This window comes from Homalodisca vitripennis, unplaced genomic scaffold (assembly GCF_021130785.1).
Source record: "Homalodisca vitripennis isolate AUS2020 unplaced genomic scaffold, UT_GWSS_2.1 ScUCBcl_26;HRSCAF=621, whole genome shotgun sequence".
NCBI classification, from domain to species: domain Eukaryota; kingdom Metazoa; phylum Arthropoda; class Insecta; order Hemiptera; family Cicadellidae; genus Homalodisca; species Homalodisca vitripennis.
The window spans coordinates 117,732-189,820 of record NW_025776160.1 but is presented as its reverse complement, the minus strand read 5'-3'; the positions used below and the strand labels follow the sequence as shown (position 1 = coordinate 189,820).

At 33.2% G+C, this 72,089-nt stretch overlaps 1 protein-coding gene across 1 annotated transcript; it reads right to left on the bottom strand.

Annotated features, from left to right (window-relative positions):
- Positions 1-41,014: 41,014 nt before the first annotated feature.
- Positions 41,015-49,359, bottom strand: LOC124370169 (heat shock-related 70 kDa protein 2-like). The gene is made up of 3 exons (XM_046828463.1): positions 49,167-49,359; positions 42,397-43,384; positions 41,015-41,160 (listed from the first exon to the last, which is right to left on the bottom strand). The coding sequence occupies exons 1-3, from the start codon at positions 49,248-49,250 to the stop codon at positions 41,015-41,017; spliced, it is 1,218 nt and encodes a 405-aa protein (XP_046684419.1). The 5' UTR covers positions 49,251-49,359.
- Positions 49,360-72,089: the final 22,730 nt, after the last annotated feature.

Genomic DNA, 72,089 nt, shown 5'->3' with positions numbered 1-72,089 from the left:
GTTCCATTCATCAAGTTTGTTCCGCAATTAATTTAAATCTACATGAATAACTTAAATAACGGTAAGGCTAACTTATATTGTTCTCACTGTTGTATTACCAACACTCGGTATTGCGTATAAAACCAATTTTATCTATTCTCTTTACATTTACGTGACGTCATTTCTGTCAAGTTACTGATTGAAACGGTTTTGTTCGCCCAAATATTTTTTTTAGTAAATATACTTTTCTATTAAACGTATAAAATAGAACAATAATAAAATATTTTTACATTCCTTGCTTGTTATTAATCAATTCTATTCAAATTTAAATACAATCTTTTAAATTCAAAAGCCTATTCACTAAATCTTTGATTATGTTTCAGTCAACCTCTAAAATCTGTTCCTGTTGCATCGTTTTAGCTTTACGTTATCTCTAGCGGCAAACGAAGGAAAAAGGTCTTAGAAATACATTACAGAAAAATATGAAATACTTGTGACATTGAGTAAACTCTAACAATAATAAAAATTAGTCAACATTTTAAAATGAATACATATGAATTATATAATTATCATAAGAATACCTCTGAACTAAAGATTTACTATAGTAGCACTACAGTATCTTTAGCACAACTAAACTACCTTTATCGAACAAAATGTATATACCAACATTAGCATATAGATGGAAATTCAAAGGGAAATAAAAAACTGGCATCATTAATAGATTTTGCTAGTAAAAGTAATAACCAATCAGCTGATACTAGTATAAACTTAGAATAACTGCTTGTGCAACACGTGAGGCTCAGTAATAAACTTTTTTGAGCTAAAAATAAATTCTCATATGATTAATTCTCATATAAACATTTTAAGAGCGTTCAAGTATTTTAAGATGTATTATATCGCAAACAACCAGAAGATGTTTTAGAATATTTAAGAGATGAAACTTCTCGTTTTATTAAAACTTTTGTTCCAAAAGAAAAATTCAACTTTTATCATTGTAATTTCACTTTGGTGTTGACTTAACCAAACTCGTGTAAGATCTGTGATTTATTTTAGAAATAGAATGAGGTGGCTCTAAGGCAATACTACATTTTAATACTGATTGAGGTAAATATATTCTTTTCATGAGAACAGTTGCTGAGTGCAATTTAAATAATAACATTAGTCTGTTCTGGATTATTGGACACAAGAATACTATTCTTATAATGACGATAAGAACATTTGAATGTTTGTTTCAGTGAAGTTTTATTGAATATTCTAATCGATACAGTGAAATCTTAACTACAAGACAAAATTGACCCAGTCAAAGTTGAGTGATGAAAAATGTAAAAATAATAACAATCAAAGGTAAAGTATGGCTCAATCATCGTATATCAGGGTGATATCGAACATAGAGTGCTAATATTGTCTAGAGTGAACTTCATTGATACAATAAACCATCAATCTCGAAAAGCTGTCAAAATTGATGGAGTGAGCAACATAATCCAAATAAAGTGTTAATTCATTGGTTTGTTTTGGCCTGTTTTCTTATGATAACACTACATCAAATAACAGTGGATAACGTAGCAGTTTGTAGAAGAATTGGTTACATAGCTAGTTTTGCTAGCACACGAGTTTGCATATGTACATTTTATACAAAAATGTGGTTTTGAAAGTCTGCCCTTGGCAACATGAAAAGGTTTTACGTTACATCTCTAATGGTATATACTTTGTACTAATGATATTTCCAATATTAATGTTTAAATATCCACTAAAAATCATTTACCTTTTGTAAAGAAATGGTATAGTAATTGCACTTATTTTTCTGTTTATCAAAGTAAAAGTCCAGTGTACTTTTCTTGTACAGGTATGACTAAAAGTGAAGTGTTTCAAAGGAATAATAATGTTTCATCAGCGATCCATTGAATCCGTAGAGGGAGGCTCAATAGCGTAACCTTAACATTAAATTTCACTTAATTCTATTTGTGTAGTAAATGCGCTACGCATTTTATACTATACTAGCTGATCAATTCTAATTGAACATTTATCACAGTGCTTAATGGATACGCATAAATATCGATAATTTCCAAATGGGACACTTTAATTAGTGTCTAAATTAATTTTCTGTATATTATTTATTAGTCGCACAATCCTAACATATACAGGAAGTCAGTATATCCGAGCGGTCCAGAATATAATCCCGGAAGTGTTGAAACTTTTCCTCTTGAACGCGGGTTTTTGCGGTCCTTTCCAATTACAAGAAAGTCATTGTCTCGTAAAGAAACCGGACGGAAGGCTAAGCCACATTGTTAAGGCTCCACGAGTCTGAAGTTTGTAGACAGTAGAAGCTGAACTAATTATCTCTGTCATTGAGAATCCCTATAGAATAATACCAAAGTATATTAATCACTTGTACTTAATGGCATTAAAGGTACGTACAACCATACGATTAAGCTTTTATTCTGAACATTTCGTCAACTGCGTAGAGGAGAAAGCCTATCATTATGTTTGTCCTCAATATGTTTTACGCATAATCCTGGTGTTAGCATTTTTCCATTGCAGTTGCATGATAAAAAATATGTAAAAATTTGTGCATTATTTTTTTTAATTTTACAATTATTGATCGGTTTAAAGAAAGTTATTCTTGCTATAGTATGCAAACACACTAAATGAATTATTGATTTATTAAGAGTTTATTATTTAGTATCTAAAATAATTATCCCGAAAAATCATTATGATTCCTTTTCAATTACAGTCAGAGCATTGTATTTTTCCGCAAGTTCAAACTCTTAAGATATTGACGGGAGTAAAAACAATAATCTACTAAATATCGGTAAATAAACCACAAATAGCGTTTTAAAGTTTATTTTGTACATGACTGGTTTTTAACAATTTACATGGTAACGGTTATAAATAATTGCATTTGAAAATCTAAAACTAATACATTTAGCTTTTCTTCTTGCATAGACTTTGCTGTAATTTCTTGTTGAACAACCATCAGGCGAGTCACTTAAGCGATCTCCCGTTATGGTGTTTTGCAGATGTTTTCAATCTTCGTAACATAGATAATGGTCTTTGGACGCTTATGCTACTGTTGTGATAGGCCAATAAAATAATATTTCTACAAGTTTCGAAACATCCGGTGTATTTTCCTGAATTTAAAATATCAGCTAACTCTTGGAAAGTTATAGAATTTCTGGATGTTTATAGCAAATATGTTGTCAATTTTATTACAATCTAATAGTAATTGGGCAATATTATTATTTTTGCAATAGTTGCTCAGAGAAAACAGATTGCAGTTTTGCAATTACTGTGTCAAGACCAGCAAAGTAAATGTCAATCTTCAACATTTGTCAGGTGATTGATGCAATGAAGACTCTGAGCAGTCACTAGTATTAAACTTTTTCAGAATCTTCCATCTGCGAGAGAGAGTGAGTGACAAACTTTCATGCCATATTTGTTGCATCCCGTTTAAAAAATTCAATGACTGATTTAACTTTTGCAAAACCCTAAATATATCCAGATATTCACTTTACAGCTCTTTGGAGAGGACATCGGTCAGGCTCAAAACATTGTGCAATAGTTTTAAACTGAAAACAAATTCAAAGGTGCTATTATTTGGGAAACAATAGTATGTAAACAGTTATGTTATATGAGAAGTATCACATTTTAGTTTAGCTGTATATGTATTACAATAAACTATTGTCAAAAACTGAAAAGTGTAATTTTAAAAACATTGTTTTATTTATAAATTAATTTGTACGAAATATAGAGGCTAGCCTTAATCATATTAACAGTTACACTTATAAATAATATTTTTAACTTTTTAAATATAAAGTATTTTATTACCCCAATGAAACTATTCATACGTGTTGCTCGGTTATTACTTTGTAGCAATAGTTTATGTTTAAGAAAAATACTTATAACTAATTGTAAAAATTTAAATAAAAATCATAAATTCATTTCATTAATAACTGTGATTAATTATTTTCAAGAAGCATCAACTTGCATTTGAACCGTATAAAGTTTTGAAACTATTTGATTGCTTCTGAAGATCAAACCATTAGTTTTCATATATTTAAACGGTATTTTATTCCTCGACGATACTAAACATATGCTTAAATTCCATGCATTAGTTATTTACTGTACCTAAAAAACATTAAATTGAAAAATTCTATTCTTAATTATTTCTTGATGACGAATGCAATTATTTCTTAAAAGACGACGCTCGACCAATTTTTACATCTTTCACTACTACATGTTACATGAAAATTTAAGAACTGAATAAAAGAAACCCTTGCATACATTTGATGAAATCTTTTGTTCCAAATGAACAATGCTTTGAATTTGTTTTTCCAGACGCTGGCACGGCTTAGTAGTAGACACAAAATAGGCAAACACGTCAATATGAAAATCTATCCTTTTTCACTTGCTATGGAAAAGTTCGTTAGCCATACAATATCGCAAGAATAACGGTGTACATTTAAAATACAAATCCAACGATAACCAATTTTGTAAAATGCGTTGGAAAAATGTAATAGTTAGGTTATTTTGGTGGTTGGGTGGTTATTCTTTCTTAAACGTAAAAATGGTACTTTTATATCCAAGTGCTGATATTTATAATTACTATTTCACCATAATGAAAAGAGTGTTTGAACTCAAATTTAGAGAAAATTTGACTTCTCACATACACCCAACAAATAACATAGTCATAATCTTTAAAATTTTTAATGAATTCAAACAAATAGGTTATCTTTGGATTTGTAATTATATTTACAACAAACTAGCATTCTTGAAAAACTGTTTTAGACTATCAGTTATCGAGATATTTTATTTAAAACATTTTCAATGTCATAATGTTGAAATTAAAGTTGATACTAAATATAATTTTCGTCAATTGATTGATTACCTTTACATAAGTTTCGAATTATTTGCCTTAAGATTTTGAGAGTTTTTAAACAAAACCCAAACGAAGCGGACATGTTGATATGAACGTTTAGTTTATTTTGTATGAACTAACACTTCTTTGATCTGTTCTTCATATAATTAAATATAATGAAACAATCGAAATGTATTGCAATTTTATTTGCTCATTGATAAACCGTGCAAGTTCATTGCTAATAACAGATAGGCGTATTTTCTTGACAAACTCTAGATTAATACCTTTGTCTTCTCTTCTAATGCTTTCTAAAACTGATATAAATTTTAAATATCCGTTAAATAAGCGAAACCTTATGCACGGAGTGTAAATTAAGTTATGATATAATTAAAATTTTCATAGTACTAACTTAAATATGGACACAAAAGAAGTTCAGTGTTAATACTGTTTGACCTGCTAAAGTTATTAAGACAAAACTATTACAGGATACCTATAAAGTTCAATTTATTTATTGAATATTAAAATTTTAATGTCTAGAAACACTCGATGATACAATGCGGATATTAAAATGATAGCGCCTTTTTATTCATTTCAAGCGCAAAAACCACCCATTTCGTGGGGATATCTGCAGGTATTTATCACCGTTCACAAAACAATTCAAAGAAATAAGATAAGTGGAAACATATAAATTTAAATAAAAAGTTAATCAATACAATACAATATCTTAACAAACTCGTTCCGACTTATTCTATGTCTTGCAAAGATTGCTGGTAAGCAGTAATTGAAATACCTGTAAAACAATTCTGCTGTGAAACACTCTGAAAACTGACAATTGTACGCATGAGAATGCGCAAGAAGTTCCCTCAAAAGTTTTATTAATTTCAGTTTTTCTTTTATCATACAACCTTTCTTCTTAGTATTTAAGCAATTTTAGTCCCAGTTACCTTATATAAATATCCTTTTAAGAAATTGATCTTTTAACCTAATCGTCATAAATTTTTATAATATCAGTGTTCTGTTACCTAAAATCTCTATTTTATACTTAACAGGCAAACTCCAAAAGAAATATTGCAATTTAATGAAAAATAAAAGTCGGCGAAGTTTTGAAAGGTACAAAAATAAGAAATAGTACAAATGTTATACAGCTAATTCTAAAAACTCCACAAATATAAAACTAAGTTCAACTTTTTCTACTAAATAATGGAAAACAAATATTTTGACTAAGGAGTTAAACGAAAATAAAAAAATTACAAACAGTATAAATACAATATACTTAATTTTAGTGCATCTATACGCCTAAAATCCCCAAAAATTTGGGAAATTCCATAAATATGGGTTTTTTGAAGTTATAGGGTGTAAACATCTTCAATGAGAACTCCTAGAGGTGTGGGGTTTGATTAAGATCCCACAGAGTGTCTATACCAGATAGCATAATCTCCTAAAGGCCGCTTATAGACCATGGTACCCTCTAGAAACCAGCAAGCTCGCAGAGAAAGGGTTCCAACAGTCAAGGTAATTTCACTTAGAAAAAGACCTAAAATTCTGGTGAGTCTGGAACTAATGCAGGACTTGGACTGGTGATTCTATGAGCCTAAGACATCTGAAGAACAAATAGAGTAGTATTGGATCCGAGAATGCTCCCATTTCTGAAGGGCATAAGCTTCCAGAGATAATAAGATCATATAGGTCATAAGATCATCACACCAATATAGGTCCCAAAAAAATAGAACCCTCCACAGGCCCTTTGTGGTAGACATATGTTTAGTGTGGTTACCACCCAAATAAGATGAATTGAATTGCACTGATTAAAACTGAAAAAATGCGATATATATTTTAAACTAATATTGAAAAAAACAAATGAAGATACTTTTTGTTTATTTATAGTAACACCTGCATGATAGTTTCCTAATATAAATTATAAAATTAATTGCAAAATAAGATTTTGGAACATAAAATTTAAAATATATACAACTCTAAGATCCATGCCTGTCAGTACGTGTTTCACATTTTATATATGTATACATCAGTGTATATAATTTTACTATGAACTAAATTAACTAAAGTCCACTACACCAGTTACACTTAGAAAAATCCCTTCATACAATAACTTGGGTTCATCGTATATTTTCAGCGAACCAGACTAGAAAGTGTTTATAACACAGTCTTGATAATACAATTTTGCATAATGTGTTGAATTATATTTTAAATATAAATGCCAAAGTTTAGTCGCGAATTATTTCTAGTATAAATGTACAATTCACTGTGCTGAAAAACTACGAGGTAGAATAGTGTGACCTGAAGCAGTTAATAAATCGGAGATCATTTATTTGTATGCATACACTTATATCAGAGTGAACAATTAATTAATCTCGATATAATAATCTTGATTTACATTGAAACTATATGAAATAATTTTATTTAACGTTTATTGGTGTATAGATTATTTTGAACCTCATCATTTCGTCTATAAAATTCGTTTAATGAAACTTCAAGAGACTTTGAACCGTTATAACATAACTAATTGAGACATAATGGACTTTTACAAGCTAGATTGTACCAGGTAGCAGTACGCCCCACGAAATGTTGCGTAACAGGTTTTATGCAAAATGTATTATATATAAATCGTTTAGTTCTCGATATGTCCTACGGAAAGACAGGCAGACAATCATGTAAAAATAAATTAACACAAATATTCATTTCAGCCAAATTCCATAGCTGTGCATGCATCATCACAGGACACTATTGTCTATGCAGATAGTTTTACGCAAATGGCAAATTCTTTAAAAGTGATCGTTTCCTTAATCAACTTTTCAATTTGTACTAGATACTAAATAAAGACAAATTAATTTACCTAACTACCATACTATTGTCACTATTCCCCTTCAAAGCCATATCAGATTTGGTTCCTAATTCTCTGCAACATTGTGATCGTTAATTATATGTATACCCGGCCACTAACATCTTTAGCACCAAGCGTAAGCTCATACAACATAAAGGACAAACAAGTTTTACACCTCTAAGTGTACAGTCATTTCCTTGGTCAGCATTATGTTGACGTTATTCAAATTCTTATCATACGAAAATTAGTAACAGGAGCAGTAACAATGCTTACCAATTTTAAATTTATATCGTATACAAAAGAGAAACATCTATTACCATTGTTTTCAAATAGTAAATACCTAGATGTAACCAGTGATTATAGTTATCTTGTATGAAGTATGTTTGTGAAAGGAACAATAACTTTCATTTCATTCCAAATTCAACGATTGATAAAGAGCAATGCTTACACGATTAGTGTGCTGTCCGTGTTACTCATACTCAGCACAACTGCTAGACACAACAATGCACAGTGACACCTATTATCTTGTTAATGATTGACAGCGTCCACCAAAACACAAGCCAAATCAGTGACTGTCAGATTTTGTTGTCAGCGCATTATATTCTGTCTTTGCAGCGTCTTGTGTGCGTAAACCCTAGAATATATTGCGTTGTCATACTGCCCGCGCAATGCCTGTTCCGTTGCTCCATTACTGTCATTTGTCAACAATGACAATTCTACCTAACTGCATGTGTTGTGACATTTATACACGTACTGTCGTGTATTTCTTACCTCTACAAGACCAACATCAATACTAAACATCTGTAGTTGTACAGTATATATTATAATTTTGTTTCAAATGCAATTTTTTTTTTATTAAATAAACCAAGATATGCTACTTAATTTTTCAGTAAACAAGATATTCAGAAAGCTATGTATATTATTCGATATCAATTTTTTCTTTAACTTTTATCGATCAAGTTTTAAACAACAAATATATTATTTAAATAGCAATATTCTTAAATTTTGAATCAAATTTAGAATATTCTTGCAGTAATCAAACACTAGCTCTGAAGACATTTCTGGGAAGACAATGTAACCCATTATAATTTGCATAATGGTAATAACATGTAAAATACATTTTCATAATATATCAATGTGACGCACATAATGAATAAAGGATTAGTATGCCTTTATGAATAAATACAAGGCCTTTTAAACTGTTCTCAGCAAAGTAATAATTTACTATTACTATTCTTCATGATCTTTAATCAAAGGAATATTTTAATAAGGTTACAGTATCTGATGGTCTCCCTTCTATTCAATAAATATTTCATGTCAAAATTTTCGGTATTTGGTATACCTATTCTTTGTTTGCTAAATTAAAAAAAAAACATAATAAATAAAAATGCTTGCGTTATTTGTAACTCCTGTTCGTTCAGTTACTAAACATTCTGATCCGTTGAATTATAATAATAAATTGAAATCATCTGTCACTTTATTGTTGTTCAAAATATTAGGATTTCAACTTTTAAAGTCTCAACCAAAAGTAAACTATTTATATTCTTAAATTTGTTATTACAAGTAAAACCATATTTAATTCATTTAAATATACTTCTTTTTTGGCTGGATACGCTTGTAAAGTGAAAATCCATCGTGTTCCGTACCACTGCACAAATAAATTAGGAAGCAAATTAAAAGTTATACCTCTTTTACGTGTGTGTTTAATTGCTTTAGGCTATTAGTACTCAAGTCATTGAATCATTTTCATACTAAATTTTAATCAGTAATGAAAACATTATAAAATTTTAAATATTACATTTTAAAGTGTATTAGTTCAAAATGTTAATAATCAAAAGGAATAATTTATATAAGAAAATAACAGTTAACCAGAACGCCATGATTTACGTACTAGAGAAAAAAAATATTTGAATCAATTTATTTAGAAGTATTTAACATTATAAACTGATAATAATATAAAGTTTAACTAGATTAAAGTGAATTATATGAAAGAAAGAGTGGAATATTCATAAAAGAAAAACTAGGACTGTTCAGCAGCTACAACCGATATTTTTGTTATATTAAGGAAAGAACAATTATTTTAATGTAACTCTTGTTCCTTTAATATTCCTGGAAAGCAAACTGTTGAGCCGCAACATTTCCACCCCAGCGCTGCAGTACAGCTTTATCTGTCGCATGATTAAAGTTAAATATTTCCAAGATAATGTCACTAATTTATCCGTCTCGACCATTGTAACAACGTGACATTGGGTCAGGTTTAGTCGGCATTAGTACTATAATTACATACTCTTGTACAACCATATGTTTAATAAATCTAACCTTTTATTTCAATTTGTTTACATTTATAGTCTTGAAAACTAGAGTAAGTTTCATGGTAACAACACTTCTTATTTATACCTTTTCTGCAGACGCTGTTGAGCTCAGAGTAAGAAAGTATGCAGATATTAAAATTAAAAGCCTTATTATAAATAAACTTTTAACAGTAAATTAAGTAAAAGTATGCAGTGTTAGGTCAGTATTGTAATACAAACATAAGACACAGTGTTTCAATGTAACTATTGTTATCGATTAAAAGACTGTTATAAAACCCATCTTAGTTGTCTTTTGACATAGTTAGGCTTCTCAGACAAATGTATTTTCACATATACTTTCCTACAAAGGTCCTAATCAAACCTATAAATATAGCCATTGCTGTTTACTTTGTTCAGTCTTAGCATTTTCAATTTATTTATATTTTTATTCAATTGAATATATATTCTTAATCGGGAAAAAATCAATTGAACAAAAAAGCTAAGAACGAACGGTGTAATAGCAATGACTATAAATATACACCTGTTGACGGATTCCCTTGAAACCCAACATTGGCGTCGGAAATATAATTCAATGGAACCGGTAACCGCTATCTATAAGATATATTAAAGTATCACTAATAATTCGAGGTCATTAAAAAACCATATAAGTAAAAAGAAACATCTTGATGTTACGCTAAAATGAATAATTGTGCGAGATAGATTTTTAGTACCCTACAGTTTTATATAATAGTTCTTTTTTAAGCAAAATTGGGCAAAATCTAACAATGTTTCTTATTGTAAAATGCAGTTGAACAAGGTAAAGCAAAATATAAGTGGACTTGAAAGTTGAATAGTTATAAAACTGGTTGGAACACTGGATAATGACAAGAAGCAAGGTTCTGTCAAGGAAGGATAACAGTTTACCACTGTGTAGTTGATTACCTATCTGTAACTGTTTTAATTTGATCGAGTTATTTAAATGCATGACCTTTGTGATTAGCTTGCCTTTCAGGGAGACTTTAATTGCATAGTTGGTTTCAGTAATCCATGTGCTAAAACATATCAACAAAATTCGGTAGACTTTAATCATTGAAATGTTACCAAATTGAAACCGGAATTAAATAAATGATATTTTTATCATGTATATTATGTGAATGATATATTTCAAATCATTGGCAATTATGTTTTGGGTAATAGTGCACATAATAAAACTGAAATTATATTACTTATAAAATGTTGTGGAATGTTAATCTTTAAATGTTTACTGTAGGTTGGACATGCGATTTCTTCCGTAATGGCCATTCTTTAATAACAACTTTTATACACTGAACAGATCGAACGCATTCTATCTGTGTATTGATTTCCATACTTTAAACATAGTCATCTTTATCATAGCTTGAGGGTAAGACTGCTGCTTCGTTTTTGGATCAAGACATAAAAAGATTTAGTGTAATAAATTAAAATGCCACTTGCATAGGTATAATCTCCTATAAAGGGATCCCCGCTTGGAAGGAACCTCTTGGAATTATGTTCTCGCAATTCTTTTATTACAAGTATTTTATAATATTTTAATCCAAACTCAGCTGTTTTTAATCAATGTTTGGAGGAATCTGTCAGCATAAGATCATTACATTAAGTAGAAACCAACTCTCACTTAGCCTCTCTTTATTCTGCTCGTTCTCACAGCCCACTGGTCTGTGTGTGGGTAGGGTTAGGGGCAGAGTCGGTACTTATAAAAAGTGCTATGGTCACAGATAGGTTTTGAACCTACACTATCTCAAACTCAGATCCAAAATGCGATGTCTTAGACCTTGAGGCCATCAGTACTTCCGGTTGGTTCTTTATATGATTTAAATATAAAAAATATATTGACGTGTGTAGTTGTACGTACCTTAGCTTTGTCCAACTGATGATATTACTGCAGGTAGTTTATCCGTCCAATAAAAGTCCAATATACTTTAATCGACACATAATTCAATTGAATCTCTAAATTTTTTCACAAAATAAAGTAAACCCCTACACCTGGATGATGTTATAAAGTATTTGAATGTTATTTAACAAAATCCCAGAGTTGAAGATTGTTTATACTTTGGAAACATAATTTGGTGAAGAATCCAAATTCCACGTTCATATTAATTAAATATCACTAACTCCCCGATATTATAACAAATTTAATATTCCCACATTAGATATCTTAAGAAATATAGTTTTCCTTCAATTATTAGCATCACTTTAACATATAAATGTATTAAACTAGAAGCAAGATTAGTTTATCAAAAGGATGTTCAGAATTACCTAGAGACAACTTGTATATTAAATAACTTCAACACAGTTTGATATCTCTAGAGACAGGTTCGATATAGCTAAGTTACGTATGTACAAGAGATGAATCTCACAGAGATATATTATATTACCTAGAGACAACTTGTATATTAAATAACTTCAACACAGTTTGATATCTCTAGAGAAAGGTTCGGTATAGCTAAGTTACGTATGTACAAGAGATGAATCTCACAGAGATATATTATATTACCTAGAGACAAATTGTATATTAAATAACTTCAACACAGTTTGATATCTCTAGAGACAGGTTCGGTATAGCTAACTTACGTATGTACAAGAGATGAGTCTCACAGAGATATATTATATTACCTAGAGACAACTTGTATATTAAATAACTTCAACACAGTTTGATATCTCTAGAGACAGGTTCGGTATAGCTAAGTTACGTATGTACAAGAGATGAGTCTCACAGAGATATATTATAATACCTAGAGACAACTTGTATATTAAATAATTTCAACACAGTTTGATATCTCTAGAGACAGGTTCGGTATAGCTAACTTACGTATGTACAAGAGTTGAATCTCACAGAGATATATTATATTACCTAGAAACAACTTGTATATTAAATAACTTCAACACAGTTTGATATCTCTAGAGACAGGTTCGGTATAGCTAAGTTACGTATGTACAAGAGATGAATCTCACAGAGATATATTATATTACCTAGAGACAACTTGTATATTAAATAACTTCAACACAGTTTGATATCTCTAGAGACAGGTTCGGTATAGCTAAGTTACGTATGTACAAGAGATGAATCTCACAGAGATATATTATATTACCTAGAGACAACTTGTATATTAAATAACTTCAACACAGTTTGATATCTCTAGAGACAGGTTCGGTATAGCTAAGTTACGTATGTACAAGAGATGAGTTTCACAGAGATATATTATATTACCTAGAGACAATTTGTATATTAAATAACTTCAACACAGTTTGATATCTCTAGAGACAGGTTCGGTATAGCTAAGTTACGTATGTACAAGAGATGAGTCTCACAGAGATATATTATATTACCTAGAGACAACTTGTATATTAAATAACTTCAACACAGTTTGATATCTCTAGAGACAGGTTCGGTATAGCTAAGTTACGTATGTACAAGATATGAGTCTCACAGAGATATATTATATTATCTAGAGACAACTTGTATATTAAATAACTTCAACACAGTTTGATATCTCTAGAGACAGGTTCGGTATAGCTAAGTTACGTATTTAAAAGAGATGAATCTCACAAAGATATATTATATTACCTAGAGACAAGTTGTATATTAAATAACTTCAACACAGTTTGATATCTCTAGAGACAGGTTCGGTATAGCTAAGTTACGTATGTACAAGAGATGAGTCTCACAGAGATATATTATAACATAGTTGCATTGTTTCCTGTGGGATTCGATAAATTATTCATTTGTGCATCATTTCTGAAATACTGTCTTCAAAATGTGCTATTTAGCATTATGTCTTAATATTCCTAAAATTTTTGCTAACCCTGATAAGCTTTTATTAATTGGTTAGCTATTATTATTTATACATATTCAGCAGTCTATAAGGCTTTAAATGTTAATATACGTAAGAAATTTCAACAGAACCGTAAAAACTGATCTTACAAGTATGAATAAAACTTGTAAATATATTTATTTAATTGGTTTAATAAATTGTATTTATTTTTGACATAATTGATAGTCATATTAATGGTTCTTCATGCCCTATTTCCAACATGATTCTAATTCATTCGAAAATATTAATCTACTCCGTTACTTTACCAATTTGGTGTTTGTCGGAAGGAGTCAAGGAATAAATATTTCACAAGTGTTTTCCGCTACAAAATACTAGGAAATGCTTTTGGATGTCTACTAACAAGGATTTAATCCACAATTTTTAGATATCATCTGACCCAATTATTTCAGGCTTGCGACCGCAGTGGATAAGCCATCAGACTAAAGGTTGGGACACACATAACCGCACCGCTCCCCACGCGTCAGTCGGCCGTATGCTGGCCGTCATACGGTGAAAGAATTGCAGCGCAGTTTTCAACCTGCAAGTCCACACATGTCCGCACCGACACCAGACCGTCGTGGCCGCACCGTGCCCGCACCGTCACCGATATGTTTAGTTTGAATTTTGACGGGCACGGTGCGGTCTACGAGCGGCATCATATGTTGTTTATTGTTGCGTTCTTCTTTTTAAAACTATTTAAGTAGTCTACACGTTATATTTTAGTGAATTATTTAGTATAGCCTACTAACTGTACATCCTGTGTTCGCGTACAAAATCTTATTTATTAATAAAAGTATTACATTTTCTTACCTTAGAGTAAACTAGTCATATTATCTTATTGTGCGTATTTTCTTATTACAACAAATTTGAAAACCATGTTGTACATTAAGTGGTTTTAAACAACTAAATTCGAATTATGAAAAATGTATAAACATTTTTCTTAATTAAAAAGCATATTTTTGCTTTACACATGTCACAAATATTATATTATAAATAATTATTTTATAATGCTCTAACTTTAAATATTATTATAACTTAGCAGACAAGACTAACCATACACTAATTTATTATCTTAAACATATACTCAATATCATTTTGACCAATCAACCATACTCTAATTTTTTTAGAAAATATATTTATGTTTCTAATATTTTTGACTAATTCTGGCAATAAATTATTTGTCCTCGGAGCTATAAAAGAAAAACATTTTGTAAAATCAGTTTTTTTTTGTAAGTTCTCCAGTATATATTTTACAAATATTTACTATGTTTTACAAATTATTATAAAAGGGCTTGCAACATGGCAAACTCTCTGGCATCACACTATAGCTCTTGGGTTTAATACAAAAAACACTAAATATACTGTTTACAGTGTATTTGGCCGAAATTCATTGCAATGAAATACAATGAACAAGAATTCTAGGGATAAAAAATATAACCAAGATAATGATATTTACAAATTTTGCATACGAGCTGATTGTACAAAGCTTTACTGTAGCATTACAATGTTTCATTCACCACAGCGATTAATAAAAATAGCAACAATGATATTAACAACTTTCTCAAGCAATACTTAATCTTCCGAATATTTTTTAAGTATCTGTCACTTCGAATTCAAAAGAAACATGTTCTAGTACAAACAGTGAGATTGTTGCGTTCGTACTGCATACGGACCTGTGTGGCCTCACGGTAACCGAGCCGAGCCCGCACCGACGATCGGCCGACTGACGTGTCGGGCACGGTGCGGTTATGTGTGTCCCAACCTTAATTAGTAACAAGCAACTAAGGGCTTCCTGTTTTTCCATTTGGGAACCCGAAAATCCTAAAAGGCATTGAAACTTATATGATGCAAGTAGGCTAACTCTTATCAGCATTCTTATTACAACAATGTACTGAGTTTTTAAATTCTTGTAGAATACAATATTATTTAATTATTTTTAAATACACAGAGGTTATAAGTTTTAGTATGGTCTTCTTTTTAATAATACATTAAGAATATTATTTAATGTATTATACCAGTATTTTTAAAACGATAAAATGTGTATTGTATTTTTTTTAAACGTGACATTAATATCACATATTATGCATGTTATATTTTAATAATTATTAGTTTCACTATGCTTGACCAATATCCAATTAGTATTTTGCACTGTTTAATAATAATTATTTATTATTAAAGTTCATTTAATTCGTATTCATAATTGCATGTTCCTCACTTATGATATCCTCGTATGTTATATCATTCCAGCAAAATTACTTGAAATTGCTGTGTACAAAGAGGATTGAAGTTCAATGTCTTAAACAGTTTTTAGCAAGTAAGTATCAAGTACTGTTAACGCTACAGGGAGTCGTATCATATTTTTGTTATTCTTATTGATTTCGGACAAAAAGTACTTAAGTACGTAGCAGTAGAACTAAGTTTACTCCACTGGCGCATCACAATTATGATGAATGGGATCCAGGGTCTAGACCATAAAACTATAAACATCACCGATCTGGATGATGGGTTCGAATTGTCATCAGTTTCTTTGAACAATCCTGTTGGATGATTGCGTTCAAAGGATTTATAATATAACCGCCACAAAATGACTACTACTTTCATCGTTTCTTGCAGAAGGTACTTGCTGTTTATACCTGTTTGGGTTTCTTTAGGTGGCTGTTGACCTCAGATTCTAAAGGTCAAATCTACAACAGGTTCAGATGGAATAACACCTGTTGTTTCGAGACTCAATGCGGAAGGGGATGGAGTATGATTATATCGACAACAGCGAATTTTTTCCTTGAAAATACTGACATCATTAGAAAACTCGAGTATTTATAAGAATAATCTGAAATACTTAAAAAGCTGTTTACATTATTTTTCGTGATTGATTATTTTAATTCCATACTACATGATACTTCTGATATGTAATAATTAAAAATTCAGTAATACTAATGAATGTTATTGTTACTTCGCAACAATATTGTGATTGTTGAGTTTAGCTCCAGTTCCATCCATAAATACGTTACGTGTAGAAACTTGGTTGTTCCACCGTGATTAGAGATTGTGTCTATCACATCGTAGTGCACTCAATTGTGTACATTATTATACAACGAGAACACCTACTCACCAAGATTACACTATATGTAATTCTAATGTCGTAGCAATATCTGGAATCCTTTTTGAGCTTCTTCGCCGCGAACCTGTTTTAGATGAACATCACTCAAGATTCCAGGAGTCAAGTCTGTGACTGCTGCGGCATATTTCAGGCGCTACGTTGAAAGGAAGGTGACTGGCCTTCCATTTGAAACCACACTGAATACAGCAAAACCCGATGTATCACTATAGGCAACCTTATTGATGTCTAGAACATCACTAAAATCAAAAGTTTAAGATTGTGGGAGCGCAAAGGTAATTAGATAGGTCTCATCTACTGCGGGAGAATGCTGTTGGAGTTGGTGGGGTTCGTTCCCTAAGAGACAAATGTTCTTGCTAGCCTAGATATAAGGGTTTGCCACCCCCTGGCTGCTTTCAGTGGAGAGGCTGGTTCAGAGCTAGCTTTCCCTTCTTCTGAAAGGACATGACTTGAAATTAGTCCCCTAAATTCTTCAACGTTGATCTTGACAGGAGGCGGCCCTTACCCCCAAATTACCCATTCAGAATATCCTGTCACTCCAGAAGCAGCGCAAAGGTCCTTATACCGGACTAGGTGTAACTTATTCGCTTCCTTTCTTAAGAGAACAAAACAAAGAGAAAGGAAGGTGCACCGCTAAAATAAATATTCACATTGAATCAACCCTTTCCAGCTACGGTATATCTAAAGAAATATAGTAATTCTCAGTTAGTTTTTCAGTGTAAGTCTTTATCTCTGGATACGGTTAATAAGTTATAATTTATATTTCATGACAGATCCCAGTAGAAATAATATAATCCCTATAACGTATAATACTTGTATAATAACTTCATCTACCTGTATGCTTAAACAATTATCAACGTTAATTAAATCATTACGATCACCTATTAATAATTGCTTACTCAATATAGAAAATTCTGTAGTTGGCTAGTAATTACATGTATTCTGCGTGATTACGGGTATTGAAACTAGATAGTATTTTATTACTATTCAGCCCCATTGAAAACTCGTGTAGTAAGAGGTAACCTGTAATGACGGTGTGATGTTCCAGGTCACTAAATCTACTCAGACGCGACGATTAGTGCAATATTGGTCATCTGTTATGTACTACCTCATCATTTAAACCTGTAGCCTCATTTATGCTCTATTCCCATAGAATAAAAATGACACTTTTCCAAGTGGGGTTCGGTAATGTTCTCCCAATTATAACTGACGCAGCTTATTGCACGGTTAGACAAATTCAATAGCCAATACATCTCCAGCTGGGTTTTAATTCAAATGTTTGTATAGTTAATGCTTTAACCGCAGAGATGCCAGCGTATTCGAAGCACCGAGCGTAGTTGCGTGGTGACCTAGTTGCGCCTACAAATCTTTGAATACGTCATTTAAAGTTTATTACATAAAGCAAACATCTATCAACTACGTGAATAAATATCTAAAATGGAAATTAGTGGTGGGTAATGTAAATGTATTTTGAGACGTTTGTTCGTTATATTTAATTTTATTTAGAAATAAGACCTCGATTTTCATGGATTTAAAAGTGAAATATAGGATCCAATTTTAATCCACCGTAATGTCTCCTACTTTTGCACGATTTAAAGCACGTGGTTTCCAGGTAGTTTTACTAAAATTCAAAAGATAGCAGCAGAAACTACAGAGCAATTATCCTATTTTTCTAACAAATATATTTCTATTTTTTATCTCATTTTAGCCTCAGCGTCAGCTATGGCGGCTTCGAAGTGCACTGGTTTTTATTTTAAAAGTACAAAGTACATGATTGGACCTCCCCGGGATTTGAACCCGTGATCTCTCGGTTAGAGAGCCAAAGACCACTAGTCTTCGGTGGAGGACTAAACAAATATAACACAAATTAACTACTTTAATACAACAGCTGTTACGACGTTAACATCTCAGCTGTTAACTTAAAAATAAGTCATCTCGGGCTGGCGACTGTTCACAAAAATAATATTTCACGATTTATGTAGTACGTGGAGGTTGTTTACAAAATTAGTATTCCACGATATGTTTCTTAAGCGGAGGTTAAAGGATAGTTTTATTATGGGGCATAGCTTCCACTCCTCGAACTCACCCCGGGTTGTTTTCGAATAATCTACTGTGTTAAAAGTATAGTTTCGTTATATGCAGTAGAACATATAAATATGTTCTCAAAATTGAACGGAGATTTTTTTTTAATTAGTTCTATAGTTTTATTTTATTCCTGTATTTATGACTAAGCGCCTGGAGTTCAAAGCTGCTTAGTTTTATTTTGGAAGAGATTTGCCTCCTATTTTGTCTTATTCTAACCGACAAAATATCCCTATGGGTTTGTACCCTGTATGAATAATAAGAAAAAAGATTCAAACTGGCATTTAAGTACCCATAAAAAGGTTAACTCAGATACAAAATCTGACGCTACACCTCAAATAGAACGAACAACGGCTATTTCATCAAGTTAATACTGTTTGAGTATATACGACACTATAATATAACTTTCGTAAATGTTATAGTTTCATAAAAAAAGTTTAAAGAATGTCCAAGTAGATTTAAGGATGCCCTGATATATATTTTAGCATTAGATCCACTTAAAATTATTATATAAGTAATATTGGATACAATACACAATTTTGCAATAACTACTTATTTTCAAATATTAAAATATTATATTACGTTTCTTTTTATTCCTCAATTCTTAGAAATTGATAAATATATTTAATCCTTAATTAAAGTGTAATAGAAACGTACTTTGGGGAAGTGTAAATTACTAATTAATCATTATGTTAAGGTAATTAAGTATTAAGATATTCAAAAAAGGAAAATAGACAAATGTCTCTTCTTAAAGCAACAAGAAGCTGATGTCTTCTTTGAAAGTTATACAATTGAAATCACTAATTTAAAAAGTAGTACAAATTGAGCATTCGAATGAAAACTTTTGTTGATTACTTAAAATAAATGTAAATGTATCACAAATTACAAAATAAAATACCAAATAATGCAGATTTGTCGGTTTTCTTTGTTCTTGTCTTTTATTGTTTTGCAATTATTACATCAAATGTACACTTACATTATTTTTCTATGCTGTAACATTTTATAAATATATGACTATACTATTAAGATACAGTAGCAATTCTCGCTCTTAAAAATACTTGAAAAAGTACTCTATGTTACTTTACAAAGTGAATAAACTGATATAGTAAAGGCTACAACTTACATTAAAGAAAAATAAATAGATAACACAATGTAAGCAAGTGTTGCATAGCAGAAAATGTATTTTCGCTACTAAGGAACCATATAATCAGAGCTAAACATGAGTAGAACTGCTATAAACCATATATTCGATCATCTGGGTTAAGATACAATATATTTCATTATAAATGTTATATACTTCGATTGAGAGATAACAATTGCGATGTAAGAACAATATTTATAGCATCACTGGCGTTAATTTATCTTTTTAAATGTGGAAAGAGTAAAATTAAACTTTTAGTGCAAGCCAAACTATAAACGGTGACTGGTATTTGGTATTTATAGAAAATTATAAAACAAGTAATTTGGAATGAATCTGCAGTTTTTAATTTTTTTTATTCATCCTTCCTTTAGAATAAGGATTTTTTATACTTTGTACAAAATTAGTGACGTGTGATGAATACGACGTAGTTTTCTCAGTATTAATTCAAATAAAATAATTACTAAGCGTGAAAAAAATCAGTCAGATAAACAGTTTTTGCCATTAGTTATCTTTTTTAAAGAAAGTTATAAATTTGCATACTTAAAAAAAACTTCCTCAAAAATTACTTTTTTATTGTTATATTAATATTAAAAACGTCACTCGTTGACAATGCTTAACGGTGGAGAAACTGAAAGCACAGGTGATTAAGATAGTTACCTATTCAGTTTGACAAGAATAATATGTACAACTCCGTTGAAAAACAATGATACCTCCAAGGTCTATCCTTAATCAGACATTACTTGGCTAGAATGAATAATACATTGTACAAACCTGACTTTCACAAATCATGCTCTGTTGAAATTGAATATGTAATGTTACCTTACCAACTTGCTTTGTAGAATAAATTCTGGAACATATATTTTACATACAACAATTTGTTCTAATCTGTTTCATTTTGACTAAATTTAGGTAAGCGACCTTGATTTTAAACACATTTTTACAGGATAGTAGAGAATGGTACCGATTCGGAAATATTGGAATTAAAGCAAAACACGCTTTAAGTTATTAACTAAATTTTTGGATTAAAGCCCCTCCCCTCCGCAAGTTTGAAAATAAGTAATATTGTAAAATTCTCAGGCATATTATTATATAATTTTCAAAGTAGCGTAAGTAGTACGCATGTTACACATGAAAGGCAATTTGTTTTTTACCAAATCATAATGTTATCTAGGGTAGAAGTAATTGTACAATGAATGTAACTCATAGTTCCTTTTACAATTGTAAAAACGTTAGGCAACATCAGGTATTTAAATTTAAGCAATTTTTTAAAACAGTTACATCCATCACCTGGGTGTAAAACATGGTTGTTTATTATTGTTTTTGATCAAATCCGTTGTTATGAAATTTGTTCTTAAAACGGTGGAGAGTAACCATTTACATAAGGTGAAAATCAGTTCCGGGTTATGATTTTATAACGTTTAAAATCATATTGGAATATCTGTATTACACGTCCGTTTATCATGCCTTTTGGAAGATTACTTGGTGCTTGTGCTTAGGTTCCATGAGGAATTCGTATAATATCATCACACATCTGTTTAATTTGTCAACGGATGCGAGCACTTGCCAGGAGGTGCTCAAACTTCGATACATTTATTATTCTATGGAAGCAGTAAAACATGTGTTGTTTTCTTTTTTCAGAATAATTATTGCCTACATTAAATACGTTACTTTTTAAAAGTGAGGTAAATAGCAAGTTAATAGTAAATTTGAAACGTCACTATTTACTTGTAATAAGTTGGCAGCAGCGGACAATAATTCATAAAAAAGTTTTTAGTTGTTAAATCTTTTATTATTTATTTTAGTATTCACATATATGTCAGTGATTCTTAACAATATAAGATTTCATGCTTTACGTATCGTAATATTTCAGGCAAAATTCTAATAGTACGCAATATTGAACTAATATTTGTAAAATAATGAAAAACCCATCTAGAAAAAACCGCGGTAACTCCACTCAAAACTGGTTACAAATATATATTTTTACAAGTATTATCTTTCGTTGTGTTTCATTTCATGTTCAGTAGTCAAGCATCAAACTGCAGAGCCTGTCGTAGCTTAGGTATAAAATTAAATTTAAAAAAAGGTATTTATATGAAACCACCACTGTAACAATTGCGTGATTATTACATTTAACTCGTATTAACGTGTAAATACATTTGTCCAGAATTTAGGGTATTTTTATACATGGCTGAGGCGTAACTTACAATTCAATTAGTTAACGAATTGATGCTAGAAACAGAAAGAATCGTAATCCTCGTGCCGAGAGATTTACACCTTTGCCAGACTCTATATTGTCTCGTAACTTAGGGGGAGAATCTACCACATCTATTGACCCTAGTAGTGGTTTGATGAGTGCTATTCCACACGGAAATGCTACTCCAGGCATGTTAACACCAACAGGGGATCTTGATTTCCGAAATATGGGACAGTTAAAATTAACTGTAACCATTGATTTACCGACTCTATTAATTCTTCAATCATCGTGTATTTCAGAGTTAAAAGCGGCTGTAATTAAACTGCATTTGCGGGTTAAATTAATATTACAGTTTCTTTTATTGTACAGAAGAAGCTGATATTGTAACCTTTTACCACTTCTTAGCACAAGAACTGAACACAATTGTGTCGAAAGAACACTTCGCCAGTATGTGTATGTGTATAAAACTTTGATTAATATTTATTTGTATACAAGGTTAATCAGCTTGTTTATCAATACAATTCATATAGACTATTTTTGGATTATTTTCACTAAAATTTATTAATTTATTAACTACTTTAACTGAAACATTAATTATAATAAATCTATTGAAAATCTAAGAAGTGCAGAAAGTCATGTTTATGGTTTGACTTGTTGCTTGAGTGATAAAGATTTCTCCAGGAATTAGCCAGAATTCTCTTCCATCTATTTGTACGCACAGTATCTTGAAAATTGATTGACCTATATACTTTAGATTTTTCATGAAGTATTCAATGATGGTGCATATCTCTCCATGTGATTTGGATGGTTGTTTAGAGAATCCTCACGTTCCATAGAATATCTAATCTCGAGAACAAATTAAGCAATAGAGTTGAAATGTTGCATACTTTGATAGCACTCCTGGAGAAGGTAAAATTCTTCTACAGTCCATCTGTCCATCTGCGGGCATGTACGTCGGGCTTACGAATGGTATTTCATTAACAAATTGAGATATACATTTTAATTTTGTATGCAAATTTAGGTAAAGCCTGTGAGACGATACGGGATCTGACGTGATCCTAACTTGTATTGGGTACGTGTAGCTAAGCGACAATGAGTAGTTACTTTATTGTGTTGTATTTGTATGTATTCTTTGTACTCCATGAATAAAAAGAGAAAGTTTTTGGATCATTAAATTTTATTTTAACTTTTGCCGCCAAAAATGATAACAGTATTTGAACTTAGCAACTCGTTGAATGATCAACATCAGTTTGTCAAAGTCGCCTCTTTGTAAGTTACACAGCCATTTTTGTTTGGTGTCGCTGTACAGTAGAACAAACTAATAACGCTGTATCGTTTATTAACTAATAAAAAATATTTGTTTCTATTTAATATTATAAATTAAAATTGTACGAGGGAAAGCAAATTCTGTAATCTGAAAGATAGCAAAAATACACATCTCGTATTTCGTTAACTAGTAATATACGTATTAACATGGTAATTGGTTTATAACTGTTGAGCTTATTCAAACATTATAGTGATTAGCAAAGGTTAATTAGCTCACAACATTGTGCTTGTAAATTAATATGTTTCCACAGTTGCGAAGAAATAACCTTGCGAAGAAAAAATAAAGTGCCTTACAATTCAGGAGAAACTATTTGAATTTCCAGAAAAATTAAAATTAGTACTATGGCATTTTTAGTACACATACGTATTCCCTAACCAGTGTGTTTGATCTTTGATTTCACAGAATAAATAAAAACTAGCATTTCAAATTTCTGGCCACAAATTCCTAGAAACAAGAGAAATTGTAATGAAATATTCCTGTAAATGCCACTTACATTAGAAATCTCCAATTACGCCCAATAAGTTATTAACAAAACCAAACCCATTGTTGACTGAAAAAAAAATATCAAGCCTTCTAAATCAAATAAATATGATGAGAGTTGGGATAAATTGCTTTCATTTTATTGTTCCCAATGCCATTGCAATGAATTATGATAACTCTGAGGGAATTTCGATGATGCAATTAAAAAAACCAATTTATTGATAATACATTATTCACCTGTTTTAATAATCTTGTATCACATTTATTGTAATGACAAATAATCTATCACGAATGAAACTGTAAAGTAGTTTAAGCAACGAAATATATGCTAGACCGAAATAAATTTATTGCAACTACCTGCAAAAATGTAGAGAGACGATATTTTTATTGAAAACTAATGATGAGATGGCTTATCGAAAAATATCATCAAATGCCACCCTACCCCAAAATTTACACATTTTAAAAATACATAGAATTTTGAAATACTTAACAGCCCCAATCTAAAAAAACTCAAATAGCAACCTAGGTTGTGTTGTACATCATTAGAAAGGTCTTTAAAAAATAAACATTTTCTACATTTAAAGTTTGTCTCTATCTCCAATGGTTTCAAAACTGTAGTAAAAAATAGATTTTTTAATAATTTTACTAAGTTAGTTTGTATTAATATCAAAATCTAATGAAACAAATGGAAAACAAGTTGGACTTTTAAGTTTAATTTTTTTTAAATAATGTAGTACAAAACACATCAGGATTTCTATCAGTGTAACATGTTTCTAAAGCAATCTAACCGTGGTGTTCTAACAATCCCAAATACACGAGTTGCCCCTGGAAGAACTTTGGAACCAATTCCTTAGTCTCTTATCTAATCTCTGTTATTATCGTCTCCCTATTCAGTTGTTCTTGTGACCACGTAGTATGAGGTAGATACTAATTTAAATTTTTTTAAAGTACGTAGTGTAAGTTTTGTTTGTTCTAAAATGCCGTTCTAAAATGAGGAGGCATTCCAGAAGCTTATGGTGTTAGGGGAATGTTTCCAAAATTACTCAGCTGCTGCTCTTCTTTATGCCCAACGTTACCCAGACCGCGAACATCACTCCAGGAACGTTTTTCAAAGACTTGCTAGTCGAGTTCGTGATACAGGTCATGTTCAACCTGACCACAACAAAGGAAAGGAACTCGCTAGACCCGTGAGAAGTGATAGGGCACCCAAAGTTTTGGCAGCCTTTGAACTAGATCCGCATGATTCTACACGAAGAGTAGCTCTTGATTCTGGTATGAGTCAAAGATCTGTTTAAGAATCGTTCACGATCACAAAATGCACCCATATAGGATGTCATTACATCAAGAACTCCATGGAGATGATTACTTTCATAGAATGAACTTTTGTTTGTGGGCTCGAGAAAAACTACAACAAAATCAAAACTTTTACCATAACATTCTGTGGTGGGATGAGGCCACGTTTAGGAGTAATGGAGAAGTGAACCTTCAAAATATGAGATACTGGGCGTTTGAAAACTCACACTGGATGCGAGAAGTGGACAACCAAAGGTACTGGACACTAAATACCTGGTGCGGTATTATCGGTGACAAAATTGTAGGGCCATTCTTCTTTGACGATCGCCTAGACCGAGTAGTCTATATCAACTTTCTCATTGGTCACATGCCTAATTTATTGATCGAAATCCCTGAGGAAGTCTTGCAATGTATGTGGTTTATGCACGATGGGGCACCAGCCCACTACGCCGAAGATTCTCGATTAATTCTAAACTATTAATACCATGACAGATGGATTGGAAGAGGCGGCCCTGTGAACTACCCAGCGAGATCTCCTGATTTAACGTGTACAGACTTTTACTTGTAACGTAGACTAAAAGAACTAGTGTATACATCAAGACCAACAACTACAGAGGACATGATGCAGAGGATAAGGGAGGCTATAAACACGACCAGTAGAGAAGAGATAATTAGAGCTGTAGATAGCTTCACCTTAAAGATTGAACTCTGTCTGGAAAACAATGGGTTGCAGTTTGAGCACCGGTTTTAACTCTTCATGAGGTCAGTTACTAGGTTATTGTTGGTTTTAGTTTGATAATTGTCATATTGATAGTTTACCATGATGATGCTGTAACATAGTAGATTTGTTTCAAAGCCAGTTTGAAGTGTTTATTTTGTTAAATAATGACAGGATACTCCTTCCTTCCATGGCACTCACATTAATGATTAAATAACAACAGGTTTTCTCCTATACATTTTGTGTAATTTAAGTGTAAAACTTTTTATAATTGAAAATGTACTAATTTAATAACTGGGTAATTTTCCTATTTCATGAGAGAACTCAGCACTTATCGTAAGACATTGTAGTTTACAGTTTTCCAATACCTTTTTAAATTTTAAAAGACTATTTTAAAAATTTGATACAGTATTTTTTCAATCATAAACATAAGAGACGAGTTTACTGTTCGAACTTTTTTTTACTTGCACATTGCACTGACTTTTATAATAAATACATTGAGTAAAGTTATTAAAAAATCTATTTTTGTACTACAGTTTTGAAACCATTGGAGATAGAGACAAACTTTAAGTGTAGAAAATGTTTATTTTTTAAAGACCTTTCTAATGATGTTTAACACAACCTAGGTTGCTATTTGATTTTTTTAGATTGGGGCTGTTAAGTATTTTAAAATTCCATGTATTTTTAAAATGTGTAAATTTTGGTGTAGGGTGGCATTTGATGATATTTTTCGATAAGCCATCTCATCATTAGTTTTCAATAAAAATATCGTCTCTCTACATTTTTGCAGGTAGTTGCAATAAATTTACCCACAAACCCCTGATTTTTTAACGTTTTGGTGTACCCTGTACATAAGCGGCAAGATAAGTTCAAACTTCTTGTATAAAAATAATCAGTGAAGAAATGCCTTTAAAATGAGGTATAACTCAACATACCTTTACATTTGAAAATTTTCCAAAAACCACCCCTACCCCCCAAAAACTACTTTTGGGGAGTTTTAGAGATTTCAAAATAATTTCTCCAAATTCTTTGGTGTGGAAATAGAGGGGTTTAAGTTGTTACGAATAATCTACCTCGTTTGATTTGGCCGCTATACGTACTGTACGGGTGGTTTGCCTCACCCTGTATAAAAAAAAAAAATATATTTGAGGACACCAAAGGGTAAAACCGAGTAGTTCTCCAATGGTGCGATTTATCTATAAATATAATCTCCCACCATGACGGTAATATTGAGTAGTAAAGAAGGATATTCACAGCATGTTTAGGATTAGGTCTTATTTCCATGAGACTGCATACGAGTATAAATTATTCTGTTCTAATGTATTAGAGCCCTTGTCAGTGCATAATCTGCAGAAAGGCTATAATCTGATACAGGATTAAAGTTTAATATTCCCGAAATAAAACCACCATCTTTTGTTACCCCGACCTTGTCAATGCAAGATGATAATAGCTTTCTGTCCCATCGCTGTAGAACAGATTTATCTGATACAGGATTAAAGTTTAATATTCCCGAGACTAAGCCACTATCTTTTGTTCACCCCAACCCTTGTCAGTGAATGATGACAATAGCTCTCTGTCCCATCGCTACAGTACAGCTATAATCTGATACAGGATTAAAGTTTAATATTCTCGAGATAAAGCCACCATCCTTTGTCCACCCCAACCCTTGTCACAGCTTGATAACAAGTTTCTGTCTCATCGCTGCAGAACAGATTTATCTGATACAGGATTAAAGAATAATATTCCCGAGATTAAGCCACCATCCTTTGTTCACCCCAACCCTTGTCACAGCTTGATAACAAGTTTCTGTCTCATCGCTGCAGAACAGATTTATCTGATACAGGATTAAAGAATAATATTCCCGAGATTAAGCCACCATCCTTTGTTCACCCCAACCCATGTCAAAGCATTATAAAAGCTTTCTGTCTCATCGCTGCAGAACAGATTTATCTGATACAGGATTAAAGAATAATATTCCCGAGATTAAGCCACCATCCTTTGTTCACCCCAACCCATGTCAAAGCATTATAAAAGCTTTCTGTCTCATCGCTGCAGAACAGATTTATCTGATACAGGATTAAAGAATAATATTCCCGAGATAAAGCCACCATCCTTTGTCCACCCCAACCCTTGTCACACCATGATAACAAATTTCTGTCTCATCGCTGCACAACAGATTTATCTGATACAGGATTAAAGAATAATATTCCCGAGATTAAGCCACCATCCCTTGTTCACCCCAACCCTTGTCACGCCATGATAACAAATTTCTGTCTCGTCGCTGCAGAACAGATTTATCTGATACAGGATTAAAGAATAATATTCCCGAGATTAAGCCACCATCCTTTGTTCACCCCAACCCATGTCAAAGCATTATAAAAGCTTTCTGTCTCATCGCTGCAGAACAGATTTATCTGATACAGGATTAAAGAATAATATTCCCGAGATAAAGCCACCATCCTTTGTCCACCCCAACCCTTGTCACACCATGATAACAAATTTCTGTCTCATCGCTGCACAACAGATTTATCTGATACAGGATTAAAGAATAATATTCCCGAGATTAAGCCACCATCCCTTGTTCACCCCAACCCTTGTCACGCCATGATAACAAATTTCTGTCTCGTCGCTGCAAAACAGATTTATCTGATACAGGATTAAAGAATAATATTCCCGAGATTAAGCTACCATCCTTTGTTCACCCCAACCCATGTCAAAGCATTATAAAAGCTTTCTGTCTCATCGCTGCAGAACAGATTTATCTGATACAGGATTAAAGAATAATATTCCCGAGATAAAGCCACCATCCTTTGTCCACCCCAACCCTTGTCACACCATGATAACAAATTTCTGTCTCATCGCTGCAGAACAGATTTATCTGATACAGGATTAAAGAATAATATTCCCGAGATTAAGCCACCATCCCTTGTTCACCCCAACCCTTGTCACACCATGATAACAAATTTCTGTCTCGTCGCTGCAAAACAGATTTATCTGATACAAGATTAAAGTTTAATATTCCCGAGATAAAGCCACCATCTTTGTTCGCTAATACCTTTGTTATAGTTTGAAATTGGGCAGGGTTAAGTCAACATTAAAGTAGGATTATGATTATAAAAGCGATATACTTCTTTTCAACTACAATTTTATAATTATCTTTTTTATTTGTTACTAAAATGCACTAAAAGGATATCCTGCTTGATTTCCGAAATAAATGTACTCAAAACATTATATAACCCAACTGTATTTTAATTACCTAGATAATTACTTCCTAATAGGCTAATATTAAAATTATTTTTTGAAACTTCAATGATAATTAAATTAGTCATAAAATTTCAATATTATTTTGAGTTTTTTGCTAAGCGAACCGTAAAATATTTAGAAAATTTTTAATTAGAGTAATTTGCAAATTATATATACATTTTTGCCTATATTTACTTTACTGTAACATGTTTCTAAATTTACGCCTCTTGTTTGATAACGTCATGAAATCTATAAGGGTGCCTGGCAACTACGCCTCAGATCAAGTTGGAGTGGAAGGAGTTCTAAGGGAAAAATTAATCTGGAAATAAGTATTCCTTGGTTGGAGGTTACCTATTTTGATCTATACTAACAGATTTGTTTGCATGCTCTCTAAAAATGTGCTATACGTCACTAATTAGAATTTTTAGATGCATTGATAAGGCATCGATTTACATGAAGCAAGCATTATAGACAAGTATGGATCTTATCGTTCCACCAGAAAGACGCCAAGATTTAAAAGACACCACAAATTTAATTTTTTTAAACAATACAATCTTATATTAGTTATTAATTTAAACAAACTCTCCAATAATATAAAGTTTTTATTTTTGTGAGGCCTTTAGTACTCAAAGAGTACATCTTCGGACTCACACAACTGAATAAAAGTAATAATAACAATAGTAACATAAACAATTTTGTACTAAATAAAAACATATGTCATTAAAAATACATGAGGTAATATTCTATGACAGCACAGTATGCTATATGTATATATAAAAATAAAGTTTATATTTAGTTAAATCAAATAAAGTAACGGTGAATTTTGAAAATTTCATAACTTAATTATTTAATAACTTGTATTGTTATTAAATTATTTTTATATGCTGTAATGTGTTTATGCAGTAGCTTTTATGAGTATAGAATAAACACATTGCTTTTGTATAGGTCATTTCCGAAATGAATGAACATAACAGACAGATTGCTTGTGTTATAGTTGTTGATATGTGTGGGTGGCCGTTACAAAATACATTATTTTGGGAAAGTATTGATTTTCTTACTAATGATTATTTTTTAAATGTTATATGTAAAATATAAGTAACATTGTGTAGTATTGGAGGCGTGAGCTACACTTTTAATGTTATAAAAATTTCATATTATTATTCAATTCAATAATTCTTTGTTATTTTATACATAACAGGACTAGTGTAGAGCCTAATCTCCATATAATTAAACAGAAATTGATATGCAACAAGTAAATATTGTGGCAGTGAATACTCGACAAAATAAAGTTTGGGTAACAATGAAACATTCATGTGTGGACTCACCACGTCCGTCCGTCTATTTAAACCCGACAACTTTTATAAATATTTATTAAGTGTTGTCTCTGTTGGGAAATTACTTTGAGTAGCACACAATATATTCTGTATATTTACAATCTACATCAAGAGGTGGACAAAGCTTGAACAGAATATGTGTTTCTTTTTGGCATAGAAAATGTTATTTTCTCAATATAGACTAAAGAATATCATCGGTTTAAGCATGAGATTCGATGATATTCTCATGCTTTAAAGTACCTCTCTCTTTGCTTAGTTACATTTTAAGTCACATGCTCAAGTTCTCCAAATTGCAAACCACGCATCTATTTCAATATAAATTAGTTATACTGTAATCAAGGACCCTAACTACTATTCCCTTCATGCTCTACTCCAATGAAAGGACCGTCACTAATGCAAGGATGAATTTTGCAGTATGCAGATGATATTCTACTCCACTATTCTCTAAAAACATTAGATTTAATTTTGACTTTAAGTTATTTAATTTTAAATCTACACTTTTATTTGCGATTACGTTTGCAGTTAACGTTTTGGATTCATCGATTTCTAATTACTATCCCCCATTTAAATGTTTTTCGTCACTATATAAAAAAACTATTTTTAACTAAAAAAATTTTCTCTATACTGGTAAAAAGTATGCTAAATTTAAGAAAATCTTTGAAAGTTTATTTTAGTTTACAAAATTTATTTTGCAGAAATTTGTTTAAATAAAGAATGTACAGGAAATACTACGTAAACCTAAATAAATCTAACCACTAAGCCTTATAACCACTTGCTAACTAGCTGATCTTTTAGTGTGCTAATTGATATAACAGAAAGGTTGCCTGTTCCATCCGACTGATGTACAATCTCACGGGTACTTCCTCTCGTCTAATATAATAAAGCTTTTGGGACACGCGTGGATAGTGTTTTATTTTAAAAAAATTTAGAATATGAGTTTAATGATACTACAAGAATTATACCGAAACAACTCAGAAATAATCAGTAACTGAACAAGTTCTGCATTAGTTCTATGTATTATTTTAGGGTTTTCTATTCAATCGTATTCAATAAAGTTTAAAATCTAAGAAGTATTCAACCTAAAGGAATACTATGGAATATAGCATCATCAGGTTAATTCACAAGTCAAAGTATGCTGATTATCAGATTTAATTTTTTTTATCTGGTAGTAAAAGCTGAACTACGTAATCGGCATGTAAAATATTCACATCATATTTACCTAAATTGGATACATATACAATTAATTTTAAATCTGAGATCAGTGATATAACCTTTTTGGTCGATTTATTAGGAATATTACGGAAATAACAACATGGCTTAATTTAATTGAATCTTAGAATTTGACTTATCTATTAAAAAAATAAACATTGATTTCAAAAAAGTAGAATAAAATCAGTTAAGTATAAAATATTCTAGGCAAAATAAATTTTTGCAAGGATAAATAATATTCTACATCCACTGTGATTGAAACGCGGACGGACCTTTTTGGATCTAATTGGATTACTTTACTGAGAACCTTTCTTTATTACTTTAACAGCCATCTTCATTTAAATTGTTCCTGGAGGGATAAAAATACTTTGTTCTTGTGATGAATTAATTGTTATTACTTCTTTGTTAATATAATTGAGGCGTAAGAAGAATTAAATTACAACTTTTTGATCGACGGTATATTCAGAAAGGGTGAGGGTGGAGATTGGAGCGCTCCTAAAACAATTCCATATTATCTTATACCATCTTGGAAGTATTGCTCCTCCGTAGTAAACTAGACTTATCTACCAGTCCTTTGCCTCAATATTTCAACATCGGTGGTTAGTGGTGTAGGCTGCTCCCTCTGGATGACCGCATGGCTGCCCAGATGTAATTCTACTTTAACTTAATTATTTCGCTAATAAACTTGTTATACCTACAATTGCTGAGGTATTAAATAATCATCATTACTTGTGTGTGTTGTTCCCAAGAGTGAAAACAGTAAAAGACCAAGATAATAAGTATCGAAAAACAAAGTAACCTCCATCTTATCTGACGTTATTTTAATTCATTCAGAACCATTAAAGATTGGTGATCAAAATTTATTTAATTTAACTCTAAGCCTTTATACTTTTTCTCCAAACAATCCATTCAGATATTAAACTTTGTTCCTACCTCTGGCACATGACACTCATACTGCAGTTTAGATTAGTGAAGAACAACATAAATACGCGATCACGTTTTTTACATTTTAAGGAAACCGAACAATAAAAACCTTAGTGAAGCATCAAGTTTTCCTTCTCAACAAATAGTAACAAAGTTATTATTGATTTTATGGCACAAGTAAGAACAAGAGTTTTAGGAAAATACACTTTCAACCTCCACCTACATATAACGGTGCACTAATACCGACCCACAAACCCCTGATTTTTTAACGTTTTGGTGTACCCTGTACATAAGCGGTAAGATAAGTTCAAACTTCTTGTATAAAAATAATCAGTGAAGAAATACCTTTAAAATGAGGTATAACTCAACATACCTTTACATTTGAAAATTTTCCAAAAACCACCCCTACCCCCCAAAAACTACCCTTTTGGGGAGTTTTAGAGATTTCAAAATAATTTCTACAAATTATTTGGAGTGGAAATAGGGGGGTTTAAGTTGTTACGAATAATCTACCTCGTTTGGTTTGGCCGCTATACGTAGTGTACGGGGGGTCTGCCTCACCCTGTATAAACACGTTTACAATATTCTATAGAATCAGGATTTGGGTCTCAGGATCTAATGCAACTCAATGGAATACTGTTGATTTTTTCATCTTTTTTGCTGTTCCTGATATTTGCTCCTTGTTCCAAGTATATTTCGTTGCTTAAACTACTTTACAGTTTCATTCGTGATAGATTATTTGTCATTACAATAAATGTGATACAAGATTATTAAAACAGGTGAATAATGTATTATCAATAAATTGGTTTTTTTAATTGCATCATCGAAATTCCCTCAGAGTTATCATAATTCATTGCAATGGCATTGGGAACAATAAAATGAAAGCAATTTATCCCAACTCTCATCATATTTATTTGATTTAGAAGGCTTGATATTTTTTTTCAGTCAACAATGGGTTTGGTTTTGTTAATAACTTATTGGGCGTAATTGGAGATTTCTAATGTAAGTGGCATTTACAGGAATATTTCATTACAATTTCTCTTGTTTCTAGGAATTTGTGGCCAGAAATTTGAAATGCTAGTTTTTATTTATTCTGTGAAATCAAAGATCAAACACACTGGTTAGGGAATACGTATGTGTACTAAAAATGCCATAGTACTAATTTTAATTTTTCTGGAAATTCAAATAGTTTCTCCTGAATTGTAAGGCACTTTATTTTTTCTTCGCAAGGTTATTTCTTCGCAACTGTGGAAACATATTAATTTACAAGCACAATGTTGTGAGCTAATTAACCTTTGCTAATCACTATAATGTTTGAATAAGCTCAACAGTTATAAACCAATTACCATGTTAATACGTATATTACTAGTTAACGAAATACGAGATGTGTATTTTTGCTATCTTTCAGATTACAGAATTTGCTTTCCCTCGTACAATTTTAATTTATAATATTAAATAGAAACAAATATTTTTTATTAGTTAATAAACGATACAGCGTTATTAGTTTGTTCTACTGTACAGCGACACCAAACAAAAATGGCTGTGTAACTTACAAAGAGGCGACTTTGACAAACTGATGTTGATCATTCAACGAGTTGCTAAGTTCAAATACTGTTATCATTTTTGGCGGCAAAAGTTAAAATAAAATTTAATGATCCAAAAACTTTCTCTTTTTATTCATGGAGTACAAAGAATACATACAAATACAACACAATAAAGTAACTACTCATTGTCGCTTAGCTACACGTACCCAATACAAGTTAGGATCACGTCAGATCCCGTATCGTCTCACAGGCTTTACCTAAATTTGCATACAAAATTAAAATGTATATCTCAATTTGTTAATGAAATACCATTCGTAAGCCCGACGTACATGCCCGCAGATGGACAGATGGACTGTAGAAGAATTTTACCTTCTCCAGGAGTGCTATCAAAGTATGCAACATTTCAACTCTATTGCTTAATTTGTTCTCGAGATTAGATATTCTATGGAACGTGAGGATTCTCTAAACAACCATCCAAATCACATGGAGAGATATGCACCATCATTGAATACTTCATGAAAAATCTAAAGTATATAGGTCAATCAATTTTCAAGATACTGTGCGTACAAATAGATGGAAGAGAATTCTGGCTAATTCCTGGAGAAATCTTTATCACTCAAGCAACAAGTCAAACCATAAACATGACTTTCTGCACTTCTTAGATTTTCAATAGATTTATTATAATTAATGTAATATCAAATCACTGTCTGTTGATTACTGTAACGGTCCTTTATTGCCTCTAGACGGGCACCATCCGCCGTTGTGTGTAGGTTTTCCTTTCAAATCCTTCCTTATTAATAATTTAACTAAAAATAAACTGATACTCAACACTTATTATTTTTTTAAGAAAGCTGATTTTTACAGTATGTTTAATAAATTTAGATAATGTAATTGGGATGAAGTGTATAGTATAAATAACGTAGATAGGGCTGTGGATGTGTTCTATAAAACAATTTTTACCGTTTTTGATCAATGTGTACCTAAAAAATTAATCTTTAAAAGTAAATATCCGTGTTGGTTTACAAAGGATATTATTAATTCTATAAAGATAAAGAATAAATGTGCTTAATAAATAAGAATAAATAAAGAAACGGAAATTCTCTAAATTCCATGAAAGTTTGTTTAAGGATCTCAGGAGAGGTGTTAAATTGAAAATACAATTGGCTTATCGAGAATATATTCGAAACATTGAGTATTGCATTAATGTAGACTCTAAGTTTTTCTGGAGTTTTATAAAGTCCAGACGCTCTTCTTCTAATTTAGATTTGGGCTCTTTCGAAATGAAATTTAAAGACAAAGTGGTTCCAGTTGATCACATTTCCAATTCGTTTGCAGACTTTTTTTCTTCAGTTTTCTCGGTTAACTCCGGAAGTAAACCTAACAATATTAGTACTGAAAACTTATATAGGGAAAACAGCCAAGGGGTTTTGTTTACAGTTCTAGATGTGTTAGCAGCGATCAAAAAATTGAAATCAAAGAAATCTTCTGGACCTGACTGTATTCCTACATATATAGTAAAGGGTTGTGCTGAGGTGCTGTGTGATCCTTTGTGCTATTTGTTCAATCTATCTTTAAAAACCTGTATTTTCCCGGAGAAATAGAAGGAAGCTAAGGTGGTTCCCATTTTTAAATCAGGAAACATTGAAAACATTTAAAACTACCGTCCGATTTCATTGTTAAATACATTCGCTAAGATATTTGAATCACTTCTCTATAACTATATTTTTTATAACGTAAAATCTGATATATCTCCCCAGCAGCATGGCTTTCTTCCTTGTAAATCAACAGTCTCTAATCTAATGGAATTTTCTTTTGACGTAGCATCTGAATTGGATACTGGTGGCAGGGTTGATGTAGTGTATACAGATTTTTCTAAGGCGTTTGATAAAGTAGATCACGATATTTTGTTAAGTAAATTGTCTTGTTTTAATTTATCCCCGCCTTTTATTAGTTTTGTTGAGACTTATTTAAAGCTTCGCAGTCAGTTTGTTATGGTGTCTAACACTATGTCTAAAAAGTACATTAGCACTTCAGGTGTTCCCCAGGGATCTAACTTAGGCCCATTACTATTCTTGATATATATTAATGATCTTCCTAATTATTTAACACGGTCTAAATGCCTTTTGTTTGCCGATGGCTTGAAAATATATAGAAAGATTCGAGACAATCACGACGTTGCTGAACTGCAATCAACGCTAAATTTACTTAGCCTTTGGTGCTTAGAGAACAACCTATTTTTAAATGTAAAGAAGTGTTTTGCGATGACTTATACTAGGAAAAAATATTTAACTCTACCAGAATACTCTATAAATGGCACTAAGCTACTACTAGTGACTCATGTTAAAGATCTTGGCGTAATTTTTGACTCGGCTCTTACGTTTGAAAATCACCTTAATTTTATCATTAATGGATGCCATAGGATGTTGGGTTTTGTAATTAGAAACACGATGTATTTTCATTCAATTGATCCTGTCATTAAACTATACAATGCATTCGTAAGAAGTAGGCTGGAGTATTGTGCAATAATTTGGACCCCTTATTCATTACATAGCATTGCTTCTCTGGAGCTAATTCAAAACAAGTTTCTAAGGTATTTATATTTTAAAAGATTTCATGTTTCTTGTGAGCGAAACCTGTCAACAACTGTCTTAAGAAGTATTTTTTCTTTTGAAACTTTGTTAACAAGACAAAACCGATCTATTATTTTATACATTTATAAAATTTTACATAACTTAGTTGATAGTTCTTTTTTAGTTGGTAAGGTTTTTCTGCATGTCCCAAGAAATAATCTGAGACCCTCTTTGGGTTTTTTTTACACCACGTTGTAATACAGTGCAGTTTTATAATTTTTCATTTTTTAAAGGTATTAGGTTGTTAAACATGTATAAAAATGAATTGGATATGTTTAATAATAATTTTAATTCATTTGTAAATAAGCTAAATATTATTTTTTAAACTTAAGGTAGTAACCTAGTTTTGTTAAAGTTTTAAATTGTTATTATGTATTGTATTATATTTTTATTTTTTCTCGTGCTGTAACAGAAACAGTTAATTTTTACTCAGCCTAATAATGATTTTGTAATTTAGTTTCTTCATATACGTACTTATAGTATATTATATTGTAAATAATAATTATTAACTTGTATTTTCAATATAGCTGTTTTGGGATAATGTTCCTGTAGCTATTGTACAAAATAAATAAATAAATAAATAAATATGGGGGATCATTTAGTTCAGTATGGCTTTAATATTAATAAATTTCACTACAAGCACGTTTAAAAGTAACAATTATTATTCCAATGATGTTTTGAATATTTTGAGCGAATAATCGAACGATCGAAAATTTCAATAATCGATTCCTAAACCTTTGATTGTTCCCTCACTACACTATTTTCAATGAGGCTAAGGTGGTTGTTAGTTTAATGCCTTGCCCAAACCGAGTTTGAAACTCAGAAGCATGAACGGTTATTATCTATATAGATATCAAGGTCGTTATTGCGTAAGCGTACATAATACCTATGACAACCGCACTCATTGTAGGTGTTGCACATAAAAGCCAAAGATGTAACTAGGAATTGACTTTGGGGAAGGAAAGGGGATGAATTTGTTTGTACGATTGGGGAGAGTAGATTGTGAAATGAACAATCTCTCTCTGGTTGAATGAAAGAAAATAATTTATTGTAAATATATTGACAATTTAAAAATAGTTCAAAGACTGTCAATTATCTTACAAAAATTTTAACCGGGGAGGGAGGTGGGATTAACTTTCTCACTATATTGGTGTACCTGTGAGTTATGATATACACTTTCTGAGTGCCGAACTTTGTAGGTTATAAGTGCATGTTTGTGTATAAAGGTTTTTGACATTTGAGAAACATGGTTGTCAAACTCCGAATTAAGTATTATACATTGTGTAACATACAACGATAGCAAATGTCTAAAATCTTATTGTAATTTAGAGATCTCGTAAATGATATGTATTACACTTTTGAAACAAGCTCATATTAAAGTAAAATTTAATAATATTTAACAATTTTCAATATATTAATGAAGGTATATTCATCCCTCCGTGACTTATAAAGATTTTATTTTCCAGGAAACATGTATTTTCATTGATCTGGGAGCAGGATCCCTTACTATATCTGCAATCAGAACGGATAATGGCCACATGAAGATATTGTCGACCGTAGGAGAAAGCCACTGGGGGGGAAGTGATATCACTAAATCTCTTACGTCTTATTGTTGCGAAATGTATAAAACATGGACGAACAGAAATCTGAGCGAACAAGACGTAAGGTTTATAGCCACACAGTGTGAAGGAGCTAAGCTTATTTTAAATAAAAGAGATAGAAGAAGTGTTGACATCACGCTACCTCCTCCATACAGGAAATGCAGAGTCACGTGGAATATTATTATAGGGAAGAATAGTGTCCAGTTAAAAAATATATCTAACCTTTTGATTAGATGCATGGAGGAAGCGAATATCGACCGAAATGAGGGACCTGAACTTAGAATTGTACTGTTTGGAAGATCTTCCCGGCTACGAAGCATTAGAGATGCTGTCCTTGAGTTTATCCCCCGAAATCATTTCATAGAACATTTTTCCAATGACAGACACTTTGTCGCCATCGGGGCCGCTCTAACTGCTAGCTTTCTGCTTGATAAGCACTGCAGACTGAGGTTTGCTAATGTTGTAATAGACGAGTTAATTCCAACCCTTGCGGTGCGGAGTCGTGGCGGAGAAATGTCTGTGGTGATTTTCTCCCGGTCCGTACCCATTTTATCGAATGCTGCATTGACCGCGGCTCGACTTTTCGACGTTCCAGGACACGAAGATACACGTGACGTGTTCGTAAGATTGTACGAGCTTGAGAGGTCAAATGCGAACAGGTACGTTTATATCGGAATGACCCAACTTTCCCTACCTGAATCTCATGATGACAGCTGCATTATAGTTTCGTTCAGAATTCACAAAAATACATTTCATGTCATGGCGACTGAAATGGAGACGAACGAGATTAATGAAATTGATATTTTAGAGAGTGAGGGATTCAGCGAAGAGACGCAAGCTCCGAATGTACAAGGTACGTATCACATTACATTAGATCTTTTTCACGTTTGAAAAGTTATAGTTAGCTAAAATATAAATTTGGTTAGGTGTTAACTGAAATGGTTGATAATTAGAGGTAAACAGCTTGTAAAAAAACACTGGTAAATTTTAGTTCAAGCAGGATGGGGTAAATACCCCTCCGTCGCTGTGATGCCGCCCTCTCCCAGTCCCACTATCCTCACCACTGCTCGGCACTCGCCCGCTTGCTCTATCCCCTGACCTGGCCACTGCCACTTAGTGCTAACCTCGCACCATAACGCAAGCTCTCTGAATACTCTATGGCTACATTACGCTTGCATAGGCCTGCACACAAAAATACAATATACTTATAGAATAGATAAGTAGTTCCAGTGTAAACAAAATGGCGCGAGCGAGACACGATCCACACAGCTGATACAACAGACGAGGAGACGCTTGTCCCACTCCCCACCATTGGCGGAGGGGCCCCTCCTGCGCATGGCTGCTCAGATATTTGTTTCCACGCAGGTTTCTTTGCGAGCGGTTCATCTAGTAAAATTAGTTAGAAAAACAACAGAACCTAGTGCATTTGTGAAACTATCTTAATCTTCATCTAGTTAAAGTAATATTGAATTTTAGAAAACATAAAGTTCTTATTTTCAGTCGTAGTAGTAAAATCCATAGAGTTCTTCCTTGGCTAAAGAGGAACCCATGCACACAACTTTAACTCTCAGAACGTTACTAGAAAGAGTTATCGCACAGGCGGAAGGAAACTATATATGTTAGCAAGGCTCTCTCGGGACTTTGATAATGATGGAGTTTTAGCGGTAGGTGAACACTTTTTCCACACTTGATAGTGAGGAGAAGTGACATCCTAATGTGTTCTATGAATTAATAATCTTAAAGTCTTTGGTAAATAACAAAAAGGATTGTTGGATTCCTAGTTGCGTGAGATCACCATTGCCATTTTACAAAAATCCTTAGTTCAATATTTTTGAGTTGAGGAATCATTTTGAGGGGTGCTGCATTTTAAATTCTCAGGTGTCTGCCACTCGCTTCCGATTATAGAAGACAACTAAAATTATTCTACCCTTTACAAGGACCATTTCGCTTTCCTTGAAATTATCTTCTATCGTAGACAAATGTCTTCTATCTACAGCATATACACATAAGAACACTCAATGACAACGGTACATGATCTTTTCTTGCAGCGCTGGAGGACGATTCTGGCACAATGTCTTCCCGGAACCAGTGATCGAATACTGAACTTTTGTTTGCGTAACATTCTCAATGTTACGGCACTGTGGCTGTTACAGACGTTACTTCGATCGGTCTCGTTTCAAGGTTATTGTCTATAGACTAGTCTGGCCGTCCGTTCCGCATTTCCGTAGCCGGTCATATATAAAGTACCGGCTCTCAGAATAGATCCCCCTGTCGATTGTTATTTTAAACTCTCCGGATCGCTTGTTATTTATGACGACCTTTACGGAAAGGTATTAAATTCGGGCCGGGAATTTTTATGTATATTTAGTGATTCGAGGAGAGGCCCCGCCACAAATCAAACCACACACCTGCGCCTCTTGTCTCCGGCTTATCAATTATTTTACTGCCTTTGTGTCTTCGGTTTGAATTGTGAGGGGGTGGGGCGGGTGGGACAGGCGACTCTATCACCCCTGTAATGGTTTATAAATTTATCAGCTTATCTCTCCGCTGATAAAAATAAATAAAACAATTTATAGTAATTTTGTTAATGTATTCTGTGTATTGCGGTATTGAATAATCACCGAGGATTTTGTTGTTATAGTAACATCAGCTTAAGGGAGAGGAATATTTCGAAATTCTATTAATAATACAACTTTCAATCCGTTTTTCTTCAACCCCGTTTTCATTCTTGATAATAATAAATTCCATAATAAAGTGTAACTTGGAGTACGCAACTAAAGACTACTTTTTGAGACATTATGAATTTCTAAGACGTAAACTAATTTTTTTATTCGTTACTGAGGTGAGCATTTTGAATCTAATGTTTACCTTCTCCCGACCTTTTAATCGTGATTTTGATTAATGTCGTTTTTGACATGGAGGATTCCAACATGAATAAAAAAATTACAACGCACAATTTACAAAAGACATGTTTTTATGAGCTTTCTCGTAAATAGCACACATGCGATTGAGGTTTCCTATTTGGAAATTAGCCTAACCCTCATAAATAAATGTAAAGCTCTAGAATGACTTGGTCACTAAGACTATATGTAGGTAAAAGTTCAGAAACCATCCAGGTTAGTTACGCTTACCAAGTTAATATCAGCTGATTCGTTATAATATCCCGATTCCCAACGTGATTTCAGCTGATTCGTTAAAATATCCACTTAACCACTTAATGTCATCTGATTAGTTACAATGCCCACTAACCAAGTTAATATCAGCTGATTCGTTATAATATTCCAATTCCTAACGTAATGTTATCTGATTGTTCATAATATCCACTGACCAACTTATCATCAGCCGATTCGTTAGAATATAAACTTTCCAACTTAATGTCATCTGATTGGTTTAGTATACACTAAGCAACACAATATAATCCTATTTCCTCCTGGTGATCTACACCATGGTAAATATACCGGATATTTAAACATTTTAAAGTCTTCAGACATGAAAGTACCAAAGAAAATTGACATGTATTTAACTAAATAGTCGAAATGGCGTAACTAGGGTGAAGAAGAATAGAATCTTCACAGCGACGGAGGGGTATTTACCCCATCCTGCTTGAACTAAAATTTACCAGTGTTTTTTTACAAGCTGTTTACCTCTAATTATCAACCATTTCAGTTAACACCTAACCAAATTTATATTTTAGCTAACTATAACTTTTCAAACGTGAAAAAGATCTAATGTAATGTGATACGTACCTTGTACATTCGGAGCTTGCGTCTCTTCGCTGAATCCCTCACTCTCTAAAATATCAATTTCATTAATCTCGTTCGTCTCCATTTCAGTCGCCATGACATGAAATGTATTTTTGTGAATTCTGAACGAAACTATAATGCAGCTGTCATCATGAGATTCAGGTAGGGAAAGTTGGGTCATTCCGATATAAACGTACCTGTTCGCATTTGACCTCTCAAGCTCGTACAATCTTACGAACACGTCACGTGTATCTTCGTGTCCTGGAACGTCGAAAAGTCGAGCCGCGGTCAATGCAGCATTCGATAAAATGGGTACGGACCGGGAGAAAATCACCACAGACATTTCTCCGCCACGACTCCGCACCGCAAGGGTTGGAATTAACTCGTCTATTACAACATTAGCAAACCTCAGTCTGCAGTGCTTATCAAGCAGAAAGCTAGCAGTTAGAGCGGCCCCGATGGCGACAAAGTGTCTGTCATTGGAAAAATGTTCTATGAAATGATTTCGGGGGATAAACTCAAGGACAGCATCTCTAATGCTTCGTAGCCGGGAAGATCTTCCAAACAGTACAATTCTAAGTTCAGGTCCCTCATTTCGGTCGATATTCGCTTCCTCCATGCATCTAATCAAAAGGTTAGATATATTTTTTAACTGGACACTATTCTTCCCTATAATAATATTCCACGTGACTCTGCATTTCCTGTATGGAGGAGGTAGCGTGATGTCAACACTTCTTCTATCTCTTTTATTTAAAATAAGCTTAGCTCCTTCACACTGTGTGGCTATAAACCTTACGTCTTGTTCGCTCAGATTTCTGTTCGTCCATGTTTTATACATTTCGCAACAATAAGACGTAAGAGATTTAGTGATATCACTTCCCCCCCAGTGGCTTTCTCCTACGGTCGACAATATCTTCATGTGGCCATTATCCGTTCTGATTGCAGATATAGTAAGGGATCCTGCTCCCAGATCAATGAAAATACATGTTTCCTGGAAAATAAAATCTTTATAAGTCACGGAGGGATGAATATACCTTCATTAATATATTGAAAATTGTTAAATATTATTAAATTTTACTTTAATATGAGCTTGTTTCAAAAGTGTAATACATATCATTTACGAGATCTCTAAATTACAATAAGATTTTAGACATTTGCTATCGTTGTATGTTACACAATGTATAATACTTAATTCGGAGTTTGACAACCATGTTTCTCAAATGTCAAAAACCTTTATACACAAACATGCACTTATAACCTACAAAGTTCGGCACTCAGAAAGTGTATATCATAACTCACAGGTACACCAATATAGTGAGAAAGTTAATCCCACCTCCCTCCCCGGTTAAAATTTTTGTAAGATAATTGACAGTCTTTGAACTATTTTTAAATTGTCAATATATTTACAATAAATTATTTTCTTTCATTCAACCAGAGAGAGATTGTTCATTTCACAATCTACTCTCCCCAATCGTACAAACAAATTCATCCCCTTTCCTTCCCCAAAGTCAATTCCTAGTTACATCTTTGGCTTTTATGTGCAACACCTACAATGAGTGCGGTTGTCATAGGTATTATGTACGCTTACGCAATAACGACCTTGATATCTATATAGATAATAACCGTTCATGCTTCTGAGTTTCAAACTCGGTTTGGGCAAGGCATTAAACTAACAACCACCTTAGCCTCATTGAAAATAGTGTAGTGAGGGAACAATCAAAGGTTTAGGAATCGATTATTGAAATTTTCGATCGTTCGATTATTCGCTCAAAATATTCAAAACATCATTGGAATAATAATTGTTACTTTTAAACGTGCTTGTAGTGAAATTTATTAATATTAAAGCCATACTGAACTAAATGATCCCCCATATTTATTTATTTATTTATTTATTTTGTACAATAGCTACAGGAACATTATCCCAAAACAGCTATATTGAAAATACAAGTTAATAATTATTATTTACAATATAATATACTATAAGTACGTATATGAAGAAACTAAATTACAAAATCATTATTAGGCTGAGTAAAAATTAACTGTTTCTGTTACAGCACGAGAAAAAATAAAAATATAATACAATACATAATAACAATTTAAAACTTTAACAAAACTAGGTTACTACCTTAAGTTTAAAAAATAATATTTAGCTTATTTACAAATGAATTAAAATTATTATTAAACATATCCAATTCATTTTTATACATGTTTAACAACCTAATACCTTTAAAAAATGAAAAATTATAAAACTGCACTGTATTACAACGTGGTGTAAAAAAACCCAAAGAGGGTCTCAGATTATTTCTTGGGACATGCAGAAAAACCTTACCAACTAAAAAAGAACTATCAACTAAGTTATGTAAAATTTTATAAATGTATAAAATAATAGATCGGTTTTGTCTTGTTAACAAAGTTTCAAAAGAAAAAATACTTCTTAAGACAGTTGTTGACAGGTTTCGCTCACAAGAAACATGAAATCTTTTAAAAATATAAATACCTTAGAAACTTGTTTTGAATTAGCTCCAGAGAAGCAATGCTATGTAATGAATAAGGGGTCCAAATTATTGCACAATACTCCAGCCTACTTCTTACGAATGCATTGTATAGTTTAATGACAGGATCAATTGAATGAAAATACATCGTGTTTCTAATTACAAAACCCAACATCCTATGGCATCCATTAATGATAAAATTAAGGTGATTTTCAAACGTAAGAGCCGAGTCAAAAATTACGCCAAGATCTTTAACATGAGTCACTAGTAGTAGCTTAGTGCCATTTATAGAGTATTCTGGTAGAGTTAAATATTTTTTCCTAGTATAAGTCATCGCAAAACACTTCTTTACATTTAAAAATAGGTTGTTCTCTAAGCACCAAAGGCTAAGTAAATTTAGCGTTGATTGCAGTTCAGCAACGTCGTGATTGTCTCGAATCTTTCTATATATTTTCAAGCCATCGGCAAACAAAAGGCATTTAGACCGTGTTAAATAATTAGGAAGATCATTAATATATATCAAGAATAGTAATGGGCCTAAGTTAGATCCCTGGGGAACACCTGAAGTGCTAATGTACTTTTTAGACATAGTGTTAGACACCATAACAAACTGACTGCGAAGCTTTAAATAAGTCTCAACAAAACTAATAAAAGGCGGGGATAAATTAAAACAAGACAATTTACTTAACAAAATATCGTGATCTACTTTATCAAACGCCTTAGAAAAATCTGTATACACTACATCAACCCTGCCACCAGTATCCAATTCAGATGCTACGTCAAAAGAAAATTCCATTAGATTAGAGACTGTTGATTTACAAGGAAGAAAGCCATGCTGCTGGGGAGATATATCAGATTTTACGTTATAAAAAATATAGTTATAGAGAAGTGATTCAAATATCTTAGCGAATGTATTTAACAATGAAATCGGACGGTAGTTTTAAATGTTTTCAATGTTTCCTGATTTAAAAATGGGAACCACCTTAGCTTCCTTCTATTTCTCCGGGAAAATACAGGTTTTTAAAGATAGATTGAACAAATAGCACAAAGGATCACACAGCACCTCAGCACAACCCTTTACTATATATGTAGGAATACAGTCAGGTCCAGAAGATTTCTTTGATTTCAATTTTTTGATCGCTGCTAACACATCTAGAACTGTAAACAAAACCCCTTGGCTGTTTTCCCTATATAAGTTTTCAGTACTAATATTGTTAGGTTTACTTCCGGAGTTAACCGAGAAAACTGAAGAAAAAAAGTCTGCAAACGAATTGGAAATGTGATCAACTGGAACCACTTTGTCTTTAAATTTCATTTCGAAAGAGCCCAAATCTAAATTAGAAGAAGAGCGTCTGGACTTTATAAAACTCCAGAAAAACTTAGAGTCTACATTAATGCAATACTCAATGTTTCGAATATATTCTCGATAAGCCAATTGTATTTTCAATTTAACACCTCTCCTGAGATCCTTAAACAAACTTTCATGGAATTTAGAGAATTTCCGTTTCTTTATTTATTCTTATTTATTAAGCACATTTATTCTTTATCTTTATAGAATTAATAATATCCTTTGTAAACCAACACGGATATTTACTTTTAAAGATTAATTTTTTAGGTACACATTGATCAAAAACGGTAAAAATTGTTTTATAGAACACATCCACAGCCCTATCTACGTTATTTATACTATACACTTCATCCCAATTACATTATCTAAATTTATTAAACATACTGTAAAAATCAGCTTTCTTAAAAAAATAATAAGTGTTGAGTATCAGTTTATTTTTAGTTAAATTATTAATAAGGAAGGATTTGAAAGGAAAACCTACACACAACGGCGGATGGTGCCCGTCTAGAGGCAATAAAGGACCGTTACAGTAATCAACAGACAGTGATTTGATATTACTAATTATTAGGTCAAGAGTAATACTGTTACAGTTAAGAACATCATTGTGGGATTTAAGATCGTGCATTGCCATAAAGTGATATAGATTTTTAACTACAGTGCTTCCAAACAACATATTACAGTTTAATCCATTAATTTCGGGTAGATTAAAATCACCTAATATTAACAAATTATCAAACATAGACTTACTTTTAAAATCCTCAAAAGAATTAAAGTAGTCATCATACAAACTACGATTACTGTTAGGTGGAAAATAAACAATGTTTATACAAATAGATATTATTTTAATGAGGCATGCGCACTTGCAGCCAAATAGATTCAAGGTCGCGGGGAATCAGCTGATCGCCAACCGTCACAGACAGCTCACATGCTTGTAGCCGCCCGTGAACTGCCAACAATACGCCTCCCCCCCGCTCCTTACCTGTTATCAGTGGGTTTCTGTCTCGTCTGAATACAATATAGCGATTATCAAATAGTTCCCTATCACAAATGCTTTCTGTCAGCCACGTTTCTGTTAAGGCAATAATATCATACTGCTCGCTTAACACAGACTCAAATAGTGTATGCATTTTGGTGCGCAAACCTCTTACATTCTGATAATAAATTATTATTTCATCATTAGGATTCATTCTTATTTACGGTTAAAATCCAAATAAACATGAAAAATGAAATTTGTACCTTGCCACAACACATCTATTTTTCATTTGTAACTTAAAGAGACAATAAAAAATACGCTCACATCAGGCAGCACTAATCCTTTAGTAAAATAAAATATTACTAATAACGTCATATTGTTTTTAGAGTATAATAAACTACTTGATACTTCACATGTGATGTTCCAAATTCGGAAAAAAATTACGAAAGTACAATTCCTTAAATTATCAATTATTAAACAAATTAAATAAACAAACCACATTATTAAAAATCTAGAGTAAAAAAGCATGATATTAATCTTCCCATTCCCACCAAACATTTTACCTACTTTTAGTAGCTGACTCTCTCTGTACAAGTGCATTTAGATCATCCTCATCTTTCAGAACTATTACCCTACTACTCTTATCATCAGACTTCCTTACTTTAATTTTGCCTACCCTGTCAACCCACACAAACTTATAATTGAAATCAACTCTCAGCCTACGGGCCTTAGCCAGAAGCACTCGCCTGACAGGTGTTAAACTCGGGTTGATGTAGATCTGCTGGTCGGTATTGTAGCCTTGTAGATGGCGGGTTGAGAAGTCCCTCTTCACCTTCCTCCTGGCCAGAAGTTGATCCGGATCATCACGTCTCAAAAACTTCACAATTATGCCCGAAGTTGGTCGATTCTTGCCACCAGACACGCGATGACAGGCGTCAATTCCGTCTTCAGTTAATTTCACACCAAGGGCTGTTCCAATTTCAATCACCGTCTTCTTCAAAGATAAATTATTTTCGTCAGCCGACTCAGGTACACCAAAAATTTCCACGGTATTTCTTCTGGAATACTGTTCCAAATCACCCTGACGCAAAGACATGTCCTTCAGTTGAGCCTTCAATAGCTTATTTTCTTCAATATGACATGGACTTGACTTTCCGGTGATATTAAAATTATCGAAGATCTTTGAAGAAATGTTCCTATTAATCGCTGTGAATAGTAAAGTTCCAGTTCGGAATAGATTTGTTAAAAGAATTGTTTTCTATTATTAAAAAATTGAATTTTAAAAATATTTTTTTATAGTGTTATGTTCGTGATGTTTAATACTACATTAAACACTTCTAAAGTAATAAAACTAACTTATATTCCTGGCTGCACATAGCTTTGAATAATTTTTTACAATCTTGTAAATTCACATAATAGAAAAAATAATGATTTATTCCTCCATTTTTACAATTTTAGATAAAATGAGATTCTTAAGAGTAATTAACCATACTATCAGTAATGTGATTAGTTAAAACACATATATGTTTATATATCTGTGTTTTTTTTATTGTTTGAATTGCTTGACATCAATCACGACATAATTTTGTTAGATATTTTCTATTTTGGGGAAGAGGGGGGATATTAATTTAAAATGTTCAAACCCCTTGAGTTTATTATCACCACAAAATCAAAATAATCGATTATTCTTTTCAATTATTTTTTTCCGAATGTTTTAGATAGTTCAAAATGTATAAATGATTAGATGATAGATTATCAATTCTAATCTATTATCCCATCACTAATGTAGTATAGTGAATTGTCAATTCCGGAATTGAGCTTCAGTCCACTCTACGTCAGACAGCTCAGAATCTCCTTTGTCTGCTTCTCAAGCAACGGATCTGTGCTAGCTGTGTCTCTGGATGGGGGCAAAGAAATATCTAATAATAAACCAGAACCTTCTATGATGATTTTTACTTACCGAAACATCAGTTATAATTGACTTCCTTGAAAATCTATTGATGGCCCCTGCAGTCGTGTGGCTCACCAGGCACTCGACGTCCATATTGGCATCGTTGGCCGCACTGAGTATTTCTCGTTTATGAGCATAGGTGTAGGTACCTGGGATAGCGATTACAAATTGAGGCCTCAGCCTTGTTGCTTTTGAGGCAGCCTTTTTATATTCAGGCAATATCGTTGTATTATATTCAAAGCTAGTTGTAGTTGTATGTTTAGCGAGCTGGTATGTATGATATTATGGAAAGTAACAGATTGGAGAGTGCCGAAGGCCGTGAGGTTTAAAATGCCGGACTTTGGATCTGAGTTAGAGATAGAGTAGGTCCTGACTGTCACATTATATCAGTACCATCATTGTACTGTATCAACTATCCTCCTTATTCTGTTTGATAAGATCCTCGCACAGGTCAGTGGCCCATGAGGACGGGCATGAGACTTAAAAGACGATAGACCTTTTATTAAAAAATTAATGGAATCATACCGGATGCATGAATATCAGCGTTTAAAAGAGCTCTTTACATGATGCGACATAGAAGCTTTTTTTTACACTAGATTACAGAGGATGGCTGCTGGGTAACCAGGCAAACACCATTGTAGTATAAGTGTCTCTGACTTCGAATCAATACAGAGAGTTCACTTCGAACGTCTTCATCGTCGGCCTTTTTGGATTTCATCAAACGGGCGTAGAATAAACCTATCTAAGTACAACCACTCATAACGTACTATAAATCTTGCTAAACTTGAAAATCACAACTCTGTTATTGAAAGACCTCAATAAAAGGGTTCTGAAGTACTTGTTACATTTCCTAAATCATTTGTACTAAGCACTTTACTGTATCACGATCGGGTTTCGAAATATGAATTACATATATTGTATTATACATTTATAATATATACAATAATACATTGCAGTTATCAAAAACTTCCTCCGGCTTGAATTGTTTACACGGTTTAAAAATAAACTCTTATATTGGCACTGTCGTTTATATTCTTGTGTTAAAGTTATAATATAAGCAAATTTTGAGCTTGAGGACTTAAATGTACTCCTGTTTTTAAATATTTTTACTTAGCACTTCATTGCGAAATTTGGAAAACGTACTTAAATCCTTATTAAGTTTAGAAAGTTATTTAAAATGTATCTGCAACCAAATAAATTAAATTATGTAACATAGAACAATTAATTTAAATTATCGTTCGAGTGCCTTAATCATTAGATATGTAAAATTGATAAAAATTTTTAATATGATTTTGAAGTAAGTATTAAAATTAATATTTTTGTTTTTTTCAAATTGCAAGCTGAGCGTTCTTTCCCAGTTATACGATCGTCTCTATGTACATTTATAATAAATTGAAACCAACAATTGCGAGCTTTTTTCAATCTTACGGACGATTTACAAGATTTGTGATTGTACAATGGAAAAGAATAGTGAAAGCAACAAAATATGGGAGATTATAAAATTTGGAAAAATAGGAATAAAAAATTAAAATATAAATATAAATAAAATTAATTTATCTCAATTGGAACCTCCTGATGAGATTTCACAAGATAATATTAAAAAGGTAGTAGTAATTAATAATCAAAATGTGTTTTTATAATATTGAATAGGTTCGAATAATATAGTCAAATACGTAAAAGACTTTTTATAAACATTGTTTAGTATAATTTAATTATTACTATTAATTGTACTTTGTAAGAACCACAAAGATACTATAGCATATTTCTATTTTCTTTAAAAGCAACTCTTCTAGGACAGTCCGAAAACCTAACGTAACTTTTAATAAAATTCTGATGAAGTGAAAGGTTGAATATATGTTAACTGATTTGTACACTTCGATGGTTAAGATGATGACATACACTTACTACGTTTGGTAGCTTGTTATCTTTAATGTATTTAAATAGTTACGAATTCAAAAGTTTATAAAGAGTATAGATTTAGATATGGTAAACATATAGACATAATATCTACCTAAATCTGAATAAACGTAAATTTCTGTTTCATTTATTTAAACAGTGTGTATTTTTCCATAGCCAAGGGAAAAAACTTTCCTCGCAACTTAAATGGGTGCAATACTAAAAGTTTTCATTGAACAAAAGGTTTATAAACCTCTCTGAAGTATATTAAAATACAATAATTGTACCATGTTTGGTAGGAGTTAGTTACTGGACTTCTCATGTTCACTCGTATACTTGTATTTATATTATTATATACTTCTCAGAACTCCATGCACCTGCTAAGTTGGGATATGTGAAAGCGTATAAGGCATATAAAGTACATTTTTTTTACATTATTCGTAAATTTTAAAAACATTTTTAAACATGTCATTTATTTTAAGATAAGCAACATAAAACAGGCAGGTAAATATTGAGTGTCTTTCTCAAAACAATGTAGAACATATTATTGTAATGATACATATCTTTCGCTTCTTTGAAACACAATGTCTTAATAAATAAAAATAAATCAGTATGATATAAATCTATTTTGGTAGCTACATCATTATAATGGTTTAAATCATCAGTTTTACGGAATCTACCTGGTATGAGCAAATAATAAAACAATAAACTACCAATTAGTCCTCCTCCGTAGACTAGTGGATACAGGCTCGGCTCTCTAACTGAGATATTACGGGTTTAAATCCCGGGGAGGTTCAATCATGATAGGAGTAAAAGGCACAGTGACCAAAAACAAGCCAGTATAGCCAAGAGCTAAGTCTTAAAAGAGAATAAATAATACCAATAAATTGTTATTACTAACAATTAGCCCGAATTTATCACCTCAATGCTCGGTTTTAGTCAGATTCATATTATTTAATATTTTCATGTTAAAATCGTTTGAAACATAAAATTAAAAAGTTACATTTAAATAAGAGTTTTAAATGTTTTATATATGTCACACTTGAATTAGAATCAGTTTTATTTTGTTAAATAATAGTTTTAAATGAAGATCTAGTAGATACATTGTATAAATACCACATTAGTTAATTATGGTGGGAAGAGTTTATTCAATGTGTATGTCTAGTTTAACTTCCTCTTAGTGAAGCATCTGAAATCTGACGCTGTCACAAACTTGACTCCTGGAATCTGGAGTCGTGTTCGTCTGAAGTGATTTAAAATAAGTTGGCGATGAAGAAGCTCAAAACGAACTCTTTATATAGTTTCTACACCAGCAGACCTAGATTACAAAATATAATGTAATCCAGGTGAAGAAACATTCTCAGTGTCTGATCAGGTGCACAGCTGAGCGCACTACGATAATTCTGACACAATCTCTAAGCGCGATGGAGCAACCGGTGAAGAGTTCGTCTATAGTTCATCCTCGAGACAGAAATATTAACCTTTGCTCTTGATTGCTAGGTAGAGTTAAGGTATTAAAATTTAAAGTTTATTCTATTTTACAATTAATTCATTTCACAATTTTAATTTTAATATAAAAAAATTAGTGAGGAGACAAACACGTATTACAGCATTTGCTGGATAATTTCAAAAATGCCTTTAAATAGTTAATTACAGTAGTTAACGGGTTTATTATAAACGTTTTGGATATCACGTAGTAACAATACAATAGCTATCATTATAATTTAAAATTAGTGAAAATTGATTTAGTTTATTCAATAAGACAAGTTCAAGTAACGTATTATACACTTCTGATATTCAAAGATATTGTAGGAACTGATTTCACATGTATCAGAGAAAATGTAATCAGCTCATGACGTTTGATGTGACAGAAACAGGTGATCTAATGGCGATGACACCTGCATCGCTTAACGATAAATAGCCTCCGTCGGAGCTTACATAAAGCAACTGACAAATACAGACAAAATTAATAATTTTTGTTCTAATTATGTTCATTTTATTTTTTATTTATTCCAAACGAAGCCCAATATCGTTGATCGTGGAACACTTACTATCAAAGACATCGACGCTCTGAGATGCTCAGTAATATTGTACCATGAGAAAACGTATTTGTCTTGTATCATGAGAAGATGTATTTATTTTGTAACTTGCGAATATGTAGTGGTGTTGTGCCATGAGGACACATTAGTATTGTAGCACGAGAAGACGTATTTGTCTTGTATCATGAGAAGATGTATTTATATTGTAACTTGCGAATATGTAGTGATGTTGTGCCATGAGGTCACATTAGTATTGTAGCACGAGAAGACGTATTTGTCTTGTATCATGAGAAGATGTATTTATATTGTAACTTGCGAACATGTAGTGATGTTGTGCCATGAGGTCACATTAGTATTGTAGCACGAGAAGACGTATTTGTCTTGTATCATGAGAAGATGTATTTATATTGTAACTTGCGAATATGTAGTGGTGTTGTGCCATGAGGACACATTAGTATTGTAGCACGAGAAAACGTATTTGTCTTGTATCATGAGAAGATGTATTTATATTGTAACTTGCGAATATGTAGTGGTGTTGTGCCATGAGGTCACATTAGTATTGTACCATGAGAAAACGTATTTGTCTTGTATCATGAGAAGATGTATTTATATTGTAACTTGCGAATATGTAGTGGTGTTGTGCCATGAGGACACATTAGTATTGTAGCACGAGAAAACGTATTTGTCTTGTATCATGAGAAGATGTATTTATATTGTAACTTGCGAATATGTAGTGATGTTGTGCCATGAGGTCACATTAGTATTGTAGCACGAGAAGACGTATTTGTCTTGTATCATGAGAAGATGTATTTATATTGTAACTTGCGAACATGTAGTGATGTTGTGCCATGAGGTCACATTAGTATTGTAGCACGAGAAGACGTATTTGTCTTGTATCATGAGAAGATGTATTTATATTGTAACTTGCGAACATGTAGTGATGTTGTGCCATGAGGTCACATTAGTATTGTAGCACGAGAAGACGTATTTGTCTTGTATCATGAGAAGATGTATTTATATTGTAACTTGCGAATATGTAGTGGTGTTGTGCCATGAGGACACATTAGTATTGTAGCACGAGAAAACGTATTTGTCTTGTATCATGAGAAGATGTATTTATATTGTAACTTGCGAATATGTAGTGATGTTGTGCCATGAGGTCACATTAGTATTGTAGCACGAGAAGACGTATTTGTCATGTATCATGAGAAGATGTATTTATATTGTAACTTGCGAACATGTAGTGATGTTGTGCCATGAGGTCACATTAGTATTGTACCATGAGAAAACGTATTTGTCTTGTATCATGAGAAGATGTATTTATATTGTAACTTGCGAACATGTAGTGATGTTGTGCCATGAGGACACATTAGTATTGTAGCACGAGAAGACGTATTTGTCTTGTATCATGAGAAGATGTATTTATATTGTAACTTGCGAATATGTAGTGATGTTGTGCCATGAGGTCACATTAGTATTGTAGCACGAGAAGACGTATTTGTCTTGTATCATGAGAAGATGTATTTATATTGTAACTTGCGAATATGTAGTGATGTTGTGCCATGAGGACACATTAGTATTGTAGCACGAGAAGACGTATTTGTCTTGTATCATGAGAAGATGTATTTATATTGAAACTTGAGAATATGTAGTGATGTTGTGCCATGAGGTCACATTAGTATTGTAGCACGAGAAGACGTATTTGTCTTGTATCATGAGAAGATGTATTTATATTGAAACTTGAGAATATGTAGTGATGTTGTACCATGAGGTCACATTAGTATTGTAGCACGAGAAGACGTATTTCAGAATAAAATTCAGATTTTATTCACCATAATATTTCTATTACAGTAGGTTTCGTTATTGGTAGATCGAAGTACTAAAACTAGTTTAAAATATCTAAACAATCAGAATTTTAAAATTCATCAGTAATGTAAAAGGTTTTAAAATAAGCCACTTATAAATAGTAATTTTGAACTTATTAATGGGCTGTTTCCTAACTAACATTGGTAACTTGTTAAACATCTTAAACTGTTACTTAAAAACTGTGTCTTAAAGGAACTAAAGCTCTTATGGCTTTTATCAAATGTTATTCTTGGCAAGACTAAGTTAGAATTATACCTAGTGTAATATTCGTTTATTGAATTCTGACTGTTAAATGTATTTATATTTCCTCTAATATTAATTAAATTGTTCTAATATATAGAGAAGCAAGGGTCATAATATTCAAATTTTTGAAACTGATTCGACAGGAATCATTATAATTAAGTCCAGCTATAATTCTTACTGCCTTTTCTGACATAGAAAGACTTTTTGCAGAATGTAACTAGCCCACAGTCTTATTCCATATTTCAAATGAGTATTAAAAAGGCCAAAATATGTCATTAAAAGTACACATAGACTTACATTAGGTCTTAACTTATGCAACAGGTAGTTTATTCTTGTTAATTTCTCACAAATATTATTTACATATACATCCCACTTTAATCCGGTGTTAATACCTAAAAGTTTGACTTGCTTGGCAAAGTCACTATCAACAGACAGCTTATTATTTAAAGAAACACTCGTGTTTTCTGTTTTACTTTCATTAATAACCAAAATATTAGCTAAAAACCAAGTTTTTGACAATTCGATTGCATTAGACAATTTACCCGAATAGAGAAACTTTGTTTCATCAGCGTATAATACACTAAAACTAGGTACATTATAACTGAAATCATTCACAAAGAGATTTACATTTATTTACTACTACAGACTGTTTTCTATTGGAGAGGTACCTCTGGATTAGTTATAGTGTTAATCCCTTAACTGCATAGAATTTTTACTTATACAATAAAATTGTATGATTGACTAAATCGAAGGCTTTACCCTAATCTAATAAACTAGATCCAACAGTTTTTCTAACAGTTCTTCTAACTTACTTAAAATATACTCGTCAATAGTTTCCAGGGCAAGAGAGGTGGAATGCTTGGACCTAAAACCAACATGATGTCTGTAAATTAGATTATTGGTCATAAAATAATCATACTATTGAGTCGTTAAACATTATTACGATAGATAAAACACTAAACATTCAATAAATATGCTATACTAGTAGATCAACAAAAACATTTGTGACAATTTGTGTTTTTCTCTATCCAATGTATACATTTTTTAGTTAAGAAGTTCAAACTATATTATGTAAACGTGGTTTTAAATTATATACGTATTGTGATTTTGGTATGATTTGGGAAATTTTATTAAAAAAACGTTATAGTCTCAATTTTGCATAACTTGACAAATAAATTATATCTCGATTTTTCATGCACATACATTTTTAATCATAATTTGTAATATAGCGTCAATCGTCACATTACATAACAAATAATACAAAATTAAATCATTGATTCGACATAATATTATTGGTATAGGTTTCATATTATTATCATAGTTATTAAGATAGTTACACGAATAATGAGTACAACTCCGTTGAAAACCAATGAATGGTTATGCAATTTCCCTCTAAGGTTTATCTTTAATCAGACGTTACTTGGCTAGGATGAATAATACATTACACAAACCTGAATTTGACAAATAATACTCTGTGGAAATGGAATATGTAATGTTACCTTGCCAACTTGCTTTGCAGAATAAATTCTGAAACAAATGTTTTACATACCACAATTCGTTCTAATCATGAATGAATTTGTCACAAACCTGACCAAATAAAAGCGATGGAAGCGTCCAAGAATATATTAGATAAGATATATTCCATAAAGTAAAACAGAGAATGGTTCTGAGTTGGAATGATATATGAACCACTCATGAAATTATTAGACATAATTAAATTTTTCTCCTATGTTCAAATCCGTCTTGTCTCCTCAGAAGATGGCCAAGCAATAAAGCTTAAGGATTTTACATCAAGTAGTTAATATACCATTTTTCACACAAGAATGTATTTTGTGACGATATATAGTACACGTTATCAAAAAATATATAAGTAATGTGAGATGGATATAAATTTCAGATTTCATACATTTTCATCAGGATACTTGGAGTTAGTGAAGCTCCAGATGTTTTTCAGCGAGTTGCCTATAATTGACCTACGCCCTAAGATTTATTCACTGAAGGGCCAAAGAGTGGTATAGTACAGCATCTTACTCTTTAAGCTGCTTAATAGCCATTTAGACCTTCCAGAACTACTTCCGAGAGAATCAGCTCCGAATCTCAATAGGGTCAAGGTCACAGATGTCATTCGTGATCCATCACCTCCACAGCCATAACAATGCCATGTCAAAAGTAGTAGTTTGCAAATATAGTATCAAAATATTTGAACTTTTTTATTGCGTATCTGTCCTTTTTCAGGATAAGTATGATTAAATTTGTATTTAAGTCAAGGTAATTAGTTAAATATTGCATTATATTGTTTTATTAAATTTTTGTGACCTTTGCATCCGTTATTGTTTTTAATATTTTACCGTCACTGTTACTTTTTTTAAGTATTTATTTCATGTTCTATTATTACATATATCTCTTAAGAATCCATCTTGGACATTTCCTAATTGAACTTTTCGTTTATAGTATTTAATTTACTTACATTAACTTTTGTATTATTCTCATTATAAAAGGATGGTATCATTAGAATGAATAAATAAATAAATCATTGGCCAAACGTTACCGAAGCCCATCAATCCGAGAGCTGGACAAGTTTAATTTCTAACCTATATCTTGTGTACATGATAATTTGAGAATTAACTGATGTAATAACTTTTAATTTTGCATGAGAGTTTAATGTTATGTTTTGAAAACTATTTCGATGATGGTGCATGTAACTTAATAGGATTTGTTGCAACTTAATCTGTCTTACGAGTTTTGTTGTGATGGGAAGGAAAAATAACAGAATAACGAGATTTTTAACAAATTAAGTACAAACATATGTAACTTTTAAGCCGGGTCAAATTCTCGTGCCCCTTTCGGTTTTCCCGACTCCTTTTTGTTATAGTGTTTTATTTTGTTGTTGGTGTTTGCTCTCTTTGACTCTTCGAGGCTTTGGTGTCGTCTGCGACTGGATCGAGAGAGTAGCGACTTTCACTTCTGTTCAGACCGTTACTAGTGAGGTTTATTTTGTTTTTACCCTTTTATTTAGTTTTGGGTGTTGTTTTGGGTTTTGTTTTGCCCCAAATGTCTGGCTAAACACGGCTGTGTCAACTGACGAGTGAGTAACTGTTCGCTATTTATATTTTACTTATATTTGTTCGTTTAGCAGGTTAACCTCAATAAGCGTGTGGTTCTGAATTTAAGTTATAGGTTCTGGGGATTCTAGTTTTGTATTTATTAGTTATGTGTTATTTAGTAAATTTTTTCCTTTTCTCCCAGCCTTAGGAGGCCGCTAAATTTTTTTTTACTGACCCTTGAAACTGGCAACTTTAACTTTTCCCATTGCTTTTTGTTTCTTAGGCTAACTGTTATTTGGGGGAATTTAAATTGGGATTTATGTTTTCCGGATTTAACTTTTATTCTGTCAACTCTAGGCAAACTGTTTTCACCCTGTTTCTAAGTTTAAGTTTTTAGCCTAGATAGGCCTAGAGTTTAATATAAGCCTAGATCAAAGGGTTTCTTAGGCTATCTTTTGTTTCCCTAAATTTTCAGGGGGGATTTACCTTATTATAGCTGCAGGGAGCTTTTCCCCTGCTTTTCAGAAAGTTTCAGCTAATTCGGTTCAGGAATTAACTCTACATAGTGTATTTTATAAGTTTTTCCATAATTTTAGTTTCCTTGGTAGTTGTCTTGTATTATGGTTATTATTTTTTTTTATGTACCACCAAATGTTTATATTAAGCTCTCTCTGCTTGACCCAGATGTCCCTGCTACTTTTACTAAAGGTTCCAACTCCTTTTGTGCTTGCTTTTACTTACTGTTAGTCTTTAAAGTTGAAATTCTGACCTTATCTTAATTTTTTTGTACTTGGTTATATGAGTTTCTTTTGTTTTTTTAAACCAAAGGTTTTCTAGACTTACCTTTTGTTTTGTACTGTACTATTACTTATGTCACAGCAGTTAATTATAACTTTAACATGTAATTTCCTGTATATTTATTGATTATAATAGTTTTACCTTCTAAATTTTTTGTTACTATTTTCTTTTTTGTTCACTCTTAATTCTTAACTTTTATTCTTTTGAATTGTTTTCATGTACCCAGGGCTTCTGAAACTTGTTTATACACTTTTAATTTGTTGAAATGTTTACCTAGCAAGACAGGCTATAGAAGCACTCTGTGCTTGCAGGGTTCACGAGCTCCAGCTCCAATGTCCGCCTCTCCCATGATTCTTGGGCCGGGTCCTTACACCGGTGCCATGGCGGGCTACTAAGGTTTTCCTACCGGAGGACATTATTTCTCTGTGATACCCTGCTTTGATATTGTCTCAGTGTGCCTGTTATTTAAGTATTGTTATCCAGTTTGTTATCTAGTTTTAAGTAGTTAAGTTTAGGTTAATTCTATCCTTTCAGGAACCCGCCCTGTGCCACAGGACTCCGGGTGATTTTGGCTTGTCCTGTTTGAAATTTGGCGCTCTAAATTCTATCTAACTTAAATTTATAAAGATTTTTTAATTTTATCCATAAGTCTGGGTTGACCACTTATAGTTTTGTTCTCCAGGTGCACCTGAGTAGGCAACCTTTCTGGGTAGTTTTGTCTGCGTTTGTCCCCTTGTTTTTTTTTCTTCTCAAATATATATATATATATATATATATATATATATATATATATATAATATATATATATATATATATTTTCAATATGGCTGGCCATCCACGTTCTTTCTTTGCCTTTCCTTGCTCTCTCTCCGTGAGTCGGGCCCCGCTCCGCTCCAATGGGAGCACGTTCTTTGTTAAGCTAGCTTGGTACGGGCGAGCGGAAGCGGGGTGTGGCTCAGATGGTAGCAGAGCGTGGTTTATGGCTTGCCAAGCGGTTTCCCGGGCTGGGAGCATGTAATGTTGAGTTTTGTGTGTTAGTTATTCCGTGTTTTATAGTATTGTATTTGTGCGGGGTTTTACTGGGTTTTTTTTTGCCTCAGGGAAGTAGGAGCTGGGTACTCTTATTGAGCCTCGTCAGTTGGTTGCCTTTTGAGTTGAGACTACTTAAGTTTAGTAAGTTAGATTTTGTTTGTCTTGAAGTTGATATGGCCGTCTCTTTGGTGCCTGAGTATCTCCGGAAGCCGGAGCTGGTTTTTGAGGTCGTGTCTAGGGGGCAGCAGGCTCGGGAGGACGTAAAGGGGTTGAGAGCTCAGCTCAGGGCCTGTTTGAACTTAGAGAGGACATGGCAGGAATCATTTTGTTTGGAAGATGAATTAGCTAGCTGCAAGACTAGGATGGAAGAATTAGAAGATGACATTGATAGTGGGTCACTGCCTTTAACTGGGTCGGCCAAGGCTCGTTTGGGCTCCCAGATTATTCACTGGTGCGCCAGGGTGCAACTGCTTAATAAGGCTCCTGGACTCACCGCTGATATTGGTGCATGGGCCATTACTACTTCTGAAAAACTACAGTCAGCCCTGGAGAGTCTAGGTGAGGTTAGGTCCGTCAGAGAGAGAGGGGCCTCCTTTCAGGAGCCTCCTACTCTGTCAATTTCGGATTCTCGTATTGCTGAGCTTGGAGGAGCTGCAGGTCCTCAGGGTGTTGCTCCAGGGTGCCGGGATTCGGAATTGGTATCCTCTGCCATTTCTGCTGCAATTGGAGGTTCAAAGTCTTCGGTACATCCTGTGTTCATGGATCATGTAGGTTGTGGGACGGTTGTTGATGGCCATGATGTCTCAGGTCTATTTAGTTCAGCCTTTGCCAAGTTGTCCCACCCACTCTCACCTATACTTTCAGAGCATGCCCAAGGCCGATGGATTGGAGTTAAATCACCTCCTTGCTTTTCTTCAGGAAACTTTCAAAATTCAGGAGTTTCCTGGAATGACCGATTTGGTACTTATGGAAATTTTAGCCCCCTTTTGCTTGAGACCACTAAGTGACCGCCTACTTGACTGTCTCAAGCGAAGAGCACCTTTTGATGAGTTTCATGCTCAAGTTATTGAATATTTTATACCTGGTCGTGTCATGGAGCGTTTGCGAGTTGAACGTATTTATCGCCCACAGGCACCCTGAGAGACGCTTAGTCAATTTGTCGGCGAGATACGAGGGGTGGCCCAAATACTACGTCTTGACTTAAGCGAAAGGCAACTGGTGGACATTATTCTGGAGGGAATCAACCTGGAGGACCGTGGTCGTTTGGTTTTCTGCACAAGACCCACGTCTTGGGCGGATCTAGACCGTCTCTGTATTGCATCCAGAGGAGTCCAGGATGCGGATTTCCTAAGGGAGAGATTGATGGGACATCTGCCCAGTGAACCTCCTGGAAAGGTTCGGGTTTCAGCAGGGTCAGGGCAGGGGGTGCAACTCCCGCGTGGGCAACCCCCAACTTGTTTTGGTTGTAACCAGAGGGGTCACTTGAGGCGGGATTGTCCTCGGGCACGTGGGAGTTTTGGTTCCTCCTGACTAGTTAATCTTCCGGGACCTGGAACTGGACTCCTTGTTAACTCCGTCACTTCGGCAAGAAAACCTAATATTGTTAGTAATAATATAGTTGCCGGACTAAATATGTCTGCTAGGGTGAAGAACAGGGGTAATAAAGTCAAATCTTGTAAGGTATCCACCAATAAGGAGACCATTGCTTCCTTGGCTGCATTGGGTGTGAGAGCGGGTTGCTCGGTTTGCCCACGTGTAGATGTCCTTGTCGGAGATGTGAACCGGAAGGCCCTTGTGGATTCTGGTTCAGCACGCAGCCTGATATCCTTGCGTTTTTTTTCCAGGAGTTGTCAGCCTCTGGTCTCATCCGACAGGTTGAACCTAGTTCTTTAATTTGCTGGACGGCGTCTCGCTCTCCTTTGCCCATCACTCATGAAGTCCAGTTTAAAATCAAAATCCACCATTTTTCTTGGGTGTGGCGGTTTTTGGTGGCAGGGGAGTTGTGTTTTCCTTTTATCTTGGGGGCTGATTTTATTCGGAGGACTGGCATGATTTTGGACTTGGGCAATGGCCGGTGTTTCTTTCGCTTTTCTCGGCGGGTGTCAATACCTTTTTCGGATGAATATTCTCATGGGGCTGCCGCAGTCGAAGCGGAGGGAGATAGGGTTTCCATTCCTGATCCGTTGGGGCATCTGACCGTGGAGCAGGCTGAGGCTATAAGGGACATTTGTTGCCGCTTCCCAGAAGTACTCACACCAAAACTGGGTGTTACGATGCTTCTTGAGTACGAGATTCGCATCACTGATACCCGCCCGGTTCGTTCTCACCCCTACAAACTTGCTCCACCTAAAATGGAAACGCTGAGGAGCATCATTAATGAACTTCTAGAGAATGGAGTTATCGAACCTTCTTGCTCAGGTTATGCCAGTCCCGCTTTCCTGGTCCCTAAGCCAAATGGTAAGTCCAGAATGGTCCTGGACTATAGAAAGCTTAATTCCCAGATTGAGATTGACTCGATACCTCTCCCCGATCTACATTCGGCATTTGATTGGTTCGGTAAGGCCAAATTTTTCTCCATATTTGACCTTAACCAGGCTTACCACCAGATACCTTTGAAGCCTGAATCTCGTCCTCTCACTGCGTTCTGTGTTCCCTGGAATTTATATCAGTTTACCCGTGTTCCAATGGGCTTATCTGTGGGAGCTCAAACTCTAACCCGACTATTAGACTCTATTTTCCATGACGTCAAGTTTTAAATTTGTATTTAACTATTTGGATGATCTTCTTGTATACAGTGAGAGCTTTGAAGAACATTTGACCCATCTGGAGGAAGTTTTATTTAGGTTGCGTGGTGCTGGCCTTACCGTCAACCCGGAAAAGGTGAGTTTCGCCCAAAGTGAGATTTCTTTTCTGGGTCACCTTATTTCCACCCGGGGCGTCTGCATAGATCCAGCTCGGACCCAGGCGATCAGGGATTTTCCTCCACCCCAAAGATGCAAAGGGAGTTGCACGTTTCGTGGGAATGATAAATTTTTACAGGCGTTTCATACCCAATATTGCAGAGTTGGCCGCTCCTCTTAATCTGCTTCGCAAGTAGGGTGCTAAGTTTGAATGGGGTGAAACACAGCAGACGTCCTTTCAATTGTTGAAAGAAGCTGTTATGCAGCCTCCTGTGTTGGCTATGCCGGATCTTGGTTGAAAATTCGTCTTAAAAACTGATGCGTCCTCCTTGGCTATTGCGGCGGTGTTGTCTCAGGAGGTGGACGGCGTCAGGCAGCCAATTGCTTATGCTTCACGCACATTGACACCCTGTGAAAAAAGAGTTCATCTGATTATGAGCTGGAGTGTTTGGCTGTTGTGTTCGGGATAAATAAATTTCGAAAGTTTTTAGAACATAAAGAGTTTCTCCTTGAAACCGACAACCAGGCACTATCTTGGCTCCTCGCTCATCCTCGTCAGCTTGGGAAAATTGGTCGTTGGGTCGTTCAAATATCTTCCCTTAAATTTACTGTGCAACATGTGCGTGGCACGCAAAATATCATTGCCGATACGCTTTCTAGGATGTACCATACTCCCGGCGACCAACTTCAGGATTTGGAGCCGGTATGTGGGGCTGTGCTGCTTGACTGTCCTCTGGCCTTTTCGGATATCCTCCCTCATCAACTAAATGATCCCGAGCTGGCCAATATTATCTGTGAGCTTCAAGGGGGAGGTGCCCACCCCCCGTACTTTCTGTCCCAAGGTACCCTTTGCTGTCGAGCTAGGCAGCGGGGAAAGCCCAAATTAGTGCTGCCAAGTCTTCTTGTACCGATGGTTTTTCATTATTTCCATACTTCTCCCGTGGGCGGTCATTTAGGTATACATAAAACCATCGCGAAGATTAGGGACCTCTTCATTTGGAAGGGCATGCATCGGGACATTGCGGCTCGAGTACGGTCATGTCAACTGTGCTCGTTAAGCAAGCCCGCCCAGAACGCTAAGCTGGGTCTGTTGTCATCTGAAGTGGCGGAGAGACCTCTGGAGAAGCTTTTCATCGACTACGTTGGGGCTTTCCCTCGTAGCAAGTCAGGTAATAAGTTCCTGCTTGTCTGTGTAGATGCTTTCTCCAAGTTCGTCTGGTTGTTTCCGTTACGAATCGCCACAGCTCAGCTCACGACTAAGGTGCTCCGTACCAATCTTTTCCAACATTTCGGAATTCCCGCCACTATAGTATCCGATAATGGAACTCAGTTTTTGTCCAATGAATTCAAGAGAATGTGCTTTGGGCACGGTATCCGCCATGTGACGACTTCTCCTTACTACCCACAGCCCTCCCACGTAGAGCGTTTTAACCGTAATCTGCGATCAGCCCTCATCGCTTTCCATGCTAAAAATCACGAGACGTGGGACCAAGAACTCCCTTGGATTCAATTTGCTTTTAACACAGCTGTTCATGAAAGTCACAAGGCGGTGCCCTTCGAGTTGTTGTTTGGGTTTCCACCCAACAACCCTTTGGCTAATATTTGGAGGATTGGGGGCCTTCTGCCACCGCCTGGTACTCCTGATGTTGCTAGCACTTGGGCAGCTGCCCGGCGAAATCTTTTCAGGGCTAGGGAATTGCTGAGGAGGAAGTATAACAAGGGGCGTGTGGCTAACCCTTTCCGAGAGGGGGAACTTGTATATTGTAGAGCTCATCCGACCAGTTCGGCCGTGGACAAAAGGGCTGCAAAGTTGTCTTATCGGTGGACAGGCCCCCACCGTATCTTTAGGTTTCTGACTCCGGTGACGGCTCTGTTTGGAGATCCCCAAACCGGCAAGGTTTATCGAAAGGCACATATTTCTCATCTAAAGCCTTGCCGGGGAATTCCTTAACTGGGGAGAGCTTCTTGAGTTTCCTTGTTGGAGAGGGGAGTCTCCCTTTTGGGCGGGGGGTGTCTGAGCCGGGTCAAATTCTCGTGCCCCCTTCGGTTTTCCCGACTCCTTTTTGTTATAGTGTTTTATTTTGTTGTTGGTGTTTTGTTTGCTCTCTTTGACTCTTCGAGGCTTTGGTGTCGTCTGCGACTGGATCGAGAGAGTAGCGACTTTCACTTCTGTTCAGACCGTTACTAGTGAAGTTTATTTTGTTTTTACCCTTTTATTTAGTTTTGGGTTTTGTTTTGCCCCAAATGTCTGGCTAAACACGGCTGTGTCAACTGACGAGTGAGTAACTGTTCGCTATTTATATTTTACTTATATTTGTTCGTTTAGCAGGTTAACCTCAATAAGCGTGTGGTTCTGAATTTAAGTTATAGGTTCTGGGGATTCTAGTTTTGTATTTATTAGTTATGTGTTATTTAGTAAATTGTCTCCTTTTCTCCCAGCCTTAGGAGGCCGCTAAATTTTTTTTTACTGACCCTTGAAACTGGCAACTTTAACTTTTCCCATTGCTTTTTGTTTCTTAGGCTAACTGTTATTTGGGGGAATTTAAATTGGGATTTATGTTTTCCGGATTTAACTTTTATTCTGTCAACTCTAGGCAAACTGTTTTCACCCTGTTTCTAAGTTTAAGTTTTTAGCCTAGATAGGCCTAGAGTTTAATATAAGCCTAGATCAAAGGGTTTTCTTAGGCTATCTTTTGTTTCCCTAAATTTTCAGGGGGGATTTACCTTATTATAGCTGCAGGGAGCTTTTCCCCTGCTTTTCAGAAAGTTTCAGCTAATTCGGTTCAGGAATTAACTCTACATAGTGTATTTTATAAGTTTTTCCATAATTTTAGTTTCCTTGGTAGTTGTCTTGTATTATGGTTATTATTTTTTTTTATGTACCACCAAATGTTTATATTAAGCTCTCTCTGCTTGACCCAGATGTCCCTGCTACTTTTACTAAAGGTTCCAACTCCTTTTGTGCTTGCTTTTACTTACTGTTAGTCTTTAAAGTTGAAATTCTGACCTTATCTTAATTTTTTTGTACTTGGTTATATGAGTTTCTTTTGTTTTTTTAAACCAAAGGTTTTCTAGACTTACCTTTTGTTTTGTACTGTACTATTACTTATGTCACAGCAGTTAATTATAACTTTAACATGTAATTTCCTGTATATTTATTGATTATAATAGTTTTACCTTCTAAATTTGTTGTTACTATTTTCTTTTTTGTTCACTCTTAATTCTTAACTTTTATTCTTTTGAATTGTTTTCATGTACCCAGGGCTTCTGAAACTTGTTTATACACTTTTAATTTGTTGAAATGTTTACCTAGCAAGACAGGCTATAGAAGCACTCTGTGCTTGCAGGGTTCACGAGCTCCAGCTCCAATGTCCGCCTCTCCCATGATTCTTGGGCCGGGTCCTTACACCGGTGCCATGGCGGGCTACTAAGGTTTTCCTACCTGAGGACATTATTTCTCTGTGATACCCTGCTGTGATATTGTCTCAGTGTGCCTGTTATTTAAGTATTGTTATCCAGTTTGTTATCTAGTTTTAAGTAGTTAAGTTTAGGTTAATTCTATCCTTTCAGGAACCCGCCCTGTGCCACAGGACTCCGGGTGATTTTGGCTTGTCCTGTTTGAAATTTGGCGCTCTAAATTCTATCTAACTTAAATTTATAAAGATTTTTAATTTTATCCATAAGTCTGGGTTGACCACTTATAGTTTTGTTCTCCAGGTGCACCTGAGTAGGCAACCTTTCTGGGTAGTTTTGTCTGCGTTTGTCCCCTTGTTTTTTTATTCTTCTCAAATATATATATATATATATATATATATATATATATATATATATATATATATATATATGGCTGGTCATCCACGTTCTTTCTTTGCCTTTCCTTGCTCTCTCTCCGTGAGTTGGGCCCCGCTCCGCTCCAAGGGGAGCACGTTCTTTGTTAAGCTAGCTTGGTACGGGCGAGCGGAAGCGGGGTATGGCTCACTTTAGTAAGTTACATTCTAACAACTCTATTTATAAACTTTTGGTATGCAACTTCAACGATGAAAGTTCAAAGGTGTTCTACCTTATAAATTTACCTACGAGGGAATTCATTTTGCAATGTAAATAAAATGTACTTCCTTTAAAAATTTTCAAACATTTTTAAACTCAACAAATCAAGACACAGTGGAAAAACAATACATTCCGTGACTTGTCCGTCGTGGAATCATAAAGTAAAGTTTCAGAAGATAAATTTCAGGCAATATAAAAGAAGTAAATTCTAAAAGTACACTACAGAAAACTAATATTCGTAAAATAAGGTAAAGGCCATATAGAAAAAAACGATGAAAAACAATAAAATGTTTCACGAAGTTTAGTTAAATACTAGAAGTTCTATGAAGTAACAAACACTGGCGCTTATCATTGCATGGGTACAAAATTGAAATAGAAAAAAACGTATTTAAATCAAATCAACATTGTGGCAATTGAGTACTAAATCAATTTTACATAATATATTGAGGTGGTCTACATCTCGTCTAAAACTAGGGTAGTGTTACACATGGCTGGGTATTTACTGATTATAGGTCAAATATTCACCGACGTGTAAATAACTGTAACCATTAATTGACCGAGTTATTTGATTCTGCAATTACTGTGTCTTTCAGGAAGGTTTTAATTAAAAGCAGTTGTAATTAAGTTGCATTTGTGGGACAGTTTCCTTTTTACAGTTTGAGCTAATATTGTAACCTTTTACGATTTCTTAGTAAAAGAACTGACATTAATTTATTGAAAGAAAGCTTTTATTTATTTATTTATAATTGAAAGGATACAATTTTATTTATTTATAATTGTTAAAAGGTTTTATTCCACATTTTCTCAGAAAACTTCATGCAGATTACTTCTAAAAGTAGTTTTAATAAAAGATAGTATTATTAAATCGTTTTACCAGAAAAAAACACATCCATTGAAAACCCAAATAGAGTTGTGGTGTAAAACTCACATATTTGATGGTTTGACGTTTTGGTTGGATATTAGCGAAGCGTATCTCTCTGGAGGCTAGGAAAATTGTCAGCCTATTAATGGCCTTTGGATAAGCGGCAGCAAAACCAAACTATCGGCAGGTTATCTCAAGTAGACTGATCTATGACAAAGCAAATTGCCTATTTTGCTATCACTCAAAGATCTGGCAATATTTCTCTTCCGTCAGACTGTTTTCCGTAGGATGTCTTAAAAATTAATTTAAGCTATAGACTTATATTGCTTTGACTTAAGCTATAGACTTTAATATTTTGAATGGATTTTAATGTTAAGCGGCGCTATATGTGACATAAACGTACCTCCGATTGGTTAATCATAAATAAGTCACATTTAGAACGTAATTTATATTGATAATACAACAAAGTAATTCATACCTCATCCATAAAATACTATAATTATTAAACATGCACTGGAACTGAAAGAGTTTGTAACTTAGGTGGTTCAAAAATATAACATAGCAATAAATGGTGTTACAAAGGAAAACAAATTTGGGTTCAGTATGTCATTGAAATGTCATCATCAGTTTTGTCCAAGTTGTCTTCAGGTAATCTGCATAGCTTTCACTGTTGTGTATTAAGAAATGCTTTTCTCTATTCATTATTTTGAATTTTATAAGAAAAAACGCATTCTGTAGAATTAAAAAGAGGTAAAAATACACGTTTAACTATTGTTTAACTATCACATAGCACATTCACAATATTGCTATTAGTTTTTAGCTGTTTATAACCTGTTAAAATGTTGGCCATTACCAAGATAATAATTATTTACCACCATAGGCGGTCAAAATGCTCATGGGTATATACAGATAAATAACTTAATACCTCACTATTCAGCAGAAACTACGGGAATTTCCAGAAAATTTCAAAGAAAAGAATTGCTTTGACTGTTTGTGTATACAGAATATATTTTTCAACATATTCTTCAATAAACTTTATCTTTAACTTAGATAAAAATTAGATATTAAAATCTGTATTTAATTTAATCTTATTTAAAGTTCATTGGATAATATTAAACTATTAGGAAGTATGTCCTAAGATGTTTACTTAAGAAGTGGGAATAAATAATCCCATGAATTAATTATTGTTATGTAACAAAACAATGTTTATAAAATGCATTGGTTGCTTTACTAACTCGTAGATCATATGTATGTTTAGCAAAGTTTCACAGACACCATCATATCTGTTAATTCCCAAAACCAACAAGTATAAATAAACCTTTGGTATAAATAAAGGATTGAAATCAATAAATCAATATAAATTAAATAATTAACAATTTGCATTCTGTCTCTTATAAATTCCATTTCACATATTTTTTTAATAAAATAATATGATAAAATACATATATCGGATATAATTGATAGCATATAATCTTCCTCCAATATCAGTAATACTTACTAATAAACAATAATAATCACAGAGCGTTTAAGAAAGCATATGTGTCTAATTCTATCTGAAGACTAAATTATGTTCTATAATAAATATGAATATGTATTATTCTGTTATAATTTCTTCCATCTAGATATTTCAAAATTTGTATCTCAAAATTTCGCTTTTGTATTAGTATATATTCCTTGGAAGAAATCCTCCTGCTTAAATATTCCTTAAATGTAATTCCATGACGTATTTGGACTTATATTCAGTAACATAGTTTACTTTTATGTATTGTGAACTTTTTTAGGAAAGAACCAATATCAGTGAAGTAGTAAATTGGTATTAAGATAAAATTATAAAAAATTGTATGAATTTACCTCTTATGCACTTATTTACCCTTAATTTCGTGGAATTTGGAAGAACACTATTTAGCACCCTATCTTGCAGGGAAAACATTTGTGTTCTTTATTTTCTGCCTCAGCGCTACGGAAGCGCTTTATCTGATACAAGATTAAAGTTTAATATTCCCGTGATGAAGCTACCATCTTTTGTTTTCTCCGACCCTTGTCACAGCATGACATCGGGCCGGGTCAAGTCAACGCCAAAGTAAATTTATAATTACAAAGATATGTTTCATTACTATCACAATTTGTAATTAGGTAGATATATCACTTACTAAAACTCACTCAACGTAGCTCGTTACCGATATAATAATGCTCTAATATTTAAACATCTTAACTCTATTTCTACGATATAAACTATCTTTCTAGTATGGTAATATTAAATTATTCATTGATATTTAAAATACTCATTTGGGTTTATTTGACAAGACAAGTACGAAAATATTTTACCGTTTTCATAATTTTATAATTTTTAACTTGCAAATTCTGTATGCAGAACTTTTATGAGTTTGTAATTTTACTGTTATATAAAACTCTAAGCAGGTCTGTGCATGTTTGTGTTACTCAATTACGTACTGGATCGATTGCACTGAAAGTTTACATTGACATCTTAGGGTTCCTTAAAAAAAAAAAAAATCCTCCTGGCTATGCCTAACTGGTGTCTAAAGTTGCATTACAGGAAACACATGTTATTAATTCTAAGATCCTTTTGAATGCAATGCTCTGTGTAAACATTCTTTTATAACATCAAAAACATGTTTAATTAATTTACTACAATTTGTTTAAATTTTTTGTATTGAAAGCAGGGTAAGCTTGATAGTAACAATACTTCTCATTTCAACCTTTTTTCCAGCAGCTGTAGTGCACAGGGTAAGAAAATATCCAGATAAGGAATTCAAATTAATCTAAATGTTAGCAAATATTAAGTATGCATGGTTAATACTCATATGTCAAAGACAAAGGTTAGAAACTCGTACTATAAATAGACAATGTAACACCCACCTTAGTTGTCTTTGGTAAGAAATGGGCTTCTCAAACTTACTAACGTGTATTATCTTCTTGATCAGAGCAGCAAAGTAAACTTAATTGTGGCATCAGTAACATCTCAGCCTCTAAATAGTTTTAAATAGTCATAATTAGACGCTTTATGACCGAAATAGGCTTCTCTGACATATGTATGTTTGTATATATTTTTGATATGAGAAACAAAACAAACTCAACCATGGCAAAAAAGCACTAAGAATGGATTAAAATACAATGGCCATAATTGTGCACTTTTTGAGATATTTTATTGACCATGGGAAGAAGGCAAACTCAAATATAATTCATTTAGGCGTCGGAATATAATTCACTCGAACCAGAAATGCTCACACACATGCAAAAACATCTAAATTATGCGCGAAGCTGCGGTTAACTGCTAAGTTATCATAATAAACTTGTCTTGCTTCTTTTCACAATATCATTTACACCATATTTTCTAATGTTACAAAATCTCGGTTTGAGAGGGTATTTAAGGGTACCCGATAATAAGGTCCCAGTTAAAGGCACACTAGTAGCATCCTCAAGAATTAGTTTGAAAATAAGTATTGATTTGTGTATAGTTCCGTGTTGTGATCTAAACAAATAATTCTTAAATACTTTCTTAGGATTTATATATAAATATTTATATTTAACGTGACATGTATAGTTTTGCTGATAAACCATATATTGATGAAACTACCTAACATCCATAAACAAACGTGTTTATTTATAATGATTAATTAAACAATTATCAAATAATACCAGAAAGGCCACACAAGCTAGAATCGGTTTATTTGTTTAAAAGCAAAATGGAACGAAATGTAAACTCAATTAAGATGTTATAATCTCCGATGAAAGTCTCACTTAACTTGTAACTATATAATAATGTAATTGGATAAAGAAATAATACAATGCAGAATTGTATCATACAAACCGATTTCAAAGTAGTATAAGAGTAAAATAAACAATCAGTCTTAGAAAATATTAAGCCTGAGTTAATATTCACCTAGACTAAAATTCTTATCGCCCTCCTTTTGTTATTAAAAACCAAACAATATTTAGGACTTGCACTATCATCGCTTCCTCTAACTTAAATGTCAAATATATAGACTTTTTCAGATTTGTGTAAAAGTATATACAAGTTCACCTCTAGTGTTTTAGTATCCTTCTTATCATTTACATTTTGAACAGAGATTATAAAATAGAGTCTAACGATATTTTATGAGTGTATTTAGGAATTTGAACGTAAAATCGGCGATGTAAGAATGCTTTATAAATAAATTATTATTAGTTTCTAAGCATTATTTTTT

What these genes read in the sequence shown, in the direction of transcription:
- LOC124370169 (XM_046828463.1), bottom strand. Translation starts at nt 49,250, where the DNA reads ATGGACGTCGAGTGCCTGGTGAGCCACACGACTGCAGGGGCCATCAAT. An exon ending in CAATTATAACTGATGTTTCG is followed by an intron (nt 43,385 to 49,166) that starts GTAAGTAAAAAT and finishes TTTATTTTCCAG; the next exon opens with GAAACATGTATTTTCATTGA. An exon ending in GCAAGCTCCGAATGTACAAG is followed by an intron (nt 41,161 to 42,396) that starts GTACGTATCACA and finishes AAACCATTACAG; the next exon opens with GGGTGATAGAGTCGCCTGTC.